Source organism: Phascolarctos cinereus, unplaced genomic scaffold (genome assembly GCF_003287225.1).
Source record: "Phascolarctos cinereus isolate Bilbo 61053 unplaced genomic scaffold, phaCin_HiC Scaffold_9;HRSCAF=440, whole genome shotgun sequence".
Taxonomy (NCBI): Eukaryota; Metazoa; Chordata; class Mammalia; order Diprotodontia; family Phascolarctidae; genus Phascolarctos; species Phascolarctos cinereus.
Genome location: NW_027556402.1, coordinates 186,213,168 through 186,285,256, shown reverse-complemented (window position 1 = coordinate 186,285,256; position 72,089 = coordinate 186,213,168). Strand labels below are relative to the sequence as shown.

Sequence of the window (72,089 nt, the reverse complement as noted above, 5' to 3'; positions counted from 1 at the left end):
ATGATAAATGTTGGAGAAGATGCGGGAAAATTGGAACACTAATGCATTATTGAAGGAGTGGTGAACTGATCCAGCCATTCTGGAGAGCAATTTGGAATTATGCCCAAAGGGCTATAAAACTGTGCATACCCTTTGATCCAGCAACACTACTTCTAGGTCTATATCCCAAAGATATCATACAAATAGAAAAAGGACCCACATGTACAAAAATATTTATAGCAGCTCTTTTTGTGGTGGCAAAGAATTGGAAATTGAGGGGATATCCATCAGTTGGGGAATGGCTGAACAAGTCATGGTATATGAATGTAATGGAATACTATTGTACTATAAGGAATGAGGAGCATGCAAACTTTAGAAAAATCTGGAAAGACTTATATGAACTGATACTGAGTGAAGTGAGCAGAACCAAGAGAATGTTGTACACAGTGACAGCCATGTTTGTGTGATGACTGACTTTGATAGACTTGTCTCTTCTCAGCAATGTAAGGATCTAAGATAACTCCAAAAGACTCACAATGGAAAATGCTATACACATCCAGAGAAAGAACTATAGAGTCTGAATGCAGATGGAAGCATACTATTAGTTCTCCTTTTCTTTTGTTGTTTTGTTTTATTGCTTCATTCATGTTTTATTGCTTCCTTCAGTTCCATCAGTTCTATCAGTTCCATCAGGTTTCATCAATTCTAATTCTTCTTTATATCATGACTAATGGGAAAATATGCTTGATATGAATATATAAATAGAACTTATATGAGATTGCATGCCATCTTGGGGAAGGGGGAGGAGAAAAAGGCGGAGAAAATTTAAAACTCAAAATCTTATGGAATTGAATGTTGAAAATAAAAAATAAATGAATTAGATGTTCTTTTTTTAAATCTCTTCTTTCAAAAATCATGTATTCCAGTAGGGGAGGCAATATATTAACAACTTGTTACACACAAGATAAATAGAGAATAAATGGAAGGCAATTTGAGAGAAGTCATCAGCAGTTAAAGGTAGGAATGAGCTACACAAGTCTTCGTAGAATGTAGGATTTGAACTGAGTCTTAAAAGAAACCAGGAAAACTAAAGAAAGAGGTGAGGGGTCAGAGCATTTTAGGTATGGAGGACAACCAGTGCAAAGAGAGAGAGGTGGGAGCCAATGTTGTGCTTGAGCAGCTACAGATAGGTCAACATTTCTGGATCGTGGAGGAGGTGGAGAGGAGTACAATGTAAGAAGACGGGAAAGGCAGAAAGAGACCAGGTTATGGAGGGCTTCAAATATCAAAAAGAAGGGTTTCTGTTTGATCCTGGAGTGGATAGAATACCACCTGGAATCCACTGAACAGGTAAATAGCATGCTCAGACTTATGCTTTAGCATATTCACCTTGGCAGCTGATTGGAAGATGAATAAAAGTAGGAACAAAAATGAGGCATGGACACCAGTAAGAAAACTATGATAATAGTCCAGGCTAGGGGAAATGAATATACAAGGGTTACAGATATGCAAGTGAAGAGAAAGGAACATATGTAAGAGGTACAAATAATAAGAACAGAGTAGATATGTAAGATAAGCAAGATTGAGGAGTCAAGGATGACATATAAGTTGTGGACCTGAGTGACCAGGAAGATGATGGGGTATTCAACAGTGATAGGGAAGCTTTGAAGAGGAGAGTATTTAGTGTTCTCTTGGATATGTTAAGTGTGAAATGCTGTTAGCACATCTAGCTTGAGGTATCCAAGAGACACTTGGTGTATCAGGAAAAAAGACGGATTAGATATCTGGATCTTGGAATCATCTTCATAAAGAGGATAATTAAACCCTTAGGTTGGATAGGATCACCAAGTGTAATAATATAAGGTGAATAGAAGAGAGCCCAGGATAGATTCTTGGTGAACAGACATGGTGAATGGATATAGCATAGATGAAAAACCAGGAAGGAGACAGAGAAAAAACAGGCAGGAAGAAGAAAGCAGTATCATGAAAACTGAGAGTGGAGAAAACTTCCAGGAGGAGGCAAGCAAATGTTGAAGAAGATCAAGGAGGATCCAGATCATGAAGAGACCATTAGATTTGGTTGTTGGTAACTTTTGGAGAATTGAATTTCACTTGAATGAGGAGATTGGACAGTAACTTGTAGATTGTTTAAAAAAGAATGAGGGAAAAGAAAGTGGAAGTAGGTTAGGTACAATAAGTATCATGGTTTATAATCCATAGCTTTGAGCTTAAAGGGACCTCTGCATTCACCTAGCCCAAACACCTCTTTTTTTTTAAGTGAAGAAATGGAAACTCGTAAGATTATCATCTCCATTTTCCAAACGAGAAAAACTGGAGAAGGGAGAAATTGAACTATTTATCCCTTGTCATGAAATAAGATCTTCTGACTCCAAGTCCTTTCTCTTCTGGGGATGCTATCCCCACAAGGCCGTAGAGCGGTAGTTGAATGTCTTAGTGAAACAAGACAGTGCAATACGAGGAAAGCACAAGGGCCATGAAATGTGAAAAACAGACCGTGAGCTCAAGTTCAAGCTCATTGAACCATTTATGCATTACTCCATATCAAGGGGAATAATTTTGAACCTCACTTTTCTTATATAAAAATGATAGCAATAATAATATGTGGGCTTTCTAGTTCATAGGATTCCTGTGATGCTTAAATGATATAACATGTGAAAATGCTTTTTCAAGCGTAAAGTGCCATGCAGGTTTGTGATTTATTATTGTAGGGGCAACCTGGCACATATTGGAACTTTGACTTTATATGCCTATCCCAGAATGTTTAATCTATCTGTCTATCTATCTATCTATCTATCTATCTATCTATCTATCTATCTATCTATCTATTTATCTATCTATCTATCTAGTATCTATCTAGCATCTATCTTTATCACTATCATTTATCTATATCTATCATTATCAATTTATCTATCTATGCATACATCTTACCTATCCATTAATTGATCTTATAAAGGTTCTACTATATACTTTGCTAGGTGTTATAGGGGTTACAAAGATATGAGATGATGCTAGTTTTCTATATGAAATTCTACATGAATTTCTATATGGATTCCCAATTTGCATAAAGCAATGTAGGCTGATCAGACAAAAGTAACCTTTGGTTTTGACTGCATCTAGTCATTATGACCCAAGAAATAGAGCTGATTCTGCCTAAATATTTCAACTAAATAAAGTTGTTCTCTGCAAAGTTTCCCATTTTGCCTCTTTTTTCCAAGTTGACTATTTTTTTTTAGTGATGGCACTGTCAGTGAAGAATCACTCAGTCTCCCACATCGCAAAACTTAGGTTTATCTGTGAGTCTTCCCTCTTTTCTCTATGTATGCAATCAGTTCCAAATATTGTCAATTTGACCTGAGCAACATCTCTCCTATTATATCCCCACTGCTATAAGCTTAATACAAGACTTCAGAAATGTTTAAGTGAGTTTTCCAAGGTCAACCAGCTACTAAACTTTAGAGAAAGGACTTGAGAAAATCACTTGCCTGCACTATTACAATGACTTCCTTATAGACCTTTCTTCCTTTATTTTTATACAACCTCTCCACTCCAACTCCATAAGTATCCTTTACACTACTTCCAGAAAAATTGCTTTCATGTGTAGATATTTTCCTATCAAGCCTTTTTCTAAGGAAAATTTCAGTGGTTCCCCGTTGCTTGCTTAATAATGTTCAAACTTGGGCAGCTAGGTGGTGCAGTGGATAGAGCACCGGCCCTGGATTCAGGAGCACCTGAGTTCAAATCCGGCCCCAGGTACATAACATTTACTAGCTGTGTGACCCTGGGCAAGTCACTTAACACCATCGCCTAGCCAAAAAAAAAAAAATAACATTCACACTCCTTTTCCTGGAATTCAAGGCTTTTCACAAACTGGAGTTACCCTATTTTTCAAGCTTTATTTTGTAGCATTCTGCTCCACTTACTCTATGTTCCAGCCAAACTGTACAACTCTATACTCTAAATATATCTCATACTCCCTTGCCTCCATGCTTTTACGTATATGATTCCCTATGATTGTGAGATGTTCTCTTCTATACATCATCTGTTGAATTCCTATCCATTCTTTGAAGGTCAAATCAAATATCACCGTCTCTAGGAAATCTTCTCTGATCTCACAATCTAATGTGGACATTTTCTCGGCATGGACCTCAAATAGCATTTTGTTTACATCTCTCTGATGTACATACTACTTGTAGCACATGGGACTCTACTCACACATTAGACCCCAGCAAAGCTACCTCAAGTTTGAAGCACTGAGGGGATGGGGAGAGAGCAGCACACACTCAAAACTATAGCTTGTGAGTCCTTATTAATGTGCCTACTTTGACCAGTTAGACAGTGTACACATTAGTATAAAACAAAGGACAGAGTCAATAAAAGTTCCCTTCTTTACCTGCACATATGATGAATGCTTTCTCCAGATACCCAACACCACCAATGTAAGAATGAACAAATGGGATCAGAGAGCACACAGAGGGGCACAAATATAGGAAATATGTGTTTCAAGGAAAACAAAAGAGGAATAAATGTGGGCATGGCACATATGGGTAAGAAACACACACCAGGCAGTCTTACGTCTAGAATGCAACTGTGAAGGGGGTGCATTGCTAAATACATTTGGTCAGCCCACATGTGGGCTGGTGGCATATAGCAACTGTACTGGACCTTGAATCAGGAAGACCTGAGTTCAAATCCGGCCTCAGACATTCACTACCTCTGTTACCCTCTTAATCCACTGGAGAAGGAAATGGCAAACCACTACAGCATTTTTGCCAAGAAAACCCCCTACAGGGTCACAAAGGTTTGGACACAATTGAATGACTGAACAAAGACAACAACAAGCCTACATATATTGGGCAAGTAATATGTCTAAATTAACAGGCATATTAAAATCCTTTGGTGATATCATCCTGTTCTTTGTTGCTCACCCTGGGTGCATTGCCTCTAGTGAGGGTGTCATCATTATTGAGACCATCATCTCTGTGTGAGAATGTGGATAGCATGTATTTTCCCTGTACTGAGTTTGGGTTTCTACTCTCCTTGGTATCATTTTTGCCTTGCATCTCTGCTGCTCTAATGGCCACCAAACTACTTTCTTACCCATTTTTTCTGGTCTTCAGTAATATAGCTATTTCAGTAACAGCTACTCTACTGTGTATGGTGACTAGAAGCCTCTCCCAAATTCAGAAAGCATAAAAGAACCCCCATAATGCACAAATAAAGACTATAAATCACACCAGGCATCTCCCTACTAGATGATAAAATCCATGAGAGCAGAGTCTATGACTCATGTAGACTTTGTAGGTCCCCCAATATCTAGCACATTGTTCTGATATGAGCGAACCTTAATAAATGTTCATTGAATGGAAATGAACAAGATGGACTAGAAAGTCCCTTCAGAATATTAGATCCTTTCATTCTATGAAACATCAATTTCTGGGAATGAAGAATGTTTCTGTACTCAAATTTTGCTTTTAGATAAGGTAATCCAGAACTATATAGAATAGTATTCTTTTTCTATTGCTAAACTCTGATTTTATAGCAGTATAACAGGTCTCTCATTACTTATTCATCCTAGGCTATGCTCATTGGTCTTCAATATCAATACCTCAATTTAATACACCATTAGCTTTATCACTTTATAAAATCTTTCCCAAGTGATCAGTGTAAAAGCTAGGGAAGGTTATTACTCTATTGCAAAGGATGATGAAGTCCATCCCCATGAATTAAACAAGTATATATTCAAATATACATCACCATGTCTGAGCAGAACAAGAATATGCATGTTTGCTCTCTATAATTCAATTGAGGTCTTTTAATAGAAGCAGTGAGAAATAGCCAATAAAGTACTTGACACAGAATCAGAAAGACCTTAGTTTAGATACTGCCAGTTACATGCATTTGCTAGGTGACCTAGGGCAGGTCGCAACATTTCTGAGCTGCTATTCTCTCATCTATTAAATGAGGATTTTAACACCAAACTCATAAGGATTTTATAAGGGTCAAAAAATAAAATATATAACATATTTGACAACATTAAGGTGTTTTGTAAATGCCAGTGTATTATTATTATTCATTGGACTTGCATAAAAGCATTGGGATATAAGCTTATCTTCTGTAGGATTGCTGAAAGCATCTTCAATACAATGTTAGTATCAGAGATGCTGGCAGGGATGGTGATGGTGATGATGATGCAATGATGATGATGGGGATGATGAAGAAGATGATGATGATGATAGTGAGGAGGATGAGTAAGAGAGGGAGAATAAATGTACAAACAATGGAACTGGAAACAGTTGAAGAATGCACATTGCCCAAACTATAATATGCAGTTTAATGGAACATTCATGAGGTTTGCAAGGGAACCTGCCTTGTCAGCAATCATTTAAAACACAATTGTACCCCACACAGCAAAACTACCAGAAATTCCTAAAAGAGAATTTTTAAAAAAATCATTCAAAGAAATAATCAAACCAAATAAAAGCTCTGACACATAAAAAAAAATGAATTACATGTGGAACCAAGATGGCAGAGAAAAGGCAATGACTTGCCTGAGCTATCCCCAAAACCGCCATGAACATCTTTAAATAGTGCCATAAAACAGTTCCTGGACTGCCACAACCCACAAAGGATAGGGTGAAATAATTTTCTAGGCAAAGAAAACTTAGAAGGTCAGCAGGAAAGGTTTGTCACAACTGGTTGAGAGTGGAGCACAGTCTAGTACAGGTCATGCCAGTGTAGACTAGGCCCCATCAAACCAGGAGGAGGCCTTGGGAGCCAGTGAATCAGAAATAGGAGTAGCTGCTTCTGGAGCTCTCAGTCCACAGACAGTAAGGAGGTTGAACAACAGATCCATAGTGTCTCTTTGCTGGCACTGAAGTCAGAACTCTATTGCTTTGCCCATACTCACCTCTGGGTTGCAGTCCTGGGTGGCAATCAGAGGGTAGGGAGGATCAGTGGCACACCAGAGCTTGTGTCTGAAATGAAACAGGAATCCTCACCACAATTCAAGGCAGAAAAGAGTGGTTGAGGTCACTCACAGGCCAGGAGAATGGTAAACACACCTCTCCTTCGATCAAACCACCTCAGAAGAACTGAAAACTTACAGGACCCTAGAACTATCTCTGAAAAAAAAAACTGTACAAAATGCCTGAAGCTTGGGACAGTGTGCCTTCCACCCTGAAAGCAAAGCCTCACAATAACAAAGAGTTAAAAACCAAGAAATATTGGGAAAATGAAAAAAACAACAGGAAAAATAATTTCCAATCATAGGAAGTTACTAAGGTGACAAGAAAGATAAAAAAAATATTCAGAAGAAGATAACAAGGTTAATGCTCCTACATCCAAAGCCTTCAAGAAAAAAAAAAATATGAATTGTTCTCAGGCCAGGGAAAAGCTCAAAAATGATTTTGAAAATGAAGTAAAAGAGGTAGAAGAAAAATTGGAAAGAGAAATGAGAGTAATGCAAGAAAATCATGAAAAAACAATCAACATCTTGGTAAATGAGACACAAAAAATACTGAAGAAAATAACCTCTTGAAAACAGTCTAGGTCAAATGGTAAAAGAGGTAGAAAAAGCCAATGAGGAGAATGCCTTGAAAAGCAGAATTGACCAAATGGAAACAGCAGCACAAAAATTCACTGAAGGGGGAAAAAATTCTTTAAAAAGTAGAATTGGCCAAATGAAAAAGGAGGTAAAAGATCTCACTGAAGAAAATAATTCCTTAAAAATTAGAAAGGAGCAAATGGAAGCTAATGACTTTATGAGAAATCAAGAAACAATAAAGCAAAACCAAAAGAATGAAAAAATAAAAGATAACATGAAATATCTCATTGGAAAAACAACTGACCTGGAAAAAAGATCCAGGAGAGATAATTTAAAAGTTAATGAACTACCTGATAGCCATGATCAAAGAATAAGAGCCTAGATATCATCTTTCAAGAAATTAAGGAAAACCATTAGACTAGAATGATAGGGTAAAATAGACATTGAAAGAATCCTCCAAATACCTCCTGAAAGAGATCCTAAAATGAAAACTTCCAGGAATATTATAATCAAATTCCAGAGCTTCCAGGTCAAGGAGAAAATATTGCAAGCAGCCACAAAAGAAACAATTTAAGTATCATGGAGCCATAGTAAGGATAACACAAGATTTAGCAGCTTCTTCATTAAAGGATTAGAGGGCTTGACATATGATATTGCAGAAGGCAAAGGAGCTAGGATTACAAGCAAGAATCACCTACCCAGCAAAACTGAGTATAATCCTTCAGGTGAAAAAAAAAAGGATATTCAATGAAATAGAGGACTTTCAAGCATTCTTGATGAAAGAAAGAAAAGAGTTGAATAGAAAATTTGAGTTTCAAATGTAAGACTCAAGAGAAGCATAAAAAAGTAAACAGGAAAGGAAAATCCTAAAGGACTTAAGTTTAAACTGATATATTCCTATGTGGGAAGATAATACTTGTAATTACTAAGAACTTTCTCATTATTTGGACAGTTAGAAGGAGTATATATAGACAGAGGACATAGATGTGAATTGAATATGAAGGGATGATATCTAAAAAGTAAAATTAGTGGGTGGGAAAGAGGAGTACACTGGGAAAAAGGGAAAGGGAGGGGTGGAATGGGATAAATTTTCTCACATAAAAGAGGCAAGAAAAAGCTTTCACAGTGGAAGGGATGATGGGGGGAGTGAGTGAACCTTACTCTCATCAGAATTGGCTCAATGAGGGAATAACATACACACTCAATTGGGTATAGAAATCTATCTTACCCCACAGGAAAGTAGAAGGGGAAGGGGATACAAGAGAGTGGTGGTGATAGAAGGGAGGACAAATTGGGGGAGGCAGTAGTGAGAAGAAAACACTTTTGAGAAGGGGTAGGGTGAGAGAGAGAATAAAATAGACAGTGGTGGGGAATAGGATTGAGGGAAATACATTTAACAATTGTAACTCTGAAAAAAAATGAAGCAAGTTTCTCTGATAAAGACCTCATTTCTCAAAGCTATAGAGAACTAAGTCAAATTTGTAAAAAAAAAAAAAGACAAACACCAAGTCATTCCCCAGTTGAAAAATGACCAAAAGATATAAACAGTTTTCAGATGAAGTAATCAAAGCTATCTATTGCCATATGAAAGAAAAATGTTCTAACTCACTGTTGTTTGCATAAGTGCAAATTAAAAGAACTGTGAGGTACTACATCATACCTATTAGATTGCCTAATGGGACAGAAAAGGAAAATAACAAATGATAGAGGGGATATGGGAAAGTTGGAGAATTAAAGCACTTTTGGTGGAGTTGTGAACTGACTCAACCATTCTTTTTTTTTCTTTTATTAATTTATTTTTATTCATTAACAATCACTTCCATATGCTTTTGAGTTTAAAATTTTACTCTCCCTTCCTCCCCACCACCCTCCCCAAGATGGCACACAATCTGATATAGGCTATACGTTTACATTCCTATTAAACATATTTTCACATTAGTGATGATGTAAGTAATGATTAAAACTAATAGAAGGAACCATCAGAAAGAGGAAACAAAAACAGAAGAGGGAAAAAAGATAGCAATTCAACTTCCATAGTTCTTTCCTTGGATGTGGATAGCATTTTCCATCATGAGGCCTCTGGAGATGTCTTAGATCTTTGTATTGCTAAGAAGGGTTAAGTTTATCAATATTAGTCATCGCATAACGTGGCTGTTATTGTGTACAGTGTTCTCTTGGTTCTGCTCGCTTCACTCAGCATTAGACCATACACGTCTTTCCAGGTTTTTCTGAAGTCAGCCTGTTCATCATTTCTTATAGCACAATAGTATTCAATTATATTCATATACCACAACTTGCTCAGCTATTCCTCAATTGTTGGGCATCCTCTCAATTTCCAAGTCTTTGGCACCACAAAAAGAGCTGCTATGAATATTTTTGCACATGTGGGTCCTTTTCCCATTTGTATGATCTCTTTGGGATATAGCCCTAGAAGTGCTATTGCTGGGTCAAAGGGTATGCACATTTTTATAGCTCTTTGGGCATAGGTCCAAATTGTTCTCCAGAATGGTTGGATCATTTCACAACTCCACCAACAATGCATTACTGTTCCAATTTTCCTACATCTTCTCCAACATTTATCATTTTCCTGTTTTGTCATGTTGGCCAATCTGATAATGTGATGTGGTACCTCAGAGTTGCTTTGATTTGCATTTCTCTAATCAATAATGATTTAGAGCATTTTTTCATATGACTATAGATGGCTTTAATTTCTTCATCTGAGAACTAAGTAATCCCTTTTTCTTTCCTTCTTTCTTTCCTTCTTTCTTTCTTTCTTTCTTTCTTTCTTTCTTTTTGGCTAGGCAGTGGGGTTAAGTGACTTGCACAGGGTCACACAGCTAGTAAGTGTTACATCTCTGAGGCCAGATTTGAACTCAGGTCCTCCTGAATCCAAGGCCAATGCTCTATCCACTGTGCCATCTAGCTTCCCCTGCCTCAACCATTCTTTAGAGCCATATGGAACTATACCCAAAGGGCTATAAAACTGTGCATACCCTTTGACCCAGCAATATCACTTCTAGGTCTGTATCCCAAAAGAGATAAAAAACAAAAAAACAAAAGGAAAGGACCTATATGTACAAAAATGCTTATAGCAGCTCTTTTCTGGTGGCAAAGAATTGGAAATTGAGGGGATGCCCATCAATTGGAGGATGGCTGAATAAGTTGTGGTATGTGATTATGATGGAATACTACTGTACTATAAGAAATGATGAACAGAATGCTCTCAGAAAAACCCTGAAAGACTTGCATGGGCTGATGCAAAGTTAAATGTACTGTGTACAAAGTAAGAGCAATATTGTAAAATGATCAACTGTGAATGACTTAGCTATTCTCAGACATCTCTGAAGGGCTTATGATTAAATATGCCATCCATCCCCAAAGAACTGACGGTATCTGAATCGAGATTGAAGCATACCTTTTTACTTTATTTTTCTTGAAGTTTTTTTTTTTGGTCTATGTTTTCTTTCACAACATGATTAACATGGAAAGATGTTTTGCGTGGCTATATATATATATATATATACATATATATTTATATATACATATAAAACTTTTATCAAATTGCTTGCCTTCTCAATGTGGGGAGGGAGGAAGGGGAAAAAATCTGAAACTCAAAGTTTTAAAAATGAATGTTAAAAAATTGTTTTTGCATGTAATTGGGTAAAAATAAAATACTAAATACATTTTAAAAAATCAAGTTCATTAAGTTATTTCATGTGTAAATGCATATCAGATAATCACTGAAGATGGACAATGAGCTTGAGCCAGAATTCAGTGTGAGTTGGAAATTGAATTGGCTTGCATTCAAGAAATTCCATGGGGCTTTCAATGATCCCAAGCTACTCCACTAAAATATAAAATAAAGTAAAAAAGTACATTTATTAAACAACAATATTCTCCTCATGATGCCATATAGTTGTGAATCGTAGAAACCAACAGAATCTGAAAAGACTCTCCAGTCCAGGTGACCCAAATTCAATGGAAAAATGTATGGGGAAGTTTAACTACTTTATTGTACACAGCAAAAAATGGATTGAACAATGAATTACTTAAAGGCATTATCAAGGATGGTATGTTTAGAAAATAAATTAAACAGGTCTTAGAGTGAAAGTGAAAAATAAAATATGGATGGCCCAAGTGTTGTACTGCTATGCACAATATTAATTGCAAAACAAGCCTCTAGTGCATTTGGCAGAGTCTCTTTGTGAATTTATCAAAGGATATCAATAAAACTTCGACAGGATAAGAAGGTGCTGGTGGGTGGGAACCTGTACAGTAATGAGATCAGTACACACAAAAATATTAAGGTAAGTATCAACTAATGAGGTAAAGAGTCTTCTAAATTTTCTGTCCACTGTGAAAACGAATATGGCTTTTGGAGTGGTTTGAATTAATTTTGTTCAATCTTAAGGAAGTTCCTTCTTAATATACTAATATTTTGAATCTTCATGAATAAACATGTTTTCATATTTTTCATGTTTATAGACTCTAATCATCATAATTTCTGGTCTTTTTAATTTTTAAAGAATATTTATTCATCTCTTACTTTATATAGCCACTTCTGTCCCCCACAAAAATTACTAGAATTTATTTATTTATTTATTTTAGCAAAGGTAACTCCATTGCTTTGTTTTGATCTTCTGAAATCATCATTTTCTCAAATGGAAATAAATGTTGAAGGTCATGATTTAACCTTTAGCTGCTGTTATATGCACTTTTCATGTCTATGCTCTGGTTCTTTACAAATTAAAGGGGCATTGCTACAAATTGCTAATAAAACTGATATTTCCAAATTTCCATGTTTTGGTTCAGTTATGTAGGCAAGCTTTGATAAATTAGATGGAACTTATTGTTTCAGCTTCACTGTTTTCACTGTACATTATATATGGTTGGCCTCAGTCCAAATGGTAGTTGCTTCAGGTTTATAAGCCCAGGCCCTAAAGGACATTAGATTAAGCCCCAGAGAATTCATGCCTTGGTCACATCATTAAAGATGTAAAGATCTCTTGTGGTCCATGAGAGAATACTCCAGGTGGTCCTCATGATTATCTCAAAATAACTATTCCTCCATGCTCAAAATGAGGGGATAAGATACCTTTTGTAGATGGCACTTAACCTGAGATTTGAAAGAAATTAGGAATTTCAAGGGACAGAGGTAATGAGGAAATGTAGGTAGTTAAAAACAAAAGCTCTCAACAAAAATCCATTTCAAAAATCATGCTTTCAAAAGATAGAAATGAATGAATTAATGAATGAGTGTGTGAATTAATGAACTAACTAATCCATGGAAAGTGTTTATTAAAATGCTTACTAGCTCTAAACATTATACTAAACTTTGGAGATCCAAACAGAAAAATGAGACAGCGCCTGCCCTTAAGATGCTTACAGCTTAAAAAGAAAGATAATAAATACAGGAGAGCAATGAAATGGGAATGGAGCTTTGTTCTGCTAATTTATAAAGACCATGAGTGGAACAAAAAGACGATCCATCAACATGCTCTTTGTATACATAGGCCATGTTCATAGGAATTTGATCATAGTTCTCAAAGCAATGGGGAGAAAGAGAGGAAGCAGGGAGGGTCCATGCAGAGTAGCAGAACAGAAAATGATGATAGGGATTGCAGAGTCCCAGGTAGTGCAGAGTCAAATGCCTTAGCTCTTTCTAGTACTAGAGCTCATCTGGTATCTGGTGATGCTATTTCTAGTGTAAAGCTGTAAGAAAATGACCAGGAATGGAAGGCAGACTACTAAAATTCACTCTGTCTGAAAGTAAGCAATTAGATTTCGTGGAGTGCAAGTTCAATGTGAGTCAATGATGTGACATGGCTGCCAGAGAAGCTAATGCAAGCATAAGCTATGTTGAGGGAAGTATGATGTCTGAGGTGACATAGAGTCTGAGTGGCTATGCTTTGGCATCGTGGATCACAGAACAGTGGGAGCTCTCGGTTCACATGTAAGTACCACATTTGAAGAAGGACATTGATAAGTTGGGGAGAGGCAAACAGGACAGGAAAACCCACAGAGAATATGCCATATGAGATCAGCTGAAGCTATTGGAGGCATTCTGCCTGAAGAAGCCCTCAGGGAGCACACTGGAATTTTCCTTAGATATCCTAAGAACTGTCACAGGGAAGAGGAGTGGATGTAATATCCTTAGTATTTATATTGCCCTTTCTGGTTTGCAAAGTGCTTTACATCTCATTTCATCCCCACAATTGTGGGAAATTGATGCTATTATTAACCCCATTGTATAGAAAAGGAAACTGAGATAGAGAGCAATTAAGTGACTTGTCCAGGGTCACTTGAAAAGTACATGTCTGAGGCAGGACCTGAACTCAGGTCTTGGTGACTTGTGAGCCAGTCTTCTATCCACTGTGCTACCTAGCTGACCTGATACGCTCTGCTTAGTTACTGAGGGGTTAGGATCAGAAGTCAGAAGATGAAGAGAAGCAGATTCAAGCTTGAGATAATGAAAATACTAATCCAATTGTAGAATAAGCTTGGTCATGAGATCACAAGAAAAAGTTTGATGAGATTACCATAATAATGTGCTCAATTAATTAAACTAGATTAATTGAATAAATTAATGTGCTTAATAAATATTTGATTGACTGACCTCTTGTGAGGGCTCTTGTGCAAACGATTCCTGTGGGGGTAGGTGTTGGCCTAAATGACCAAAGAACTCCCTTCCAAGGCTCACATTTTACAATTATATGATCAGATGATCTCCAAATGCCCTCCTAGTTCTAACATCCTGCTGTTTGTAAAGCTTAGGAACATAGAAAACAAATCTCAAGTTTTACAGTGGGGCTCAGGATCTTCCCTGGCCTCCAGGATCATCACAAATATGACTATTCCAAAGTCTATGCAAATGTCATCAAGTTGGGGAAATGATGCTTGGAGAGTGAATGGACTGTGCATTCTGGTTATTTTCTGTACCTGTAACTTTATTCACTACCATTTTCCCAAACTTAGAAACACTTTCATGTTTATTAATGACTATCTATAGTACATCTCAAGTGTGACATTTTAAAAAATTGAAGCTGTTTGAATTAGGAAATTGCCAAAGAACAGAAAATTTCACAGTATTTGAAAATCCTTCTTTCTCTGCCATTCCCTTCCCTCAGCTATGTACCCCAGTCCCCACATTCTGGTACCACCAAGAGCTCCAGGTATTTAAGAGCTCCATAAGGCTTTTTTCTGCCCCCTGGGGAACAGAACTTACCATCAAACATTTCCATTGGAAAATTTTTTTTTTAAGAGGCTTGAATATGCAAACATCTTCAATAAGAATGGTACATTATATCTAGTTTAGCTACAGTCAGATATGAGGCATAAAAAATGCATTATTTCCAAGGAAACATCAGAGTCTTCTGTACCCCTTTCCTGTTTATCCAAATTCTTAAGCCTATGGCAACCATTTTACCTTGGGAGCTTAATTTAGACCCATGTGCTTGAGCTAAAAGGGAGAGGCAGCCTGGTGTGTGACAAGCTCCATGATGTAATAGAACAATCCTTGGATTTGAAATTGGAGAAGGGAATTGAGTTCAAATGCCTCCTCAGTCACCTGCCTATGTGGCTGTGAGAAAGTGACTTTTTGAAAATTCTTTGGTCCTTCATTTTCCGCATATGTAAAGTAAGGGATGGGATTAGGGGAGCTCTAAGATTCACTTTTAACTACAAATCCCAGGATTTAGCATCACTTAAAAAAATAACAAAGTCTGAAAAGAATAACAATTAAAAAAACATTTTAACAAAAAAGATAGCTTAGGGTATTGTGGGCCACTTTCCCACAGTTTATATGATTTGTTAAAAAAATAGATAATTGGAAATAGGAGAACAACTCAAGAAAGTGAAGTCTTTTGTGTCATTTATGCTGATATTTCAGGCCCACAACATTTTGCAACTTGAACTTGTGAGTGATCATAGAGGTTTATCTATACTTTCCCAATTGTGAAGTTTACTCAAATTATTAGATACAACATTTCTGATAGTTACAATAAAAATATCCAATTTCATATCTGATGTGCTGACCAAGGATCAGAGAACAGAGCATTTAGATCATATTGGAAATAATTATTTAAAGAATCAACATTCATGTCTTCCTGGCTTACTGTGTGAGCTCTAGTAATTCATTGTTTCCTTCTGTTATTGAACTTCCTCATGTGTAAATGGACAGAGTTAGACTAAAAAGCTTCTGAGGTCTCTCCCAGATATAGTACTGAAATCTCTAGCCCATATTCACATATCTCTTCTTGAATTCTCTCTGCCTTGGTTGTCCAGATCACACACTAATCACTCTAATTATTATACCTATCTTGTTCCAGAATTGATTCAAGATGTAGGTTTTTATCCATATCTCAAAAAAAACCAAGTGTTTTCAAGACAAGGATAAACCAGAAAATGAGAAGTTTGGACTAGATTATTCTTCTAGCACTAAATTGATGATTCCACGATTCTTTGTTCTTCTTCTGTATTTGCTATAGCACTCTCCACTAGACTGAGTCCAGAGTAGATGTCCACTATGATACAATAGAGAATCAGCAAAATTTGTTGGTTCTTTTGTTCAGTCATTTTTTAGTTGAGTCTGACCCCATTTGCAGTTTTCTTGGCAAAGATACTAGAATGGTTTGTCGTTTTCTTCTCCAACTCATTTTACAGATGAGGAAACTGAGGCAAACAGGGTTGAGCAGCTTTCCCAGGGTCACAGAGATAATAAGTGCCTGAGGCCAGATTTGAACTCAGTAAGATGAGTCTTCCTAACTTGAGGCCCAGCACTCTATCTACTGTACCAACTAGTTGCCCCTTCAGGGGAAAGTATATAATCTAGACCCAGACAGAATGACGGGCAGCTAGGTGTTACACTGGATGTTGCATTGCCCTGAAGTCAGGAGGACCTGATAGTTCAAATCTGGCCTCAGAAACTCACCAGCTGTGTGAACCTGGGCAAGTCATTTAATCCTGTTTGTCTCAGTTTCTTCATCTGTAAAATGAGCTAGAGAAGGAAATGACACAGCACTCCAATATCTTTTCCAAGAAAACCCCATATGGGGTCACAAAGAGTTGGATATGACTGAAAATGACTGAAAAACAATGGATAGAATGAGGCGGTTGGCATAGAAGGCTTGGACAAATGTATAGAGTATAGAAAGCATACACTATGGGGTATAGCCAGGGAGAGGACACAGTAGTTTGAAGGAGGGAAGAACAGTGTTCTGTCTCCTGCACAATCTTGTTCAGGTCTGGCTTCATGTAGCAAAACAGGAATTCCCCAGTATAGTTTCTGGTTTATGTTTGACTAAATCAAAGGCCAAAGGATTAGACACAAAACAAAGATTTCCTATTGACCATACTTTAGGAGAATATAATGATGATAATAATGGCAGATTGTCTTTATGCAGAATTTTATATACTCAATATAAAATGATTTCATATGTTATGCTATTTATTCCTCACAAAACCCCAGCAGAATCAGTATTACAAGTACTATTTTTCTCATTTTATTGATCAAGAGACTGAGGCTTAAGTTATTGGAGTGACTCATCCACATTCACAAAGCAGGCAGTCCCGTGGCTCACACACAAACCCAGTGTTTCTGCCTCCAAGTTCAGTGTTCTCTTCCCTACTTCACAAGAACATAACAGGAAGAGGTGAAAGATATAGATTTGTATTTTTCACCTCCAGAAGTCAGGCTAAGAAAACCCAAAGCTTCTGTTTCGTAAAATACAAGGTATTTCTGCAGCACAGATCAATCATTACCTTTCCTGAGACATTGGCTTCTGGCCAGAGAATCACTAACCTGGAAAGCTTCCAGGGTAAGCTATTGTGAATGGGAGAACTCCTCAGGGAGGTGGGAAGAACCTCAGGCTTTAGTATTTGACAAGTAGTTGCATAGAGATTCTTTGAACAAAATATTATGAAACCACCCTGGGACCATAAGCAACTTGAAGTGTGCAGCCAGAGATAGATGATGAAATGCTTACGTCAACAAATGATATAGCCAAAGCCCCAGGAGGCTTTGTTTTCCTTTGTGACTTGGAATAAGTTTCATAGTTGGTCATCATTTCACAAATGGTGTCAATAATTTATGAAATTCATGCCCTTAGAGGATCTGGCTGGTTATGTAATTGATGCAAGAGCAATGAAAAAGTTAACCTTTTTATTGGAAGGTAGAAACTACAGGCTACAGAAACATAGCAAAGAACTCCTCCATGATTTGGGAAGTTTGAAAACGTCACAGACTTTAAAAACATAAGAACAGCCTAACAGTTTATTTGCCACAATGGGAGGTATAAGGGGGGAAAGAAGAATGAACCAGCACTCAGGAAACTTGGTTTTTGGCCCTACACTCACCATTATGAGCTGTGTGACTATGTAAGTAAGTCACTTGGCCACACTGGTATAAAATAGGAGAATGTACTGAATGGTACATACAGTTATCACTTCCACATTGTGACTTTCCCCATTGTAGTTTCGATATATCATGGATAGGAATAAGAAATTAAACAGGAATTTTTGTGGAGTTTTCCAGAAGCCACAGCCAACATGTGAAGGCTAGTAGATGACATACACACACAAAAAGCTCAGAAACTCAGAAATGCATATAGTATTGTATAATATCAACATATTTTATCTTTTAATACCATAATAATGCCAACTCTTCTCTGGTACAAAGGAAGGGCCACAAATTTTCACGTGGATTTTCCAGATCACAGTGGGGCCGCCATGTGATGTGGAAGGGATAGCTGTATTTCAGCTTTAAACCTTAGGATCCCTTGATCTAAGAGCTTACACATGGGGATCTTGAAAGTTCCTTCTAGTTCTTAGAATCCTTGTGGATTGGACCAGCTGACCCCACGGTTTGAGTTGAAGGAGATTCTTGAGAACCTCTAGAGTACAATTTGCTCACTTCACAGATAAGGCAACTGATGGTCAGATTGGATGAAAATTCACCTGGCAAGGGAGAGGACCAGGAGAGGGAAGAACTCAAGTTGCCTGACTCATAAGCATAGTCTTGCCCCAACTCCATGTTGCTGCCTTCTAGCTCTGCCACTGTTTGTGTGACTTGAGGCAAATAACTAAGGACCTCTGGGCCTCTCCTTATCTGTAAAATTAGATCCCTTCTAACTCTAGATCTTTGATCTTATGATTGTATGGACCTACGACTCTAAACCTTATGTCAAACATGTAAGAAACAGCTGAACCTCAAATTGGATATGATGACAATAATGTAACAATTATATTATTATTATTATTATAGCTGGCATGATCAGTTTAAAAGCATTTATGTACTTCCTAAGTGTCTGGCATATCTTAAGTCCTGAGGCTACAAAATCAAAAAAGTGAGACAGTCCCTGCCCTCAAAGAGCTTACTTTCTAATGGGAGAAAACAACTGATAGAAAGGAGTGGTAGATAGGAAAAGGAGTTCTAGGCTGGGGCATCATAGAGATTCTTCACAATTGTTCCATAGAATAGCCAATTTTTATGCCCTTTCTAGGAAGGGCAATAGTATGAATGTGATTACTGTGTCCAGAGCAATAAATAGAAAGAGAAAGGAGAGAAATGTTGGTGAGGGAGAGGGGGCAAATGGCAAGATGCCCTGGGTGGAGTTCTGAAAGGTTTTTAAACAGGGTTTGGTCTGGGACTGGCTAGAAATGGGAATGCAATTACTCTTCAATTAAGACAGCTCCCTAGGGCAAGAGTTCCAAAGATCTGTGCTCCCAATTCTCAGGGAAGATGAATTCCTCCAAAACCTGAGAGCATCTTGTTTGGAGGGCCAATAGTCCAGGTGGTAAGAAGCAGGGTAGCAGATGACAAGAAGACCCATGGACACAACCAGGTGTGACATTTGTGTAGAGCTTTAAGGTTTGCAAATTGTTTTACATTATTTCCTTTTTATCCTTACAGTAGTGAAATAGGTGCTATTATTTTCCCCATTTTACTGATGAAGATACCGTTGCTTAGAAAAACTATGTTGGCTTGCCTGGGGTCACATAGCCAGTAATTGTCTGAGACAGGATTTGAACCTGGGGCTTCTTCACTCAAAGGCTACCATTATGTGCACTAAAATATTCTGAATCTCAGCTTGCAACTTAAAACTCAAAGTGAGATGAAATAATTTTTCTTGCAGTTAGAAGGGCAGGATTTTAACATTGGAAGAAATCTGAGAGATAATTCAATATAGAGCTTCTCAAGTTGGGGTCTAGAGATAGACTAGAGACAGAGCAGAAATGAGCTTAGGAAAACAAACACATCTTTATTTTCATTAGTGTCTTAGTGAAATTTAGCCTTTCCTTCAATTCTTAAAAAAAAAAAAGAAATTCTGAGGAAGTGTATAGGTTTCCCCAGACTGGCAAAGGAAGCCATGACATTAAATAAATAAATAAACAAACAAACAAATAGATAGATAGATAAACAAACAAATAAACAAATAAATAAATGGAATAAAAAAGGTTAAGAACCTCTGATCTAGTCTAACTTCATTTGTAGAGGAGAAAATGGACTCTCAGAAAGGTTAAGGGTACAAGATCATAGAGGTTACTACCCATGACAGAGCAAGGATTCAAACCCAGGTCTTCTGGTACTAAATCTAACCTTCTTTCCACTATACCACTCTACTCTTCCCATCACAGAGAGCCTTCTGCCACTATTTCAAACATAGTAGGAAATTAGATTTTCTGCAACACAAATAAAAATGATTCAAATACTTAGTAATATTCATCTAATTTTCCCAGACAGTCTCTTTGAAATGAAATTAAAGCAAAAAGAATTTTGCCCCCTGTATATAACTGACTAAGTGAATATAGGAAGGACTTATTTTTTGTCCCTTCCAGAAATTCCTGGTCTGATAATCCTTTCCACATATCTGTGATTAAGGAGATAAATCCTGAGTTGCCTAAGACACAGTGAGGTAAAGGGATCTGCCCAGTGTCAGAAGCAAGACTTTTGCCTTACTCCAAACCTAACACTCTAGCTACTCTTCCTCCCTACTGGACTGAAATGAGTAGATAACTGGCCATTTTCATCTAAGTAAAACCAAACATAATCATTCTTTCCCAACCTGCTCCCATCCTCCTCCTCCTCCTCAAAAAAGAAAAAGACTTACACTCTTCTTTCAGCTCTCCTGAACTTCAAAACAGAGAACAAGGTCCAACATATGGAAGTTTGGCTTTTAGGAGGAATGCTGAGATTTTACAATAAATGGAATGAAGCTGTCTTATGAGGTAGTTAGCTGCCAAAGCTGCCATTGTTTATTATGATGTTAAGTAACCACTACATGGAGATATTTGAGAGGAATGACTATTTCAGGTCATACTTAGGCCAACCTCTGAGTTCATTAACAATTCTCAGATTCTTGAAATTCTAGAGGTGGTTTGATTTAGGTAATTAATTATTTTGAACACAATACTTTCCCTTAAGTTCTTAAATATTTCCAGAAATATTTTGGTGTTATATCCTTCTAGGTGAGTGTCTTCATGGTCCACTTTCCTCTGTATAGAAACTGTCTTGCTTTGTAACTATAACATTGTGTTTTTAGGGGCCCAGTAATGTTCAATTGATGTGAGATGCATTTTCTGAAAATAGTTAAAGATATTGTGACCTTTCTATGACTATGTTTTTCTCATCATTTCTTCCAGCCTCAATGCAGAACTGATCTTCACAGACATCCTAATAGTCCACCAGTATGTTTCTTCAAAGTATGAATTAATACACATTTTAAAAAAATGTTTCTTTGAGGCAGATGTGCAGAAAAGAGTTATGTATATCTTGTATCAACTGGATACTTAAAATAGAAATATAGGAGCTTTTAAATTACTTGGAAAATAGAAATAATTTCTTAAGCATGTAATTTTTGAAAGCTGGTTGGTGGAACCAAATATTGGATTTGAATACTCACTTTTCCAGTTACTATGGGGGTAACCTTGGGTAAGTCACTTAAACTTTGGTTATCAATCTCCTTATGTAAAATGATGGGATTGGACTACATGACATCTAGGTTCTCTTCCAGATCTAAATTATGTTCCTTTGTGTTTCAAATTATAGAAAGGAGAAATAATCAAACTACATTTTGCCTTTATAGAGCAGCTTATAAGGTCTTCTTACACAGTTATCCCTCCCACATGGTGGAGGTGAAGGGCACAATCTGGAAAATCCACGTAAAAAGTTTTAGCCCTCCCTTCATTCTAGAGAAGATTTTTTTCTTTTTCTTTTACGGGGTGTTTATGGTACCTTATTATAAAATTTGAGTTGATACTGTGCAATACTATACATATATTTTATGCATTTCTGAGTTTCTAAACTTTTTCTATGTTGTCTTGGCCTTTACATGTCTGTGGCTTCTGCAAAACTCCTCCCAAATTCCCATTCAATTTCTTATGTCGACTCGCTATATATCAAAACTGAGATGGGGAAAGTCATGATGGGAAAAGTTATGATATGGAAGGGATAACTGTATTAAGCATCAGATATCATTCTGGGTTTTCTCATCAGCTGAAATCAATCCTAAATTCACAAAGTCATAGACTTTGTTGGATAAAAGGGACCTGAGAGGTCAGATCATTAATTTTGCAGATGACAAAATAAAAGCAGAGTAGTGATTCCACTTGCCCCAGGTTCTACATTGTGTAGGATAATTGAGCCAGGACAAGAATTCAATTTTCTTGACTTTTAGGCTAGTTCTTTCATAAAGGGCTATAAAAGTACATGTCTATATCAGGCACAGGCATCTAAGCAGCCCAGGACATTTGCTCCAAACATAGCTTTTTCTCACACTGGATAGTTGGCCCATAATGAAATGCAGCGTGAGAAAACACAAGAAATGCTGAGGGATCTTAACAATCAAAGTGTTGATGGAAAGGGTTTGATGAGCTCTTAAAGCAGCCCTAGGTGATAGATGGGGGCAGGTGGGGGTGGAGGCAGTGAAGATGGAGAGACCAAATAATCATATGCACAGCAGTAGAATCACAAAACCTTGAAAAAGTCACCCCTTTTCCTTGACTGGACCTGTTGCCTCATCTGTCAAACGAGGGGAGTGAGTCTCATGAATGTTGTTTCTCTTCCTTCTGTCATGGTGCCCTTCAGGTTCCTTCATTGTTTTTCAGAATTACCCTTCCTCTCTCACTTAGCCCTTCTAGAGGTCTGAATGAATAATCAGAGCAGGGCTGGCTTCTAAGAGAGGAATTAATGACACTTCTCTGTAGCCATTGTCTACTTTAGGAGTATTCACATGATCAATGAATGGGTGTGGTAGAAGCTCATCTTCCTTAGAATTTATCATGCTGGTTCAAGGAAAATGTTAGCAAACTCATGTTTTGGCTACACCTGTGTATAACAGCCTGCATAACCTGAAAAAAGAGTGTAGACATAAGTAAGAGATGTAAAGGTTTCTCCTTTATTTTTTTTTATTTTAATAATTAGGGAGATTGAAGCTAGGTCTGAGATTGAAGAACTTGGATAATTTAAATCATTGCTTAGATGAACCTGCATTTGCCTACAATATTCAGCCAAATTTGTTTTATTGGCTTAAATTATTGGAGGTGTTCCTTTAGTTCCCTAGTTTGGTGAGTATAATCCTGGCTTTCACCAAAGTTTAACATTGATAGTTGCAAAACACTGTGATAGGCATTGGGTAAGACTCAAGGCTTATTTTCTGTCTATTGGAAAGGTAGGTCATGGACATAAGTATTGACAAATCGACTCAATCAGAAAAGTACTAGAATCACAGAAAGTGCTATCAGAATGGGAGTGAAGGAGAAATTACTTCATGCCACCTAATATTTAATGTCAAATTGTAATGGCACCCTGAACTTAGGGGAAATCTGGAAGACAGGAGGAAGAAGAAAGAGAACTAAATAGTTTTCATTTTACAATTTTTCATTCAAAAATTTTCATTTAATGTTTCAGAAAACACGCTTTAGTAGGGAAAAGTTCCAGTTATGCCAACACTCAATGGATTTCTTTTCTTGTTGACCACAAAAATGGCTCTTACCTGCTCTATCAAATCCTTCCTCTTTTACTCAGTTTTTAAAGGTCCACATAGTCTTGTGGTAGAAACATTACATCATAAAAGAGGTGAATCAGTTGTACTCCAACACCCACAGTGGGCTCTAGTTACATTGGTTTCCTTAAAGTACCTACCCCACAACCCAACACACACCATATACAGTCTGACTTCCTTGCCTCTACTTATGATATTCCTTTTGCCTGAATGCTCTGCCATTTCCCCTTACATGATCTAAATCTTACCCATCCTTACCTTCCACCTCTGTTCCCACTTTCTCCAGGAAACCTTTCCTGACTACTTTGGTACACTTTGATCACTCACTTCTCTGAATTCTTTTTTTGGGTGTGTATGGTCAGTATCACACAATTAATCACTTCCTTTACTGTTTAAGGGCAAATTCAGTTAAAATCAATGAGCACTTATTACGCATTTACTACGCAATTCATTGACCACTAACCTTCAAGGGAACAGAGGTCATTTCATTCAACTCCATTTTATGGTTAATACATGCTCCTTTTAGTGCCTCAAATACATTGGATGGTCCTTGAGGGGCAAAGAATAAGTCTTCTACAGATCTCTTGACTCTGTCTACAAATGTTAGCACTAGAAGGAATCTTAGAACATGAAAGATTAGGGTTGGAGGGCCCTTAATATTTAGAATTAAAGGATTTAGGACTTTAAAATTATCTAGCCCACACCTCCCCTGGACCCTCATTTTACAGACAAGAAGAATGAGTCTCAGAGAAGTAGAATGATTTACCAAGGTCACATAGTAAAATGGCAGCTGAGCTGAGGAGCTGAAACTAGAACTACCAGTTTTGTCACTCCCAATTCATTGTTTTTATTTGTCTGTTTGGTTTGGTTTTCCTTTGCAAAGCAGTATGAGGATAAATTCCTTCCACCACCCCAGGGACAGGGCAGGTTTTCAGAAGGGTGTTCCCTTAAGATAGAGTTTTTCACTCCACCCTTGCACAGCTCCTGGGGACACTGTGAGGTCAGGCCAGCTTCCAAAATGACCTGCTGAAGTGTAGTGGTGATTCACCCATCTCACAATTCTTATGAGAGACTCCTAGCTGGCTAACATTTGATCAGCTTCCAACTTCATATGAACACAGAGAACAGGTTAAGGATAGTGATCCACTAACAGGAGCCCCTACTTTCAGAAACAAAAATGGACCCTGATGTATTGTTTGCACCCTAAAAGTCAGAGGTATAGTCTAGCTTTCAGGACTAGGAAACAAATTTAGTTTGTTAGATATCATGAGGTTGAGCTGGCTAAATCGTTGCATGTCAAAGAATTTTTAAATCTGGAAGAGGGTTGAGAGATGATCAGTATTAGTCCCTCTTTATATAAATGAAGTAACTGAGGGGCTGAAGAGGTAAAGTGGATTGCCAGAGGCCATACACCTGGTTTTTAGTAGAATCAAGACCAGCACATTGGTCTCCAGTCCCCCAAACCAGTACTCTTCACACAACACTGCAGTATAGACTATATGACGTTATTCCTTAGTAAACCAAATTCACAGTTTGCTTTTCTATACTGTTTCTTTTCCCTAAGGAACAAAGGAATGAATTGGATGGGCATAATCTAGCCTTCAAAAGATGAAACCTTCCTCAGGATCCTAAGAATTATATGCAGAAGGGTCCTTAGAAGTCACCTAATTTAGTCTCATTTTAAAGACAAGTAAACTGAGGTTCAGACAGATAGTCACAAGGTCATGAGGGTAGAATCACTCTTTTTTCCTTTGCTGCAAATACCCAAGTGCAGTGATGGCTCATTGACTTAATATTGTCTTATTTTAGTGTCCTAGGATCACAGATGGCTTGCCAGAGTTGAGATTTAAACCCATGTCTGTTGACTCCACAGCTAGAATTCTCTCTACTGTACCAGGGCTTTAATTGTGGCTCTCTTCAAATGGGGCTGTATGGGCATCCAGTATAAGTTAAAATCTATCCTGAAAGCTTGGGGCCCTTATTCTCTCCCACTGCTGATGCTGACTTCTCCAATTTTTGAGGTGCAGAAATCAGATAGATGGTATGTTTGGACAGGGACAAACTATTTGGAACAGGGTTCCTAACCCAGGGTTTATATGTGTGTATGTGTATATGTATATGTATATGTATATACATATGTGTATCTATATGTATATACATACATACATACACACATATATATGTGTAAATATACGAAACTATATTTCAATGTAATTGGCTTCCTTTGACATCCTATATATTTTATTTTATGTATTTAAAAACATTATTCTGAGAAAGGGTCCATAGGCTTCAGCAACCTACCAAAAGGGTCCATTGACCTCAAAAGGTTAAGAACTGCAGACCTAAAGCCTTCAGCTTTTATGAGATGCTCTGTAATCCATACAAAGTTTACACAGGTTTGAGACCCACACTCAGATATTTGCCAAATTTCATTTCAGTCTGGGAAAAAGTGCTACTTCTGCAAATAATAAGGCATGTCAGGCAAGATACATTATTTTATGAGGCAAGTCAAAGAAATCTGATGACCACAGTGAGGCATTAAAAATTAAAAGAACTGCAGGGGAAAAAAAACAGATTGAGAAACATAATGCACAAGCAGTTTTCCATTGGAAAGTAATAAAGGGGTCTGGATACTGCAGTCTCAAATTGCTGGTTGCCTCAGATATTTGGGGGCAAATGGATTTTATACTGAGAAGGACAACACAGCCTCTAGCCAATCTTATGCAGTGAAATATTTTAGTTCCTTCATATAGAGACATCATACACCATGTTAACAACCATGAAAAACAATACAAAATGCTTTCAATTCAACAAGTAGAAAAATATAACTAGTATATATGGCAATCGTGAATCTAATACTGTACATAAGTAATTTATGGATCTTACAAATAAATTATAGCTTCAATGCCCTTTGTTATTATTATTATTTTTTGTCTTTCCTAGACATACACCAGAACTTAGAGTAGAAAGGTTCAGAGCCTTGCTTGGTAGTCTAGTGCCAGTCAAATGTTCTGCCAACAAGCTCAAAGAATTTCTTATTTGGCTCATGAAAATATTCATGCAGTTTGTTAAGTAATTTGGGATCCACTTGAGGGTGTGCTCTTCCTTTTGACTCGTGTAAACACCGGTCCCTGCCACTGTCCCTTAGGCAGTAAAAGCCTTTTGTTTTATTAAAATAGAAGTTTGAAGCATTGATTTGTGGAGACAGCTTCAAGAACCTCTCTACTTTTTCTATTTCTGGGAAAGGGTCTCTAATGAGTTGATCCCCATCCACTATGTGAATGTGATCTAGCGGAAAATACTGGAGCCAGTTTTGCATGTGAAAATAATAGAGGCTGCGGTTTATTGCCTTGTATTCCACATTGAGCTCACCATCTTTGATGAGAAACTCTTCAATGGATGGGTAGGGTTTGTGTTTTTGCACGTGGTTATAAAACACTTGAGTGTAGTCAGACAGAACTCGCTCGCTGGGGTCTCTCAGGATGAGCAGCAGTCTGATGGATGGGTTCATGTTATAAACTCTCTCAGGCACTTTGGACGATGTGAAGTACGCAGGGGTTTTTTCCACAGTGAGCTGATAAGGGAAAGAGTAGGGCATTTGCCTGAGGTACCACTCAAGGCCATTTCCATAATGATCTTCCCAGTCGAAAAAATGGACTTCGCTTTCAGCAGCAGCTATCCCTGGGTGCAAACTAAGCATCTCTAGCAGGGCTCGGGTACCGCCTTTCCTCACCCCAATGATGATGGTTTGTGGGAGCCTCTGGCTAGATCCATTCAAAGGAGCACCATCTTGGAAGTCACTCTTGAGAGAGCCTTTCCTTAAGAGCTCTTTCTGCCCAGCTTCAGAAGGGACTTCTGCTTCAGGGCTGGTGGCAGGATGAGAAGGCACTAGCTGTGGCTGGAGGATTAGCAGCACTGCTCCCAGAACAAGTACTGTCATGGCGGACACTGGTCTAGCTTCACTCAACTGGATGAGGGGTCATGAAGCAACCGCTGCATAGAAATGTCTTCACAGAGCTCCTCCTTGTTCACGTCACATATATGTGGCAAACAGTGATATTACTGCAAAAGAAAATAAGACAGAGATTAGCCTGTGCAACACAGGTGAAGCCTTAATACCTTTGCCAAAATAGCTAACTTTGGGGCAAGTCATTTCCCTTCTCCTGGCCTCAATTTTTTTTTTAATTTGTAAAATGAGGGAGTTGGATTTCATTATCTATCTTGAAGGGTGTTTCCAGCTCTGACATTCAATGTCCTTCGGGTCCTTCCAGCTTTAGCATTGTTGAACACTATATTGGTTGTGTACTTAATAAAACAATGGTTTTAATGTTCTTGACAGGACCCAGAATGAACTTCAATATCTGTTGAGTCTTATTTATAGATGACCAGACGCAGGCATTGGTAGCTAATAGAAGCTGTGTATAATATCAGTAATTGTGCTATTCAGGGTTGGTACTCACATCATAGATCATTTTTGGCAACAACATCTGTACAAGGGAATGCTAACACCATCAGTAATATTTAATGCAATTACATAGGAATGTCACACACTATTAATTATTCATTCCTTATGTGTTATTGTTTGTCAATGATCTTCATTAGTAAACATTTTTATTAGTGACTGTTTCCCTTGAATATTTGTATAAATGTAATCTTATTATTTAAGAGTAGGGGTGGAAGACAATTTCAAAGGACTCATGATGAAAAATGCCATCCGCCTCCAGAGAAAGAACTCATGCTGTCTGAAAACAGACTGAAGCATAACTAGTTCTCTCTCTCTCTCTATCTCTCTCTCTCTCTCTCTCTCTCTCTCTCTCTCTCTCCCTTTCTCTCTCTTTCTATCTTTCTTTCTTGAGTCTTCTTGCGCAAATGATTGCACATATATATATAACCTCCATCAGATTGTTACCATCTCAGGAATCCGGGAGGGAGCAATAAAATTTGGAACTCAAGACTTTAAAATAAATATTAAAAATTATTTTTGGCTGGGATTCCTAAAATCTAGTCACTGCTGGGATTCTTATAATCATGCCACTGCTCAGATTCCTAAAATCTAGCCACTGCTTAGATTCTTATAATCTAGCCAATAAGCCAGTAGCTTACTAATGTTCAGACTCCTTAAGAGTCTGCCCAATATGATGGATGTTCTAATAAACTGTGTCTTCGGCTGAAAAAAAAGTTTTTACATGTAATTGGGGAAAATAAAATATTATTTTTAAAAAGGAGTAAGGATGAGAAGAAGGAGATCTTCTATTTGTGGGTCTCTTACTGTAAGTTGAATGATCATGTTCAGTGATATATGAAATCCCAAAAGTATAGTGCTCCCTCATTTTTTGGGTGGGGGGAATGGGGAGAGAACTTTTCATGTAGTATTCCAAATCTGACAAAGCCAAAATGAATTAGAGATCTGAGATTTTCATCCAGCTAATTCTGTTTACCCTCACCCAAGGGAGAATGTGAAAAACAAAAGTGCAAAATATCCAAGTATGGATAAGCCCTCTGCCAATGCAGATCCTTGCCCCCTAAATACCTTAAAAATCTCTGTGAGTAGCTATGGTCAAAATAATTAATAACCTGGTGGCCTGAGGTGATGCATCTTCCTGAAACTCCTGGGGCATCCTCCAGGTAAAACACACACAGTTCATCCATCATTGGATCCCCAGTTGAAACATGCCCAGCTTACTATGTCAATACAGCTTATATTCCACTAGTATAGACTGAGAAACTGAGGTCATTTTTGTAATATGAAGGGGCAATCAAAGAAGGTTTTAAGGGAAAAATATATAAATATCAGATGGTAGTACTGTTTTGATACAAGAGAACAAATTTAGTGTTTATGGGGTCAGGGAGAAATTCTTCCTGGGAACAAGAGGGACTCTATTTAGTTCCTTATAATTAAAAGGAAGTATCATGTTTCTGGTAGCAAAGAACTCGAAACAAAGCATCTACCCATCAATTGGAAAATGGCTCAATTGTGATACAAGAATACAATAGCACTATGTTATGAAGACTTCAGAGATGCATTGAAAAGTTTATTTTTTGATTTTTATTGATATATTTGGTTGTGTATCACTTTCTTCCCCTCCCTTCTACTTAGAGATCAATTACCTTCTTACAAAGGGGAAAAATAGGAGAAAATAGTTTTGCAGAACTACTCAACATATCTATGTTTCACCTCTACCTCTGCCAAGAAGATAGGAGAGTGCAATTTCTCATTGATTGTTTCAGGCCAAGCTTGGTCATGATAAATCTGTAGTGCTCAGCTTGGTTTTTCTATTTACCTTTTTGTAGTCAATGAATATATTGTTTGCCTTCTTCTAAAGCATAGAAAAAAATATGTGTATGCATACATATATACACATGTATGTCTATGTGTGTATATATACATATACACCTATATACACATATACAAACGTGTATATATACATGTACATATAAATATATTTACTGATACCAAGTGAAGTAAGCAGAATCATGAAAACAATATACATAAAGACTACAACAATGTAAAAGGAAAGAATGAAAAATAACCAAGCTTGGCCCTGGAGAAGAGTTGAGGAATATACCACCATCTTGTCATTTCAGGTGGTTGTGGTCATAGAGAGCATGAATATGAAACACTGACTATATTGCCAGATGAGGTCAATGTGTTGGTTTGTTCAACTGGCAGCTAGGCCTCACATTGGAAAGAGTACCGGGCCTGGAGTCAGGAAATCTTGCTTTCAAATCAAGTCTCAGATATTTACTACTTGTGTGACCCTGAGCAAATCACTTAATTACTGTTTACCTTAGTTTCCTCAACTATAAAATGGAAAGCATAACAACCTGCCTCCCAGGGTATCAAATGAGATTATTTGTAAAGTGCTCTGCATGATGCCTGGACCATAGTGGGCAATTTATAAAAGTGAAAAGCATCTTTCCTTCTTTGTTTTTCAATCTTTGTTGCAATGGATGCCTTCATGGGTAGGGGAGCGAGCAAGGGAGAGTATATTCATGAATCCAGGTGATATAAAGCAAAAGATATAATTAAAAAATAGAATACCTTTTAAAGGTATATGTGTGTGTGTATGTGCGTGTGGAGGTATTAAAAAAAATTCACCTAGGATTAATAAGACATTAGGTTCAATTTCTGGCCTCTTACAAATAATTTATTTTATCTTTCTGAGCCTGTTTCCTCATGCACAAAATGTGGCTCCTTCATATCTGCACACCCTCCCTCAAAAGGGCACCCATTGGAATTGGCAGGAAGACCTAGGTGCAGGCCCTGCCTTTCAGACAAGCTAACTCTCAGGGCTCTCTCTAGGAAGCTCTCTAGGACAATAAAGTATTGACCTGCATTGATAAAGAGGTTTTCTCATCCAGGAGTTCTTTATTTTAATTCAATTATAGGTCCATTTTCCATTCTAGTTCCTTTCCCTATACCAGTCTACCTGAGAGAGCCATTGTGTGGATCAAAAGCAATAATACATGTGAAATCACTTTGTAAAGCACTACCCAAATATGAGCTATTATCCTCATTAATCAAGGTAGATTTGAAATTTGCTTCATTAGAGTGAAAATCTTTCAAACTGCACAAATGGAAAATGGAACCTAGGAGGCCCTATCCTGTCATCAAACCAGCAGGGCTAATATCCTATTATACAAATTTGGTTTGCTGATTTTTGAGTGTACGTTAAGTAGTAATGCAATTAAAGAGATGCTGGCCTTTTGAGAATCACAGACCTTTTGAGCTAGAAGAGATCTTGGAGATGGTCTAGAATAATTCTCTAATTAGAAAGTTTAAAATAAACAAAAAATAATACTGTAGTGAGGCCACAAAGTTGATAAAACTGTGGCATAAATATCATGACCACATTTGGTGAAACTAAATAAGGACCTGTCCTCTGACAAATGACGCATGTTCTGTAAAACCACGTTGCTTTCTTTTCTTGAATGGTGATTGTCCCAGAAAAGTGTGGGCACTTTGTTGCTGTATGTATAAGGCTATACCTTCTCTTTGGGGGCATTTTAAATGAATTGACCACTGAGTTCAGGCAACAGAACAACTGATCCATTCAGTCCAACTCCATTCCTTTTTGAAGCTCAGGTCAACTGGATTGGCCAGATGAACCTATTGTTTTTGCATTGTATTGATATGACCTAGAATTAGCAGTCAGTACGACCATCTTCATATTTTTGCTGAGAGCTGCCTCTGAGATTACTGTTAGGGGAGAAGACAGTTCAATATCATCTGCATGATTGAACTGAGCAGTCTATAGTTAACCCCATCCATTGAAAAGAGTTAATTAAAAACATTGTTTACCAAAATACATGCTTTATCCTTTGCAGTATACTCCACTGATCCCTTGACAAAGATTACCAACTACTTGTGTCACTCCTTCAACAAATATTTGCTGAGCATCTATTATATACAAAGCAGTGTGCCTGGCACTGAGGGTGAATACAGATAAATAAGGAACAATGCTTAAGTAACATGATAGACTGGGAAAGGAAAGAATTCCACCAAAGACAGGGCTACTGACAGTACAGAGGGGGAAGTTCTGACACTTTTTTTATAATTCTCTCAATTGCCACTTTCCTTCTCGCCTGAAATGACTTGGTATATATTCTTCATTAACCCATCCGTGTTCATGTTGCATCACACCAATAGAATGCAAACTCCTTTAGTCTGGGGAATGTGTAACCTTTCTCTTTTGATCCTCAATTCCTAGCAGAGTGAATTATACATAACAAATGCTCAACAAAAATATGTCAAATGAATGAACCGTAGGTTTTAGAGCTAGAAGCATTTTTTAAAGATGAATATGGATTACTGGAAAGAGCCTTGGACCTATATTCAGGAGGCCTGAGTTTGAATCCTAGCTGTGACCTTTCTGTAGTTTCGATAGATACATTTCACAGGGTTGTTGTTAAGAAATCTGTTAACATTCACATAAATATATTCACATAAATATCAACTACCATTAGGATGACAATAATAATTATTGTCACAAAATTTTCTTGAGCACTTAAAACTCTTTTGTCCCCATGCTACACCTCACTTGGCCAAATCAAATTCTAATTAAAAATTGACATGCATTGTAAGTCTATGAAATACAAAGTCTCTGGTTAAGCACTGAAGGATTAGAGTGGTAACCTACTTGAGGAAATGAGAGACAATGGCTTTGTTCTTAGACTCAACATTTTGGGGGGAGGGGGCACTACCTTTCCATTTTAGAGAAGAAACCAGAGTCCAAAAACCAGAATTCACACCTCAAAGTCCTTGGCAGACCCATGTCCTTGGGGGATGGAGAAAGTAGTTCACCCCCCGGGGCCTCATAAGCATATTCCCATTTAGACTATCTCTTTGGGATCTTGCCTGCCTTCTTCTATGACCTCCACTACGGCAGAAGACACACTATTGGGATGGTGGTGGTGGTGATTTGTTACCCCTCCCTTCCACCTCGACTCCAGTAGAGCTGGAATTGGGGGGAAGGATAAGGGAGGGGTAACTTGCTGTAGAAGCAGAGCTTCTCAGGTACAAACCTGATGAAGACAAAAAGACAAATCTTTCTCACAGCCTCCATTCTGTTCCCTTCTCTCTAAAGGGAGAGATAATAATAGCATCTACTTTGCTTAGGTGTTATGAAATTCAAATGAAATAAAGTATATAAGGTGCTCTGCAAATCAAATGAACAAGTGAACTTTTCTTTTGAATTATCAAAACTCAACTAGAGGCATCACAATAAGTCAAAGAAAATGCTCTCCTCCCTACTCCTACCCTCTCCAGCCTCATGGGAAAAGATGAAGCACAGTTATGGCTATCACTCACACTTGAACCTAAAAACCTAACTGCCAACTTAGATTGGCTTTCCAACCTTTCTATGTCTTTGGTCTTCAATGAAAATAGCAACAAAGCCGGGAGGGGTTCATGCCATCACAAGATGGATTGTTATGTGAAAGTTATACAGGTCTTTACAAGTTACCTAAAAGTCAGTTTCCATACAATCCTTACTTCAACTAAACTTGATTAACCTGAGTTCAGAAAGTCAGTTTGTTCAGGGTTAATGATCTATTCCATTTCCCATCCCCCAAATCCAATATGCACCGCTTAGAAATCTACCCCCTCCCTTTTCCATGAGAGTTTTAATACAATTCATAAAACCATTCATTTGTATAGGGAAGAGATCTGTTTATTGTGGCTATCTTGTTCAAATTTTAGAAGTTTTGGCATTACCTTCTCTATAACAGCTGTTCTAAAGTTTCCCTGATCTCTTAAAACCTCCCAGCTCCTCTCACTTCTAGCTAACTTTTCACTGCTAGTCTTCTTGCCTCTTTACTCAAAAGACTGAAGCCATCTGATTTTAACAAACCTCAAAACTCTCAGTGCCCTAACCCAGCCTGTCCTCCATCTCTCCAGTTTCAGAGATCCAGCTAGTGTCTTCCTTGGCAAGGCAAAAAAAAAAAAAAAATTCACCCATGTGCTCAATTACATGTCTTCCTGACCTTGTACCATCAAGGATCATTCTTCCCTCCCATTTATCTACAAATTCTTCTCTCCTAGCTCTCTACACTCAGCTTACAAATATATTCAGTCCTTCTGTATCCTAAAAAGAGCAATGGCAAATGAAGAGACCAAAAAAAACTAGACAAAACAAAAACCTTCTTTGGATTTGTTGTATTCTCAATCCATCACGCTGTCTCTCTTTTCCCCCTCACTGTCAAACTTTAAGAAACATGTACTCATTGCCTCCACTTACTCACCACCCAATCAACCCTCACTATGTTGCAATCCGACTTCATCCTTACCATTCTATAATAATTACTCATGTTTATTGAGTGGGAAGTGGGAGGAGTTGGGGGCTTTAGGAGAGAAGAAATGCTTTGCAACAGCTGTTACAGAGAATATGTTGTCAAGCCTTCTGAAATTTGAAGGAGTTATCTACAATAAACAGATCTCCTCTCTACATAAATGAGGGGTGTCTAGGGTTCGACCTACACCTATGGTGAAGAGACAAAAAAAAGAAAACTTCCAAGCAGCCCAGAGGACCACCAACAATTACCTTTCTAAACTAGAATTTATCCAGTTTACCTTGCTAAATTTATATGGAAATGAACTTTTAAGGGACCTGAGAAGACCTAGGAAATTTATTCTGCAATCCCTATTTATCATAAGTGCCTCTATAATCTTTGCTGTTGTAATTTTGTTTTTCTGAAGACCAAAGGCATAGACAACAGAGAAGGTGAATGTAAGTTGGGAGCTAGGTTTATAGGTTCAAACATGAGTGATCTCCATAATTGTGTTTTGTCTCTCCCTTTAAGGGGAGACATAGGGAACAGAGAGGAGAGGAGGAGGGAGCTGGATTTTCTTTGACCTGCAGGGATGCCTCTAGTTGGGTTTCAATAATTCAAAAGACAAGATTCCATGCCTTCAGTCACAGTTGGTTTACATTTATCACATGGTTCCACACCCTTGGGGAGCTGTTAATTAGGTGCCAAATACATATGAAAAGGAAGAGTAAGAAGAAGAACTAGAGGACCCTGGGATGCCTAAGATACAGCTGAATATTTTACTAGAGAAAGGCAAGAAAATAACCTCCATGAACAAAGAAACCTTTTTGTGTGTGTGTCTCTTTTATTATCTAATCCACAATCTGAAACTGGGTTTGAAATGTAATTATGTCTACAATTTTCCATCTGCTTTGCACAAGAATGTGTGCTGGAACAAAAGGAATATTCACTAGTGTGAGAGGGAAGAAGGGTCAGTTTGATGTACCTGTGAGTGCTTGCTTATCTCTCCTAAACTTTCACAGTTCTGACCTACCTTATGAGGCAGAAAGAGCGCTGGCCTTAGAGGTTGACAGTGTGAGTTCGGATACTGACTCTGAAACAGGAAGCCCTTGTTCCCTATGTGACTCTGGGCCAGTCACTTCACCTCTTTGCATCTATAACACCTTTAAACTGCTTAGGGTGAACATGAAGGGTGTTGTCCAATGAAACCAAGACTATGAGATCTTTGCAGTACATAGAAATGCTCTTAAGGGGAAAAACAGACCGTTGTTAGACGTTACGCTGCTCAGGTCTGGGTATGGAGTGTTGCTTTCCGGGAAGAGAAGATTGGGGGGAAGGGATAGATGGCTTAAACAGCATGTCCTTAAAGTCTTAGTGTGGCTTTAATAGCTTAAAATTCTTGAGACCAAGAGTTTTTAAATAGCATATATAATATTAACATGTTGATATTAAGTATTTTATAGAGCTTTTTAAAACTGAACTAAGACTTTTGCATATTCTATCTTATAAAAGATCCTCAATTCAATTTTAGGTTGACTTCGCTGCTTTCCCCCTTCTCTCCCCTGGTCCCTAACCCCTTTCACAATAGCCACAAGACACTCTGCGTAAATAGAAAACACACACACACACACACACACACACACACACACACACACTAATATTTGGAAAGCAGATTTGGTTACGGGTCCTTCAACTTGCTTACTGGGTGACTGAACTGAGTAAATCACTTCCCCTCTCTGACCCTCAGATCCCCCATAAATGCAATGAAAATAAGAATACTCAGAGAGCTCTTGTGCTCACAGGACTGTCGTGAGGAAAGGACTTTGTAAATGTTAAAGTGCTGGACAAAGATCAGGTTCTCTCTCATGTAATGTTAAAAATACAGAGACTGGGCTTCAGGACATTAGGTGAACCCCTTATGATGGAACCATGGGAAGTTATGAGCAAGAGTGACATAAAATAAGAAGGGATGGTCAGGTTGTGATCTGTACCTTTTAAAGGGGAAGCCACATTGACAACATCATGGATCCATTGAAATATTATTAAAATTATTGTAATTCTCCAACTACAAGGTTTTGTTAGTACACATGATAGCCAAAAATGAGGGCCAGGGCCAGGAGCCCAACTTGAATTCCTCGTAAACAAAGGACATAGCTAGGAAGGAAGAATGGAAAGAAGGGGAGGAGAGAGGAAGTAGGAAGAGAGGGAGGGAGAAAGTGAAAGAAGGAGGGGAAGAAGAGAGGCAAAAGGAAGGAAGGGAAGAAATGAGAAAAAAAAGAAGAGAGAACATTTATTACTTAGTATATACAAAACACTATGCACTGAGAATATAGTCCACACCAGCTAGCTTGTGGTGCAGCGAGTGGATAGAATGCTAAGCATGGAGGAAGACCTGAGTTCAAATACAACCTCAGAAATTTACTGTGTGACCCTAGACAAGTCATTCAACTTCTGTTTGCCTTAGTTTCCTGAACTCTAAAAATGGGGATAATAATAACACTTACCTTGCAATGTTGCTGTGAGGATTAAATGAAACAATGTATCTAAAACTATTTAGCCCAGTGCCTAGCATGTAATAGGCCTATTTATAATATATAGGCCTATATAAATGCCTATTCTTTTCCCCTCCCCCTTCCCACAGGCATTTATTTAGCATTTGTTATGTGACATGCACTGTGCTAGGTAAGCACTGGGGGATACTAAGGCCAACACACAGTCTCCTCCCCCAGGGAGCTCACATTATAATACGGGGATGACAACCATATAGCTGGTTTTGGTGGCAAGCTGGATGGTAAGACCCAGTAATCCTGTCATATAGCATCTCTCTCAGAAGGAGCTCATGCTTGAGGTAAAGGTTAAAGTAAAAGGCTTTCAAGGGTCCCTCCATCGTTGCAATGTTCTTTCATCTTGCTAACATTCAACTACTCAGATGAATCTGTCATCTCACGATTTTGGAAGCCTCTCTAATCATGGAAATTGTAGCCAACCCATCCCTCCCCAGCCTGTTGCTGTCCATGTTCACATCCTCCCATAAGTTCACAAGAAGGGCCGCCCAATGCGCTGGAGGCTTCTCTTGCATTCTCCTAACATTGCAAAAGTGTCACTGGACCCTTCATTTTGGGGGTCCACCTATCTACCATCTTGCTTTATGGTCATATGACTGGCTTCACTTTCTCAGCCTGTTATCATCATTCAAATTTGGCGTCTCTTCTAACAACACATAGGAGTAAAAGTTATTTTTGAATTCCTAGGACATGCACTCTACTTGAAAGCAGACGGTAAAAATAAAACTACCCCTTCCTATTAAGTCATCTTTCTGGGCAAATGCAGGCAACTACTACTAATCTTTAGAAGAGTCAGAAGCATCTCTCTATCGTTGCATGACTGCTTCAGATCACTCTTGTAATGGTGTCAAAAGGATATATTTGCCAGGTCATCTCTGAAACCCAGAAAGCAGGAAACAAGAGCCTCAGCTGGTGCCTGTCAGTCTCAGAAAGGACATTGATATTTCAAGAGCTGCATAAATATTTATTTTCTCAAAATTGCCTACATATGACACTCTTCAATAAATGTTGACATTAGGTTTTGTTTGGATTTACTTATGGTAATTGGCCTAGGGGTAGGAAGAGGTTCGGTTCATGATATATACCCCCTCAAAGGTCAGGCCACACAATTTTAATAAGTTTCCATCATATCCAGTGTCTGAAATACTAAGGTAGATTTAGCTGTTTCCTCTTCAGTCCTAAAAGGATTACATGAAAGTTCTCTCTGTCAGTCTGTGTTCTCCCTTTAAACAATGAGCTCCTTGAGGGTGGGGACCACTTCTCGGTTTTCTTTGTATCCCTTACTGTGAGCCAGGCACACAGTAGCTGCAAACCAAATGCTCCTTGGCTTGACTTGGTTTTCACTTTTGTCTTCCCTTCCTACCTTTACACCTGATGCCACAATAATCTTTTTTTTTTGCCTGTAGACCTCCTTATGGCATTCTTAAACTAAACACAACAACAAAAACCACTCTTCTGAGACTCCCTATTCACTTCCCAATGAAATCCCAGCCTGTTAAAGGCCCTCAGGATAGGTGGCATCACTATCTTTGCAGAGTTATCACATACTACTCTCCTCTATCACTCTATACCCCACCACCATCCAAATGACATCTCTTATCCCTACATCCTCCTGTAATCTCTTGCCTCTTTTTGCTTATGCTGTTCTTACGGTTGAAATGGACTTATTTTGTTTCCCTTGAATTTTTGCCCTCCCCTCAAAACCCAACTGACATTCTACCTCCTTCACAAGGCTACTCTGATTCTCTGCCTCCACAACACTGACAATCTTCTGTCACACAGTTCTGGACCCAAGGCATGTGCATACCAGGAAAAGAAATACGGGGCCTTTAGGTAGTTGGATCCTGAATGATAGGAACCAGCAGTAACTTCCACAAATGATTAAATGGGTGCCCACATAAAACTAACAGGTTCAGGAGCTGGACAACTATGGAAATTTGCTGAGAGATGGAGACAACCTGGGAAAAGGTGATGGTGGTGATAGAAAGAGTTAGTGCAAATAAGTGAGCTGACCCCAGGGGGAAGTACACAAGCAGACACTACTCTTCACTGAGGTCCTCACCCAACTCAAAGTACTGAGACTTTGTTTGTCACTGTTGCAATTTTTTACAGGAACTAACTGAGCCTACGTTCAGTTCAGAGACTTTGTTCATCTCTAATATTTTCAGCACTTGTCTCAATGACTTGAACACAGGATCAGAGAATTGTGGATTCAGGGATAAAAGGGACTTTAGGGGTCACCTTGGCCAAGACCCTCTTTTCACACCAAAGCTTAGAGAGATTAAGTGACCTTGTAAGGTCACACAGATAGTAACTGTCAGGGCAGCGATTTGAACCCAGGACCTCTCACTCCAAATCCAACATAATTTCCACAGTGCCATAACATATAAAATGTACTTAATCTTCATTAAAGTGAATAGAATCTAGATTGACATCCAACCAAATCACGAATTCTGTCTGTAACATCCTTTGCTTGAATGCTTATGGTAAGAGAGAAGTCCACTACTTCCCAAGGAAGCCTAGACAGCTTTTGAATAAATCTAATCGGTAGGACGTTTGTCCTAACATCAAGCTTAAAACCATCTCTTTGGAACTTTTATCTGTTGCTCCTATTTTTATTTTCTGACTCTAAACAAAATATGTCTAATCTCTCTTCTATTACATGAAAAAAACCTAAGCTATCTCCCTTAAGTCTTATCTTTTTCAGGCAAAACACTTCTGGTTTTTCAACCAATCCTCTTAGGATATGGCAAATATTCCCCTCACATTCTAGTCTCCTTCATCTGGTCACTCACCAGCTTCCTAAGATGTGGTACCCCAACTTGGACACCGTACCCTACCTATGATTTGATCAGGGCAAAGTACAATGGGATCATCATTTCCCTCATTACAGAGATTCTGTATCAATTTCATTGTGTTTGGGGGAGCCATGATTTCACATTACTGCTTCCTATTATGTTTAAATTCTACCATAGAAAGAACCCTTCATCATTTGGAGGAACAAAATAATATCATTTATAGATCTCAAGCCTATAGTCAAAACAATTTGGCTGTAGCTTAAAAATATAAAAGTAGATCAATGAAACAGACTAGACAAACTTCCATAAGCCTCCCATCACATGCCCTCCCTCTAGGTTTGTAGCAGAGAACCTTTGGAAAATGTGAAACTTAACAACAGTTTTGATATGTCTGGTGAATGCAAGTGAGATTGGAAACTGCCCCCTGTGGGAGCAGGTGTCATCATAAGAATGTTGGGTGGAGGGGAGGAGGCGACTGTTTGTGGGGGAGGGGGGAATATAATGCACAAAAATAATACTGATGATGATGATGATGATGGACAGTTAGCCAAGAGCTCACTGTTCTCTCCTCCTCATCATCTCACATCACTCAGACATTTTCCTGCGCAATGTCCTCCTTCACTCGTTTCTTACATGAAGAAGTGGCACGCATCTTTCCAAAGGCAAACTCCTTTACCCGCACCCTTGGTTTCCAACTTCTATCATCTTGAGCAGATTGTCCCCTCTATCCCATTCACATTCTTTCTAGTCTTTACTCTTTCACTATCTACTGGCTGCTTCTATGCTACCTACAAATGTGCTCATGTCTAGTCTTTCCTTAGAAGACTGTCACTTAATACACCCACTAGCTAGCATCTTATTTCTCTTCTCCCTTTCTTATTCAATCTATTTGAGAAAGCCATCTATACTAGCTGCCCCAATTTCTCTTGATTCACTTCTAGACTATAATCTGGCTTCTGACATCATCATTCAACTGAAACTGGTCTTACCAAAGTCATCAGCTGTCTCTTTATTGGCCAATTGAATGTTCTTTTCTCATTCCTATTTCTTCTTGATGTCTTTACTTTTGATACTACCGATGAGCTTCTGCTGGATACCTTCTCATCCCTGTAGTTTTATGAAACAGCTCTCTGCTGGTTCTCCACTTACCTTTCTGTTTCTTCTGTCAGTCTCCTTTGTTGGATATCCACCCAAGTCACAAACATTAACCATGGGTTTTCCCCAAGGCTCTTCTCTCCACCTTCTATAATATCATGCTTAGTGACCACATGAGCTTTCATGGGTTCAATTATTATCACTGTTCAGATGATTTTCACATCTTTATTTAGCTTTAATCTCTACTAATCTCTAATCTCTCATTACCAGCTTCTTTTTGGACATCTTGATTTGGCTATTCCATAGCCACCTCAAATTCAACATACATAAAAAAACAATTCATTATATTCCCCCCTCCTCCACAAACAGTCGCCTCCTCCCCTCCACCCAACATTCTTAGGATGACACCTCCTCCCACAGGGGGCAGTCTCCAATCTCACTTGCATTCACCTGACATATCCAAACTGTTGTTAAGTTTCACAACATCTTCCAAATACATGCCTTTCTGTATATTCACCACTATTTACAGCCACCACAGTGATGAAGACTTTTATCACCTCATGTCTAGATAGATACAATAGCCTTTTGTTTGGTCTTCCTGCCTCATCTTTCCCAACTCCAATCCATCTTCCATTCAGATATCAAAGCCATCTTCCATGTCTCCCCATTTTTTTCCCAATAAACTCAAATGGTTCCATATTTCCCAAGACTAATGGGAATAAAATGTTATCTGATATTTAAAACCCTTTAAAAACTGACCCTTTCCTACCCTCCCAGGCTGCTTAAAGTTTACTTCTCTCCACATATTAGAAGCAGCTAGGTGGTGTGATGGATAGGGAGCTGACCTTAGAGTCAGAACACCTGAGTTCAAATCCTGCTTCAGATAGCCACTAAATGTGTGAACATGGTGGGAAAGTCATTTAAACCCACTTAGCCTCAGTTTCCTAATCTGTAAAATAGGGTAATAATAGCTTCTACCTCAGGGATATACTGAGGATCAAATCATATATGTAAAGTGCTTTGCAATATTTAAAGTGATATATAAGTGCTAGTTATAAATAGAGTCAGCTAGGTGGCATAGTGAGTAGAGTGCTAGACTTGGAGTTAGGAAGACTTGAGTCTGAAACCTACCTCAGGTCGTAACTAGCTGTGTTGTTGATGGCAAATCAGCTAAACACTGCCTCATTGTAAAACTGGGTGATAACAGGAATTCTCAGGGTTGTTATAGAAATGCAATGAAATAATATATGTGAAGTCAGGTATAATACATAAAGTTTAACTATTATTACTCTATGATCCAGCTAGACTACACACACAATACTATATATCAAACTCTATGCTTTTTCATTAACTATCCTTTGTTCCTGGAATTCTCTCCCTCCTCACCTCTTCTTGGATTTCCTGGCTTCCTTCAAGAATTAGCTCAAATCTCACCTTCTCTGCAAACTTTGGCCTAGTCCTTCCTGTAGCTAATTCTATCCCCTTGGTATTGCCTTCTAAGAATATTACACACACACACACACACACACACACACACACACACACACACACACACACACACACATATATATATATATATTTACATATGTGCGTATAAAATATTACATGTTATATATATGCATATATATACACACACACATATACAGTTATTTACTCCATCTCCTCTATTGATATGTGAATTCCCTGAGGGAAAAGACCATCTTTTTGTCTTTCTTTATATCTACATCACTTAGCACCATGCCTGGAATGTTGTATAGTCTTAATTGACACTTGTTGATTGACTGACTAATTAGAATTATGAATAGAAAGTGATTTAAAATGTCCATACCCTGTGATCCATATTTTTCATTCTTGCTACTAGGCATATACTCCCAAAAAAAGTCAATGTAAAAAAAGAGGATCTATATACACTAAAATATTTATGGTGGAATTATTTTCTTTTTCTGGTAGCAAGCAAAGTTGCCGAACCATAGTAGATGCCCATCGATTGGGGCATAACTAGACAAGCTGTAGTAAACATCAGGGGTTTTTAACCAGTGTGTGTGTGTGTGTGTGTGTGTGTGTGTGTGTGTATGTGTGTGTGTTGTACACTCTATGGACTCCTAAGGATATCTAAAGAAGCCTATGTAATTCTCAGAATATTGCTTTTAAATGCATGAAACAAAACACATGAGATTACAAAGGAAACCAATTATGTTGAAAAATACTTATCAAGCTTTTTTTTTAACAAGTTGATAGACACCAGGTTAAAAACCCTTATAGCACACGAATAGAGTGCAACATAGCTTTGCTCTAAGAAACAATTAATATAACGAAGAGAGTGAAGCATGGGAAGACTTCTATGAAGGGATGAATAGTGAAGTAAGTAGAACCAGGAAAAAACTATTCACAATGATGAAACCAAAGTAAATGAAAAGCACAACAAGAGAACACTTGGAATAAAACTGTGAAAAAATAAAATAGGCAAGCCTGACCCACTTTGCAAAAGTAGGGGACAATGGGTGAGAAACAGCACAGACAATGTCAGATTTATTCAATGTGTTTTTCAGTTTTGATTAGCTTAAAACAAACCTTTTTATTTTGTATCATAAAAATTGGCTCTTTGGGAAGGAAAGTGGGGGAATATAATGGGAAATGTAAGTGATGTAAAAAAAATAAATCACTAAAATATATTTTTATACGAACCCTGAGGTACTTTTTTTTCAAAACATATGAACAGCTTTTTAGCTATAATCTTTCTGATCCTGAATGAGTTATTGAACACTCCCAGTAGACAATGGTCTTTGTCGTGGAAGAATTAAAGCTAATGACAGGTCAGGAACCATTTTAAAATGTTTTCCTGGGAGGCTTTAAGCAAAGGTGCTCTACTATGGGGAGGTCATAGGGATGCACAAAGAGGAGCTCTGAATTACCCATTTTCATTCTTAGATATTGTGTAACCTGGGTTGTGGTGACCTAAATAAATCCTACATCAGAGAAATCAACATGCTGACATTGTCAAGGACTGACACAGTTACCCGAGAAGAGGGTGGGCTGGGGCCCTCATTACCTTGTACTGCTTAGCAGAACGAGGATGTGCTGGTGGGCGGGCAGGCTTCAGCTGCCAGACAGGACTGATTTCTGCCTATGCTGTTATGGAACATGTTTGAGGCTGGGCTGAATTTGGAAACTTTCAGAGATAAAAGTCCTCTGAAATGCACGATCGTATCTGGTTTCAGCATGAATACGAGCATGTGCAATATATCTAATTGCAAATGAGGCAAGGGTCAATGAATTTTATATCTGCGTCTTAGTTGGTGCTAAATATGCAAAGCAAACATGGGCTAAGGCTGCTGGGGGATTCCTCTCACCTGAGGAATTCTACAGCACTTGGTGTCTCATGTTCTCTTTTGTATCTGGCTACATTGGTCCAAATCTAGGGATACCTCAGACTATCCATACATGAGTGAACATACAAAGGATGGGTAACCACTTCGTGTGCAGAACTACCCCCTCCTATAAGCCTTAGTAGAGAAATTCTAAGGAGTTACTTGAGTCAAAATTAAGTAATTTGCCCAGACTAAGACAGCCGGTAAATGTTAGAACTGAATTTGAACCCAAGGCTTCTTGGTTTTAAGTCTAGACATATGTAGAGGTATAATAATGAACAGTATAGCTAGGTATATGCAGTTTTACATAATTGTGTTTGGCGTATAACATATATAAACACATATATGCATGTCTACATATTGTATCTATATAGAACATGTATACACAACATAAGAATAGTAACTGGGTCTGTAATTCCTTCATAGACAAACCTCAGACATCTCAGAGAAATCTCACTGGCAGAAATCTGCCAATGTCATTTGGAACCATCTCTACAATTTTTATCATCTTAGAGAGTTGCCTAAGGCACTGAGAGATTAAGTGACTTGTCTAGATTCTGACAGCCAATATGTGTAGAGGTAGGATTTGAATCCAGGTCTTCCTAGCCTGAAGGCCAGCTCTTTATGGGCTATTTCATGCTGCCTCTCTGATATAAACACATAAACAAAAGACAGCACAGTGCAGTGAAAAGAGTGCTGGATTTGAAGTCTGAGGATGTAGCTTTGAATTTAAACTCTACTACTTATTATCTCTGTGACCACAGATAAGTCCCATAACCTCTTTCAGCCTCAATTTCTTCATCTGTAAAATAAGTGTTAGACTAAGTAACTTATGCGGCCTAAATTCATTGCCCACTAATCTCTAAATTTACATTTGTATGTACACACACTGAAAAAAGAATTACACAAACTTACTGTCTATTGCTATTGAATGACATGTTTGAATTTTATTTGGGATGCAATAGAGACTCACTAAAGGGATTTGAGCAGAGATTTAATATGAACAGATCTTCACAAAAAGACACATGTTTGTGAATCATGGATTGGAGAACTGAGAAGAATCCTCAAATGGGAGGCTTGTTAAAGGAGTGATGGGATGACTGATAGAAGGCTATTAAAATGTCCTGTTGGCTGGTAATGAGGGTCACAACAGTAAAAAATGGAATGAAATAGGACATAGGCAAGAAAATATGGAGGCAGAAACAACAGGAGTTTGTTGCATGATTGGATATAACAACTAATACGAGTACAATTATATCAATAACCAGACAGTGGATTTGCAAATGACCCAAAACTGGGAGAGAAAGTTAGTACCCTGGATGATAAGAATCAGGATACAAATTGAAGTTGACAGGCTATAACACTGAGATGAATCTAATGGGATGAAATGTAATAGGGATAAAAGCAAAAGTTTACAGTTGGGTTCAAAAATTAACTTCACAAGTACAAAGCAGGAGGCAATGGCAGTTTTGTCTGCAGAAGATCTGGGGGTCTTAGGGGAATGCAAACTCAATGTGATATGTCAGCCACTAAGGTTAATGATATATTAAACTGTATTTAGAGGTATAGTGTATAGGAATAGAGAGCTAATATTCCTCTTGGCTTCTGACCTAGTCAGACTACAACTAGAGTATTATATGCATCTCTAGAAACCACATTTTAAGAGTGACATGGATAAACTAGACAGTTTCCTGAGGACTGAAAATAGGATGGTGAAGTATCTTAAGATCATGTCATACGAACCTATAAAACAGAAGACTTAGAAGGCAATGATAACTATCCTCAAGTATTTGGAGACCTGTTCAGTAGGAGAGAGATTAGAATATTTTTGCTTTCTCAGAAGATAGAAAAAGGAACAAGAGGAGATTGCCAAGAAAAACACATTCACACACCAAAAAAAAAAAAGTAGCCTTAATGTAAAGGGATAAAGGTGAGAGGGAATTAAAAAAAAAACATTTCGTAAGACTCAGAATTATCCAAAAGCATAATGAACTTCCTCAAGAATTGAATCAGTTCTGCAAGTTTCAGACATGGGAGACTGTTGATGCCACAAACACAAACAGCAACATCAGAAGGAGCCAGTTGGAAGATTTTTAAAAATCATCCTCCTATGGCACGTAGGTGATGCAGTGAATAAAGCACCAGCCCTGGAGTCAGAAGGACCTGAGTTTAAATCTGGCCTCAGACCAGACACTTGACGCTTACTAACTGCGCGACCCTAGGCAAGTCACTTAACCCCAATTGCCTCACAAAAAAAAAATACAGAAAGAAAGAGAGAGAGAGAGAGAGAGAGAGAGAGAGAGAGAGAGAGAGAGAGAGAAAGAAAGAAAGAAAGAAAGAAAGAAAGAAAGAAAGAAAGAAAGAAAGAAAGAAAGAAAGAAAGAAAGAAAAAGATAAAAATCATCCTCTTCATCAACCTAATAGAGCTGGGTTGTAATAACAACTACTTCCAGCAGATGGCAGCAAATAAAGCATGAAGTAATCCTGTCTGAATACATCTTCAATTTAAGGCTTCAATATCTATAAAATGAGCAATGCTTCAATTTATCTTTGAAGCTTAAAAAATGTGTAAATTAATTTATTTAAAACAATAGATATCTGCATTGAGAACTACTCCATCTTAAAATTTTACAGATGACACCTAATGCTGGACATGATAAAAAGAAGAGCAAAGCCTACTCCTTAAACTTGACCCAGTCTTCAATTTGGTAACCTTTCCCCCCCACCAATTGAAATTCTAATCATTCCTCATCAAATCTAACAGCAACACAAAGCAAAGTTAATTATCAGCTTCACTTTCATTTGTTATTTCTATTAATGACACAAGATGACTTTTAAGACATATTTTTTTTTAATGAAGTCTGTAGCCACTGATTAATTATTGAGACCAACCTGACAGAAGGTGAAGAAAATCAGTAATATATTCAGTAAAGATTTACTAAATATATACTATATGGTGTGCCTATGGAAAATGGATATTTACCAATTTCCAGTAAATCTTTTCAATGTAAGGATGAATTTAAATAATTTGGGCCAAATAAAATAGAATCATATGTAATATTCTCCCCTTAATATAACTTCTGGGCAAGTGTATCATAATGGAAGGAGCACTGGCTTGAGAGAGAGATCTGGCTTTTAGTCTGGGCTCTACCACTAACTCACCATATGTCGCTGGATAAGTCACTTCAATAATTTGTAGCTCAGTTTCTTCATTGTAAAATGATGAAATTAGAATAGATTATCTAAGGTCCCTTCCAAATTTAATATTGTATAATTTTTGGTTCTTTTCAATTGAGTAGCAATCATTGTGTAGTCATAGACAGTGAGTAGTGAGTAGAATGCTGGACCTATAGTCAGAAAGGCCTGAGTTCAAATTCCACCTCAGAGACTTATTAGCTGTGTGACCCTGGGAAAGTCATTTAAACCTTGCCTTGTCTCAATTTCCTCATGTGTAAAATGAGGATTATAATTACGACTACCTTTCAGGGTTGTTAGAAGGATAAAATGAGCTGTTATTCATAAAGCACTTCACAAACCTTAAAGTGTTATATAATAACAATGAGATACTACCAAAGCAGAGCTCAAATATTCAAATCTTTGCCTAATAAGTCAATCATTTCAGCAAAAGGAAGTTAAGACCTTTGCCTCAAATTGATAAAATATAATAAGGCCCGTCAAACTGTGGCATCGTTCATTTAAAGTTCCACACACCAAGTGCAACAGTAACAAGAGAACGTGGTTGTGTTATGCTTTAATGTTTAAAAATGTTTTCCTCATAATAATAAAGTACAAGTTCTAGTGCAAATATTATTATATTCCTGTTCAGATGAGTGTACCTGAGGCTCAGACTGATGAAGCAACTTGTCCATAGGTTTAGATCATAGGTTTTAAAATGGCAAAAAACCATAGAGGCCACCAAGTCCAATACCCTCATTTTACAGATGAGGAAACTGAGGCACAGAGAAGTGAAATGAATTTTCCAGGGCCACAAAGGTAGTAAGTATCTGAGACAAATTTAAACCCAGGTTTTCTTGGTTCCAAGTTCTTGGTTTCAGTCTATAGGGCCATGCTGCCCCCCTATATATACACAGTTAGTAAGTAGCAAAACCTGCATTGGATTCTTGTTCTTCTCATGTCCAATCCTACTACACTGTGATGCTTCTCTATACATTTACATTCTCAATAATGTGGTAATATTCTGATTTGCTAAGGAAAAGTTTCATAAAATAATAATTTTTGGGTTGTTTTTTTTTAAAGCGTAAAATAAACACAACTTCCAGTCAAAACTGGACTGCTTTCATGGATCTGCCATGAAAGTACTGCTTAGTAATGGGGCTTGTTCTTGGTGTAGTGGATAAAATATTGGATTTGGAGTCAGGAAGACCTTGGTTAAAATTCCCTTTCTGATGCTTACCAGCTAAATGGCCCTGGGCAAGGCATTTCAAGTCTCTGAGCCCTCATGTCATCATTTGTAAAATGGAGCTAAAAATACCTATCATTCATATCTCATAGAGTTTTTCTTGAGGCTGATAAGAGATTAATTTATGAAAAATTTAACATTTGTAATTATTTTGTTTTTGTTCTAGAATTTTCAATAATGACCAACTCTTTGTGCCATTTCCTTCTCCAACTCATTTTTACAGATGAGGAAACTGAGGCAAACATGGTTCAGTGACTTGCTTAGGGTCACACAACTAGTAAATGTCTGAACCTAGATTTAAACTTAGGTGTTACTGACTGAGGGCTCAGCACTCTATATACTGAGTCACCTAGCTACTTATCATCATCATCATTAGTTAAGGAAAAATTCCAAATGATCAGCACATGTATTTGATTAAAAAATTAATAAGTGCCTACTGAAAAGGGTGAGGGAGAGAGTAAACCTAGGCCCATCACCTCTCAAAGCATATTTTAGACAGAAAATCTAGAATTTAGATGAGTTTTTACTGATCATTCCAAAGACATCAGTTGACATTTTTAAAAATAGCCTATTCTTCAAACTGACTACACATTTATTCAGTCTTTATTATTATATTCCTCTCATCTTTTGTTAAAAAGTAAAGAGCACAATTTTATTAGGGAAAACAAATGGGGGGGCAATTGGATGTCCTTGACATGAAAGAATTTTTAAACTGTAATTTCTTGTCTCAAATCCAAAGAATTTGACAGTAGGATGAATGGAGGCTTTCAGCCGCATAATGTCCCATATAAGCTACACATGAAAGGCAGATGCTACATAAAAATACATAAATGTCCAGGGTTATAACTCTGAGAATGAGCTAAGTTTTCATTGTATCTTGCTACTTTTCTACCTTCTCAAGGCCATTAATGTAATAATGAAGCTAACACACACCATGAGGTATTGCAATTTGTCAGTTAGAATGAGACTTCCCTGAGAATAAGTTCTCAGAGGTGTCAAAAGAATAAAAGTTACTGCAGTGTGTTTGGTAAAAGTAGCCTCATAATAGCCAATCTGACAAATTGCTTCACTTCTTTAAAAATCACCTTCATTTCCCCTACATGCACATGGTGCTTGAGTCTAGCCCCAGAGAAGTACCAGTGTGTAAGGGGGCAGGAGTGTCTTTCTTATCAGACCCCAAAAAATAAATGACGAGGCTGATTTCATAGAGAAGCATAAGTTAAATGGATATTTAAAAACCCTAATCAGATTTCTTTTTCTCCATGATTTTTCTACAACTGCTTAAGTAGGGGAAAATTTCTAATAAGTTTGATTCATTAAAGATCATTTTGATCAAACCAAATCATATAATTATCATTTTCTAAATAAATAGACTGAACAGACATCATATCATCTTTATCTGGAGTTCTAGATAAAAGTGTGTACACTTTATCAGCAAAAAGATTGGTGATAACCTGAAATAGAAAAAAAAAAACGCATGATTTCATCCCTTTTCTGTTCATTGTGTTTGGGATTTTCTAGTTGTTTTTTTTATTTTTTCTTTTTTTTGTTCATTTTATATTTTAACTTTCAAGACGAAAAGAAAGTGGTATCTTTTAAGAAACAAAACAAGATGCCTTCAAGGCTCAGCTCAAATCTTACCTACTGTAGCAGGCCTTTTCCAGTCTCTGTGCTACTAATTAAGGCTTTCCCTCTGAGATTACCTCCATTTTTACACTGTCAGTGTCTTGTGCATACTTATTTGTTTGTATATCATCTTTCTTACTAGACTGTGTACTTCTTGAAGGCAAGGACCATATTTTTTGCCTGTTTTGGAATTCCCAGTACCTAACACATTGCCGGGCACATAGTATGTGCTTAATAAATGTTCTTTAACTGAAAAAGAAAATACTCTTTTGTTCTATGTCAAACAAGAGAAGAACCGGAAATACATTCCCGTGGTCTTAGAGAGGAAAAGAAAGAATAGAGGGATAACAATGACAGAGTCATTTGGATGTCTATTTATATGTGTGTGTGTGTGTGTGTGTGTGTGTGTGTGTGTGTGTGTGTGTGTGTGTTAACCCTCAGTCTTTAATTTTTTTTTTAAGGGACAACTATTATGGGACAATTAGCTTGTGCACTCACTTGAATGGGAGATTATAAAGTGCAATTAAAATAAGAAAAGAAGCAGTTGCTGACTATTTTTCAAACATGGATTTGTTTAAATCAGGGAAGGCTGATGACATGCATCAGAGGTTTCCTAATGAATTGCCTGATGCAATCACAAAGTCATTAACTATAATTTTTTGGGGGGTTGGAAGGATGTAAAGAAAAGGGAAAGTGCTTCAAGATTGGGAAGGGAACCAATCATTTTTCACCTTGTTTTTTAAAAGAAAGAAAAACATATTTCCAAAAATAATAGCATTTGAAATCTGAAACAAGAGTGGGGAGAATAAAGGATATTTCTATGAAAATAGGACATTGCATGGGACCATGGTGCTGCAGGATCTACACTGGAAGTCTGATTCCTTTTTCTTAGGAAAAATCCGTAGATTCCATACCCCGGAATGGAAGTGATTAAGGTAATAATTAAGTCTTTCATGGAGTCAGAGAAGAAAGGGAACTTAGCCATTATCTTATTCAAACAGCTAAATCCACAGATAGGAAGGCTGAGGCAAGGAAAGGGGAAATGATTTCCTCAAGCTCACACAAATAAGTTTGCGGCAGGGTCAGGACTGAAACTTATGTTTGAATCCCAGAGCATTGTTTTTGTTTTTGTTTTTGTTATTAGTACCCAGTACACCCAACTGCACTTCCTAAACCCTAAATCTCTTTGCTCTCAAGGCTTAGTTGTAATATCTGTTAATGAAAACACTGCTCTCAGGGATGCCAAGGAGAGATGCCTTGAATAATCCTGACTCCTTCCTTCCTTTACTCCTTATATCTAATCTGTCACTATGTCCTGGCAGTTTTTCCTTTGTAATAATACTAGCAACTCTACCCCTGTTTCCATTTCCCCAGTTTGACTTCATGTCCCTATCATCTCTCATATGGACTACTGCAGCAGCTTCTGAACAAGCATGTTCTTCTCCCATTTTTTTTTCCATTTCCAATCTCTCCCTCAAGTAGCTGCTGATTGAATCTTCCCAAAACATCACTTTGATCATTCCCTTGCAAAAACAAACAAAAACCATTCTTATATGATTCTTCACTGCCTAGAGGGCAAATCACTATGTTCTTAGCTTGACACTGAAGGTCTTCTCTGATTTAATCCCTTTGACTCTCAGGCCTTTTAAATCATTACGAGGCAGCATCAATGGTCTACTCTACAGCTATTTACTCTCTCGGGAACATATTATGGTCATTCCTTTGCTCACTTAGTATGTCCTCTCTGGAATGCCTTCCCTACTTCTTTCTGCTTACAGGACTAGTCCCACCTTCTGCATGTAGACTTCCCTAACTACTTTAATCTGCAAGGATTTCTGTCTTTTCTGAATAATAGTCAAAGAATTTCAGATTTGGAAAGTACTTGCAAAGGTCATCTAGTCCAACTCATGCCACAATCCAATCAACAGTATCTCTCTGAGAGGTCCAGTATCTACTTGTAGATCTTAAACGATATGTTCTCGAAATGACCCATTCCACTTTTGGATAGTCCCACCTACCCAAAGAGTTGTTGAGGAAAAACAAACAAACAAATAAACTTTGTTAAGCATAACTAAGTTACATAGATGTGAGCTATAGAAAAGTCATTCTGCACCCTAACCATCACCAACTTTATTTACTTCTTGCAACCTTGCAGTTTGTAGAGAAGTAATACTTGGTCACTCAATGACTTTGCAGATGGATGATTAGGTATTCTATCATTAATCTCCATAAATTGCTTTTGATTTTATCATTCAACTTTGGGAACTCAAGTTCTCTCTATATTCTTCAAAAGAAAATATTTATTTACTTTAATTCTTCAAGGATCTATAATTCAATCACGGTGATTGAAATTTGATTGAATCTCCTCAAGCAACTCATACTACAAATCTTGTTATGCTTTAGAAGTAGGTTTTATGAGTTCATGTGGTTGAAAAAAATCCTCACCAGATGGCAACTTCCAGTGATCAACTCTTCCAAACTTAGCTAGACTGGCCCCAGAAGACAGTCATCTCAGCACCAGCTGGTTTGAGTCTTTTCATGATTCCTTCCTTTCCACAGGCTCTAGTTATTACATTCACTCCAAAATTACCTTGTGGACATATTGTGCATCTACTTATATGTGTACCTTATAGCTTGTTTCCTCTAAACTAAGTAAGTTCCTTGCCTCTTTTTTTTTTCAATTTTGTTTGTGTATCTCTAGTGCCTAGGACAATGTATGAATGTAGGTGCTTAATAAAGGCTTGTAGAATGATCAGAGGAAGGATTCCCCAAACTAAAAATAAATCCTAAGCCTTTTGAAATATTAAAGTACATTCCTATCTATATAACATGAATTCATTGTCCTAAGTCTGAAAGGCTATAACATCCCTAAGGGCAGTTGCCATGGTTTATTCATCTCTGAATCTGCCACAGTAACTTGTACATTCTAGGTACTCAATACATATTTACTGAATAATTACTAGAATAGGATCAGAGGACTTAGGGCTGGAAAAGCCCTTGGCAATATGTTTCAACCCCCTCATCCTACAGAAAAGAAAACTGATACCCATAGATGTTAGGTGACTTGACACAAAAGTAGGAAATAGTAGAGTTAGAATTCAAAGCCAGATTCTCTTACTTTAAGTTCAGCATTCTTTGATCCCTGTTTCATAATGAGATTTTAAGTTTCAATTCATCTTTCTCAAACTTTGAAGTGTAGGTGTGTTGGAATGTGTGTGTATGTGTGTGTTTAATGGAAGCATTAGAAAAATTATTTTCTAAAGAAATTTCTTAAAGCATAGCAGGTTTTGAGAGCTTGGAGGTTTGCTTTTAATCCACTCTGTTCTGCCCTACTTTAATGGAAGAGATCATTTTGCATAGATAATTGAAATCAGAGGACATAGCTGTGCTATTGTAGCTATGGAATTTACTACCCATCTTGGCGACTTTGAGCAAGTAACAAGTATATTGTGCCTAAGTCATTTTCCTCAGCTATAAAATGAGATGGTAAGGTTTTAGATGGCTTTTGATCTCCTTTCCATATCTAAAGATAAAATCCTTTGATCCACTTAGAGAACCTGTGGTCCACACTCTAACTAAACAAGAATTGCCTCAACAGCATTCCTAACAAACTGTTACCCAAGCTTCATTTGAAGAACTCTGGTGATGAGAAGCCCAATGCATCCTGGGATGGTCCATTCCACTATTTGATTTCTCAAAGACAAGTGTTCAAGAGTCTTCCCTTACACTGATCCCCAATATGCTTCTGAGTCTTCCACACATTGTTGCTGGATCTGGACTCTTAGGCCAAATGGAAAAACTCTAATACATCTTACCCATGAATAATAAGAAGTATAATTTATATAGTGTTTTGGTATTTGAAAAACACTTTCCCAACAGCAATCCTGTAAAATAAGTATTATGAGAATTATTATCCTTCTTTTACAGATGAGGAAACTGAGACTCAGACAGGCTAAGCCATTAACCCAAGAGATGAAAGGCATTAAGCATCAGAGTTGAACTCTGAGTGTAGGGCTTCTTTACTATTTCCAGTGCTCTTCAAAGTAGATGGTGTCATGGTAGACAGAGCACTGGGTCTAGAGTCAAGAAGATCAGAGTTGAAATCTGGCCTCAAATGTTTGCTGGTTTGGAGTAAACTAGTCAATACAAATTGTGGTACAAACAGGGTCCTATGACAGGTCATTTAACCTCTATTTTTTTAACTGTAAAATTAGAATAATAATAGCACTTACCTCATAGGGTTGTTGTGAGGATCAAATGAGATAGTATTTGTAAAATGCTTAGCACAGTGCCTGGCACATGGGAGGGCCTGCTTTACTTGTTTATTCTCATCCTTCCCTTGCCTTACACTATGCTACCTCAGATTCTTGAAGAAGACTATCATGTTTCTTTCTAAGTCTTTTATTCTCCAGGATAATCATTCTAGTCCTTTTAACTGACTCTCGTAAGACATGCCCTCACTGTAGCAATGGCCCTTCTTCTGATGCCCTCTAGGTTGTTATTGCATTTCAAAAAAAAATGCATAACTGAGTATAATACTTCAGACCTAGTCTGTTTAGATCAAAGTCCAATGGGACTTTTGACCTCCTTCATTAAAGAGAATATGGCTCCTTTAATGGAATCTGGGCTTATGTCCACTTCTTTGACTGCCATATCACTTAGTTCATAAAACTTCCAGTCCACTAAAAGTCATTGAATTGTGGTCCACCCATGCCACCTTTATCACATGTTGTTGATTTTTTAATCCCAAGTGGAAGACTTTACATTTGTCCAAATTAAATCTCAGCAAATATGGCCCGTTATTCTAGCACTTCAATATCAATTCTGATTTTTAAATAACAGCTAATATGTTATTGACATGTTAGATAACTGCCACCTATAGGTAATGGGACCCTATCACCAAAGGGAGGAGAGAAAGAAAGAGAAAGAGAGAGAGAGAGAGAGAGAGAGAGAGAGAGAGAGAGAGAGAGAGAGAGAGAGAGAGAGAGAAAGAGATTAATTATTCTGGATAACACTTCCTTAAGTGTTTTAAAGAACATTCTTCAAAGTGAGACTCCTCTCCACCAACTCATGAGAACATCTCCAACTAATTTATTAAATTTCTGCAGTTTACAAGACCCGGGGACACAAAAATGAAGAATAACACCTGTTAACAGAGAGCTTAAGGAGGAGTAAAGGAAATAAGATGGTACAAACAAGATTATTATAAGGGCAGAGTGGAGATACGTACAGTGTAGATGGGAAACTTGAGGGAGAAATTGCTTTCTGTTGTGCAGGAAAAGTTTCATAAAGGAGGCAGCCCCCAAGCTAGGCCTTGAAAGAAGAGGGCTATTTTAATAGTCAGAGAGGTGAAAACACAGTGCAGGCACAGAAAATGGCCTGGGAAGATGTACAGCCATAAGATCAACAAATAACTGGTAAACCCACTTGGCTTAGATTGTGTTCAGAGGATGGATGTGAAATATGAATGGAAGAGTTAGGATGAAGGCAGATAATGATTATATTACAAGATAAGTGATGTTATTAGAACAAACCATTCAGAATATTAATTTGGCTGTTGTGTGAAGGATGGTTTGAAATGGGGCAAGATGGGGCAAGAAGACTAGTTGAGGCCCCATTACAATAGTTCAGGTAAGGGTTCATGAAGGTCTGATCTGGGCTGGTAATGTAAATGGACAAGAAGGGACAAATGTGAAAGGAAAGCCTGCAGATTTGGGCTCTAGTTTTCCTTTCCAGGCATCACCTAAGACTCCTGTTCCTTCACACCATCTATGGTACAAGCAGTCTAGCCCATTTGCTATTCCTCAGGCACAACAATCATGACACACAACACTCCATCTCCTGTCTCAGAGTCTTTGAATGCCTTCCTTACACCCACTCCTCCAAAAATTTTAGAAGCTCCAGCTTCCTTCAAAGCTGAGCTAAAAGGTCATCTCCTACACACGGCCTTCACATAGTCCCCTGAGCTACCAGTGTTGCTCCTCCCTCATCGTTAATTTATATTTATTTTGCATATGCTTTGTGCCTACTTATATGTATATGTCTTATTTCTCAATAGACTATATCTAAATCTACATCTATATGGATATAGACATAATCTATTGGGAAATAACATATATACATATATATGTATATATAGGTATGTGTTTATACACTCACACACAAACACACACACACACATATATAAAATCCCAAGCAGATTAAATGAGTGGAGTTAAAAGAGTTCAAAATGAGTTTATTTAATAAATGTTTGTTCATTTCATTGTTGCACCCATTTTCTAAACGACCTCATGTTCTTGTGTCTTTTGGAGTTCTCATGTGTGCTTTTCATGTTTTTTTTTGGGGGGGGTCTCTTTTTTTCTACATGGTTATAAGCTGTCATTCCTTTTTCTATCTGTGTGCCTCCCCCAGTTCCTCTTATTAGCTAGGAAACCAGATATGCTCACTTGTTCTTTATTTGTTTTTAAATAAAATTTGAGTTTGTCCATCTTGAATTCTGGTCTGAATGTTTCTCCCAAGAAAAATGCTGATTTCTCTTCCTATTAATGAATGTTATTAATATAGGAAATGATGAAATCCACTCTGGAAACTCAGATTCAATAAGCAAACTTATTTGCTTCCTTCTGCAATTGCTTATATTTTGGATAAAGCCATCAGATAAATGCAGTGCCACTATACGTATGTTTTACTTGCATTCATTGAATTATATGTCATTATCTAATTGTATATTGTATAATAATTATTATATTATTATCTATTATTATATAATTATTATATATTTTCCCAAAACAATTGTCCCTAAAATGAGATATCACTGAAGGGGAGAAAATGAAGATATACATTGTAAAATGATTTCATTAAAAGAGTTGCTTGGGTTTTTTTTTATGTTTCCTTCCATTCAAATAATAATATTTCTTTTATTTTTATTATCACTTATATCTTTATCTTCAACACTTTCATTGCTATTCTCTTTTTTTCTCATCTTGCACAACTATAGATGTCATATAGGTTTAATGCAAGCTAATTAGGGAAGACCTATATTTGGACCAATATATCTATATCTATATCTATATGAGTGACAGAGAGAGAGATAACAAGGACATAAGAATGTAATATCACCATAAGGAAAATAGTGGGGTTTAGGAAAACTAAAACTATGATTTAAAAGATTTATTTGTAACAACAGTCTTATTATTTGGAATATTCAACCATAATATTACTTGGAAGAGAAATCAACAATTTTGCTAGCTCAGTATAAGAACAGCGCTGGGTCAGTCATATGGGAATTTTTTTTAGTAAACTTAGAACATGAAGTCATTTACTCCATAGTAACATCACTGAGAGTCTTTTAAACAGTTTTATTATCTTAAACTTGTTCTAGCACTAAATGAATTCATAGTGTAAGTTTTCAACATGCCAGTTATTCTTTCAATGTACTAAACAGTACCTTTGTGTTTACTATATTCGTTTTTCCAATAACAGCCTAGCACTGTTGACCTTCTAACCACACTTGTATGTGAAGAAGCAATGCTTTGGTAAATTCAGATTTGCCCTGGTAGCCTCAGAGTTGAAGCAACTTCCAAAGATGTCTAGGACTTAATTCAAATACTAGGAAGCATATGTCTTCTGATCTCCCACCTCCTTTTTTGATGTCCCCTTACATATTACCTTCTCTTATTAGAAGGTGACTATAGACTATCTCTCTAGTTCATCTAGCACTTAGCACACTGCCTGATACACAGTAAATGCCTATTAAATGCTCTATCTATCTTACTAGATATACGGGATGCTGGGCACCTAACTCATAAATCTTAGCTTCTTATTTAGTCTGGAATATAGAATTCTGAGCAACCCTTTTCCCATTTTTCCTTTTCTTCTCTACTAGGATGAATTTAAGATCAATTAAGTTCTTGAACAACTTAAGCCATTAATTCACTTTATGACCTCTTTCTTCCCCTGCCACTGCCTCCAACCTCCCCCCCCAGGAAAAAAAAAGAGGCAGGAGGAGTGGTCACAAAGTGGGTCTCAGTTTTCTTCTCTGTAAAGTGAAAAGATTGGACTAGAATCAGAGGTTCTCAACATTTTTCTTTTTTTGAGGCATAGACCTTTCGTCAGTCTGGCAAAACCTATGGACCTCTTCTTAGAATAGTGTTTTTAAATGCTGAAAATAAAATGCTTGAGATTATGAAGGAAATTGAAATGCAGTTAACAGAATATATATAATATATATGTACATATATATAATATTTATGTTATGTAATATAAAATATATATTATATATTTGTATATGTGTATGTATGTGTATATAAATGTATATGTATATGTATAAGGTTCACAGACCCCACCACCCACGACCCAGGTTGAGAATCCCTGGAGTAAATGGTCCCTATGATGTGTTCCACTTTAGTATCATCTATAGCTACAAAAACTGTCCGCTAGGACAGCTCCCTTGGTTTCTGGTTCACAGAACTCAACAGGCAGCATCCAGAGATTTGAAACATGCCCCCGGCTCCAGGAAGAACTGGGCTCCTGAACTAAGCTGAATGAAGTACAAGGGAGCCTTCTGGAGGCAGCTTTCAGAAGGCTTTGGCGTCTTTTCTCTCATGTATTTATTTTTCTAAGCACAGATATCTAAAATGCCTTTCATTTCCCTCACATCTGCAATTGCATTTCTCCTCCTGTATTTGAACTGCTGATACAGAGCTTTGATTTGCTCCTTTTTTTAACTAAAGAGAAAAATCATTTACATAGGAAAACCTACTGGGGCATATATACATACTCTTAAATGGGCAGGAATTTGAGGAGAAGCTCGACAAGATATAAAAATGTGCCTCAAAAAGTGCTGAAATGAAATTTCTCCATGGATAAAGGGAAAGGAAATACTTTGATTTGAAACTATTTCTGAGAATTCTAGTTTCTCTGTTCTGTAGCTTTAAACAAAGCTATTACCTGTTCCACACTCAAATGAATCCATACCTTCAACAGTCTTTTTCCTGCCAGAATGGTGTGTGCCTGATAATATATATGTAGGAAAAAATGGAAATCTAGTTCAATTCAACATTAAGCACCTACTGTTTGTAAGCCCTTATATTTAAACTAGAGAGACAGATAAGCCCAAAAGTAGCCCCTGTCCTCAAGAAGCTTTCATTCTACTGAAGGGATGCAAAATTTCAACTGAGAAGTCTATACCTACATGATAATTTGAGAAGATAGTGACCATGAACAACCAGCCTCACTATGAAAAGTTTTTCATCTGTAAAATAAGAGAATGTGACTGATGACCCTAAGGTTATTTCCAGCCTGAATTTGTGATCCTGTGATCCATAGGAGGTGGGTATATAAGCTGAAGCTTAAAAGAAGCAGGGCTTCTAAAAGGCTGGAGAGACATTACAGTTATAAGACTGTGCAAAGGTTCAGAGAATATAACTTGCAAAGCATTTTGAAAACCTTAAAGTGCTATGTAAATGCTAGTTGTAATAAGTTCATTATTTGTTGCCATTGTTCAGTCCTTTTTTAGTCATGTCCAACTCTTCCTGACCTCATCTGGGATTTTCTTGGCAAAAATACTGCTGTGGTTTGCTATTTCCTTCTCCAGCTCATTTTATAGATAAGGAAACTGAGGCAAACAGTGTTAAGCAGATTTCCCAGGGTCACACAGCTATTTGGACTCTGAGCCCAGATATGAATTCATGAAGATAAGTCTTCCTGACTCCAGGCCTGGCACAATATCCACTATTATTATTATTGTAATTACCATTAAATATTAACATGATGTGTGGGAGATGAACAGTAGGTCAAATGGTTTAAAACACAGAGAACATAAAAGCCTGGAAACGTAGGGTGCGGAAAGATTATTGAAAATTTTCAATGCCCAGATGATAGTTCAATTATTTTGATGATAACAACCATGGACACTTTTACAATGTTTTAAGGTTTGCAAAAAGTCTGTAAAAAAGATACCACATGTATATTACAGATGAGAAAACTGATGTTCAGAGAGTATAAGTGAGTGAATCAGTATAGACCCCTTTCCTTACCTAGGAAAATCAGGTCTTAGAAAGTGAACTTTGGAATTTTATTTGGTTTGATTCTCTCCATTGGTTAAAATATGCTGTTAATTTGTTGAGCCTTCAAAAATTTCTCCCTTCTCTCCATACCTGGTTAAGGACTATCAGTAAAGGATGACCAAGCTATCATCACTATGCAGAAAACTAGAGGAACCATGAGCAGAAATCATGCCAGGGAGTGGTACCGATGCCACCTCCTGGTAGCTAGCCAGAACAGCACAAGGGACAAGAATGAGCAACCCCAACACCATTTGTTGAGTGTTTTGTAAACTAGAAGAGGCCTTTCCCTTGGAGTGGTGGAAGCCTATAGGGGCAGTATGTATCATAGATCGTCAAGCATGATTACCATGTAGGTTGATTTTGCTTAGCTTTTATTTTCTTAGTTCCAAGGGATGCTTCATTAATTGTGTATGTTATGAGTGGGGTTAGTTATCCAAAACTGACAGTGATAAAAAGACTGAATGCATCAATGATACTAAACAAATAAATAAATAAATAAACCACTCAATACAAACAAACAAGAAAGGGAAAGGGAAAAAAAATAAATGAGGTACTGTCTCCTTAGACCTTAACCTACCACAATGCTAAGTGAGACAACATATACATCTTTGGAGATAAGTTAGCTGCTTATTGATGGGTAATATTCTGTAGGAGCTAAATTTGTTTTCTTCAACCTATAAATAAAACCTTTTTTATAAAATTTTATAAACCTCATACCTAAGAGGCTGAATGGTGAGAATGCACTGAGAGCATTTAATGAGTTTTCTGGATTTTCTGAATGGGTGCAATGTACCAGAGAGTTTAGGTATCCCCAAATGTTTTTATGAGGTGGAGTCTGGAGATATTAGTGATGGCCTGCAAAGTGTCATGGTATTATTAAGTGTGGATGTGGAAAGAGTGAGTTCAGAGGAGCATAAGTGATCTGGCCCAAGAGGATAGCCTCCTTCTCCAATCCACCATCAGAGGAACTACTGTTCAGGTTGATCTACTTAGCCTGGTTGAATTGAGGCCCCAGTGGAAGGGACTCTTTAAAATGTAGCGAAAGAACACAGGGCCAAAAGTCAGGAGATCCAAATTCTAGCTATGGCTCTGGTTCTGCTGTGTCACCTGTCTTTTCATACTTACCTCAAATTATTTTCCTTCTGCAACTCCACATGCCAGCAGAACTGGCCTATTTACTATTCCCCAAATACTACATTCCATCTTCCACTTCCTTCTATTTTCCCCCATTCCTGGAATGCACTATCTCTACTTCTTCAAAATCCCAGCTCTATGCAGGGCTCAGCTCAGAAGATACTTCTTCCATTAGATCAATTAAAAATTACTTTGTAAGCATTATTTATTTATTTAGATGTATACATGTTTCTCCTCCAGAAGAATGAAGTGCCTTGAGAATAGGTATCTTTTTTTTTTTCCATTTTTGTCATTATATCCTTAGTGCTTGGCACAGGTCCTGGAACCTTTTTTGGCATTTAATAAATACTTGGTGAATTGAATTGGCTTTAGGCAAGTCCTTTTGTCACTCTGGGCCTTGGTTACCTCATCTGTAAGCTAAAGGATTTGGACCATATGATGTCTAAGGTCTATTGCTGCTCCAACCTGATTCTAAGCAACTCTCCTATCCTCAAAGGTGCAGACCTAAACATGCACTTTGGTATTTTGGCAGATTGCTGATTCTATTCCTATGCATACCCCCTCTATACCAATGCACATTACAACTTTTCCATGACTTCCCCTGCTTTTCTTTCTATAAATCCTTCAGAGAGGATTCTCCAACAGTATTGTTATATTTTCTCTGAGTCTCTTAATATCTAGGGACACCAATGTGGCTATTCATCTATGATTTCCTCCTTTTTAAAAGACTCTTCTGGCTATATGTGTACTTGATAATATCTTTCAGGTTAATTCTCACTTGCTAATCATCATTGGTAATTTTTTTGTAGGCTGTTTACGTACACATGATTTTCTACTGTTCTTTGAGTTACTTGAAGTTTCGATTCTTCTGTGATTTAGTCATTCTGTTATATATCCATATAACACCACTGGGAAAATAATGGTATTTAAGAGATGAGCTGTTGGGAAAGAGAGCAGCCTGAGTGCTGAAAATGTGGCCCATGTTTGCCATGCAATCCAGCTAAAACTTCTCCAACCACTTACTTCTAGGCTCAGTTCATTGTCCATCAACAGTTCTCATCCAAGACAGATATACTGATGGACTAATTCAATAGGTCATCTGTGTAAGTCATTGTCTGGATGGTACACATTTTTCGTCCATTGTTTTTCTATTTTTGAGAATGGTTAGACCATTTTCCCCCTTTCTATAGATCCTGTGAAAGAAGATTTGTAGAGTTTCAGAGCTTGGTGCAATTTATACAATGTCATTTGTGAATATTGACACCACTATCTATAGAGAATCTTAGTGCTACTTTTACAATAGTAAACACCTTAAGTGAGCATGTGTCTCTCTGTTTTATACTTTGCTTGATGTCAAAATTCAAACTGAATGAACATTTATTAAGAATCCACCATGTGCAAGGAAGCATGGCACAGTGGATAGAAAATTGGCCTCAAGAGTCAAGAAGACTTAAGTTCATGTCTCTTATCTGAAAAACACAAGCTGCATGACCTTGGGTAACTTACTTAACCTCTCAGTGACCCCTGGGCAACTTCAAGAAATTTTTCACTTCATTCTTCATTTTTTTATTAATAAAATCATAGGTGCAATAAAAAAGGAAGAGAAGAAGAGAGATGGGGAGGGCAGGGGAGGGGAGGGGAGGGAAGATTAAGGATTTTAGTGGTACCCTGCACAACTATAATGTTCTGGCAGCCTAAGAGAATAAAAATAAACAAATACACAAAAAACTCGTTTACTTGCAAAGAATGATTTCCCCACTAGGGGAAAAATATCTATTTGATTCTGTACTTGGCTGCTCATAATCTGCCACATATGTCATCAGTGTAACTTTCTACACTTTTTGAATACCATTAAAAATGTCATTTAAGAATCTTAGTACAACAAAAAGAATTCCAAGTCCTAGCTGATGTCTCCTGCACTTTAATCCAATCAATATGAGAAAATGAAAGACTCTGTGGTTTCTTCAGCATCGGTGAGTCCCAACCCATCTTCCCCTATGCCTGACAAGCAGAGAGCCTAAGTGACTAGATGACAGTCATCTAACTACTACAAGCTAGAGGCTGAGGTTGAACCCAGGCCAGCCTTACACCAAGCCCAGCACCATATCCACTGCAACCAGGCTGCTTCTAAATTCAATCAATATTCAATAGAGATGGAATATTTGCTGAGGACTTAACAATGTACAGGGTACGGCAGTGGATACAAATAAACATAAGAGGAATAGGGGAGAGGTAAAGGATAAGGACAAACATTTATTTTATGCATAATTAAAATACCTAACATTTGTATAGCATTTTCTATATCTCAAAGAGCTTTCAGATTCATAATCTCACTGGAGCCTCACCTAAGCCCCTGTAAAGTCAGCAGGACAGGCTTTAGGTATGTGACAGAGGAAGTGCTTTGTCTTTAGAATCTTGTTCTTTTGCCTTGGGAACCTCTCTTGTATACCCCTTCTTCCTCCTCTCTTCTGACAATGACATCACCCTGGGGCAGGCCCTCATCACTGGATGGCTGGACTGTTGCACTAGCTTGCTAATGGGAGCCTACTCGAATTTCTCCCCAGTCCAGTCTATCCTCCACTCACCTGTCAAATTATTCTTCCTAATGACCAATCACCTCCAGTGGCTCCCTATCACCTCCAGGATCAAACATAAAATCCTGCGTAGCATTCAAAGCCCTTCACAACGCGCCCCCTTCCTTCCTTTCCTTTCTTGTTATACCTCACTCCTGCTACCCCACCAATCCAGGGACATGGGCTTCCTTGCTGTTCCTGGAAGAAGACCCTCCATCTTCAGACTGTGGGAATTTTCAAAGGCAGGTTCTCAAGCTTAGAATGCTCTTCCTAACCATCTCTTCCTCCTGGCTACCCTGGTTTCTTTCTAGTCTCATCTAAAATCCTATCTTCTCCAAGAAGCCTTTTCTGATCCCCATGAATGCTCGTGCTCCCTCTGTTAATCATTTCCTATTCATCCTGTAGATAGCTTGTTTGTACGTGGTGTTTTTTTTTTTTTAACATGGTGTCTCCCATTAGAGATTGAGCTTTTTGAGAATAGTCTTTTGCCTTTCTTTGTATCTCCAGTGTTTTGTGCAGTGCCTGGCACATGGCAGGCACTTAATAAAAGCTGATTGATTTCTTGGTCACTAACCACAGAGAAGTTAAGTGGTTCATTGTCCCTGGAATATACAGTTCAATTTCCCCAATACCTAGCTTTGCTCATGCTGCTCTCTTCTAGAGCATCCTTCCCCTTTCTTCTTTCAAAATAGGTAAAGCCTGTCAAGCTTATAGGACTCAGCTCAAGTCACATTTCTTCCCTGAACATTGCAGAAATTTCTCCTTCCTTTGAACTCCTGCCCTCTTCATCTTCTGTTCCAACTGTTCAGCCTTGTATCGTGAGTGGCTTTTCCTGTATATGTCTTATTGCCGCCATTTGCTTCCAATAAAATTAATTAATTTTTTTATTGAACCTTTGAGTTACAATAAATTTTTATTGCCACAACCTTTTAAGATAACAATCACATAATTGTTACTCTTCTTGTTTTCTAGTCCATAGTCACAGCCTAAGGGTCAGAGCTGTAGCACACAACATAGTAAGGACTTGAGCCTAGTTCTTCAGACCCAACTCTAAATTTTACTATGGCATAGTTTCCAGGCTCTCCCTTAAATTTCTTTCTAGGCTTTAAACTTTATTCAGTAGGTAACTCTAAGGCACTGAAGGGTTTGGTAGTGGTATACCACATACATTGGAGGGATAAGAGTGAGAGTTAGAGATACCAATGGCGGGACCATTGCAATTGCAAGGCAGGTGGCCACTGGATTCTGTACTAGTCTTCTGATGGTGGGAACAGAAAAGAGGGAATGGATTTCAGAGAGATTGTGGAAACAGCATCAACAGGAATTGAACAATGATTGTAACTGGGAAGTAAAAGAGTAAGAAAAGTCAAAGCAAGGCCTTTCCTAAACTTCTTGCCTCCCTCAGCCCCTAGCAGAACAGCACTTCACACAGTTAAGTGCTTTGTCAATTTAATTCAACTTTGTATTGCATTTTCTAGTATGAATGACTTGTGGTGATAGAGCTATAGAAGTCAAATGAAAAAGCTGGGTATTGGGAGGAAAAAATTTCATCTTTCTTCCCTGTTGGTGAGAACTTAGGAAAGTACCATGTATAGTCTGTTGTTGTGGTTGTTAAGTTGTTTCAGTCATGTCTAACTCTTTGTGACCTCATTTGGGGTTTTGTTAGCAAATATTACAATGGTTTGCCACTTCCTTCTCCAGCTCATTTTTACAGATGAGGAACTGAGGCAAACAAGGTTAAGTGACTTGCCCAGAGTCACACAGCTAATAAGCTTCTCAGGCCCAATTTGCACTCAAAAAGATGAGTCTTCCTGACTCCAGGCCCTGAAATCTATCCATTATAGCACTTAGATGTCCTTGCACATTCTGGGTGCTCATCAAACATCAAATGATTAGCTGGTTTGCCCAAGATCACACAGCTATTTGTGATGGAGGTCAAAGCTGGAACTCAGGCATCATGAACATTAGTCTAGTGACCTTTCCAGTAAAGCATAATCAGACTACTTTTCAACTCATTCTTAGATTAATATTTAAATATGCACAATATGCAAGGTCATGAGGAACAGAAGACTAGGTCAGAACCACAGACCAAAAGTTCAGTATTCACCCTCTTACAAGGGAATCAAAAATAAAGAATGAATATTTTGTAGGAAAGTGTAATAGCTATTTTCTATATAACAATCCCAAACTATGAATTTCATATTAAATGGATAAAATTCTACATTATTAAATATATATATATATATTTTAATCCATTGAGACAGTGTTAAGATGGCTGAAATGATATGAGTTGAGCAGTATATAGAACACAAAAATGATACTTTAAAGAAGAACACATTTACCAAGTTGGGCATAGTATCTGGGTACATAGTAAGTTACAAATGAGTTAGCTAACAAAACACATAAATAATTTAGAACATATATTTTGAGTATTTAAATAATTACAGAACAAGGGGAGAGAATGTAGGGAGAAAGGATATGGTGTAAGCATCGCACTGCTAACTATGTTTAAAGTCAGAACATGCATATAAACAGCCTGTGCTGGCTTTACATATGGTTTCACTGCCTCTACCCCACCTATCAGGATAATATTTCCATTCTTGATTCTCTTGTGTATTTATACCATAGAAACACATCTATGTAAGAAGGAAGGAAGAAAGAAAGGGAAGACAGAAGGCAGAAAGGGAGGGAGGAAGGAAGAAAAGAAAGTAAGAAGGAAAGAAGGAAGGGAGGAAGGAAGGACAGAAGGAAGAAAACAGCAGAGAAAAAAAAACAGAGCTCTAGACAAGAACAAAGTCAAGAGGTGAGTCCATAGCATCTCACAGAGTTCATTTTATAAAGTTCCCAGCTCTGCTACTATTTCACATTGTGCTCAGCACATTTATCTGAGCCATTGTTTCTTCATCTCTATGAGGAATGTTCACAGGATCATAGATTTCAAGTAAAAAACAAAACAAAAACAAACAAAAACGAAAAAACCCTTAAAGCTCAACTACTTTAACCCCCTCATTGTATGGATCAGGAAACTGAAGGCTAATGAAGCTAAGTGACCTATCCAAGGTCATATCGATCATAAATGGCACCAACAGGACTTCAGTCAAGGGTCTTTGACTTTATGTACAACATTCTTTTCTAGTTTTGTAGGGTTGCTGTTCATTGCTCTCAAAGGACCTCTCCTACTCATATATTCTGTATTGCAAGTTCTCTTCTAGCTCTAATATTTTTTGTACTAAGGACCCTTCCAGTTCTGCCACCCTATAAATTCAATAGTTCTGAGAAAGGAAAGCATGAATCATATGCTTCTTGAGTTACTGCTCAGTAGACTAGGGCAGCTCCCCCCTCAAAAAAAAGAGCCTAGCAAAATGTCCTAACCATGTAACCTCAATACAAATTTCCATTAGATGATGTATACAATCTCCTTACGCCTCTGAAATTCCAAACTCCAATCTCATCAGAGCAAAGACTATTCAATGTGAAGTAATGCTTTTAGAATGAGAATAGAGAAAAGACAGTGAGAAAGCATGGATTCCTTTCCCCCTGTATTTGGCACAAGAATATTAAGCTGCCTAAGTTTGCTTATAGCCAAACTCCTCTAGTCACAATTAACTTTTTTTTTAATTCAATAATTAGTAAAGCTTCTGCTTTTATTCTCCCTTTGTAGATTCAGAAATACAGGGATTTTCTGATGAAAGACTTCTGAAAACAAGCAAAAATTCAAAGTTTAAGTTTCTATCAACAGTAAGTAAAGTTGCCTAAAGTGAGAGAATTTTAAAAGCAAGCCATCTGCCTTTCTTGTATCTTTCTTTCCTCCCAGCAGACCCCCATCTCAAAGTATCACCTCCTTGCCTCATGAGCAAGAATTCCACATGCTACGCTTCAATCTCTTCACAGAAATGTTTCACTGCCAAATGTTCCCTAGTACATCTTCCTAAAGGACTGTCACTTCTTAATACTGGCTGTAATTAACTGCTTCAGCTAAAGGTGCTTAGTCATGAATTTATTGATCCACGTCAAACCCAGTTGAAATAGTCAGATCCCCTAAGCAAGCACTGGGAAATACAGCAAATAGACCAATCTTTCACTGCCTGGTACTAGAGAATACTTATGTAAGATAATAGTTCATTTCCATATGTAACTCTTGCAATCCTGTGCCATCCCCCCAAATATGAGGGACAAAGAAAGGGTTCTAGGAGTGATTAACTGTTGAGGTGTCCAGCCTGTAAGGTGGGGATGCTCTGTGGCAATTTATACAACTTATGGGAGTTTGTGCTCTAGAATTTAAGTGAGCAGCTTATTTCTACACAAGAAGGTTATTCAGGGAGAATATATTCTATATATACCAAAAGTACACTTCAAAAAAGCCAGGCATATTAAAAAAAAAAGAAAGTTTTCTTTCTTGTTAAGCTAGAATAAGGCTTTGTGTTAGATCTTGCTTTTGCACTTCACAACAAAAGGCTTTAATTTAGGGGGGGGAGGAAAGAACATTAAGGCCTGAAAGTGAAGTTGGACAACATCATCATCTGCATAGCCTCCTTCCCTTTGCTCAAGCTATCAAGGTAATTAAGCAGCAGCTTCCTTTTCCCAAAGGTAGGTTTCCTTCTATCAGCACCAACTGTACAATGATTTAATGTATGTCTCATAAGCAGCCCATCTGGAGCTGTGCAAGGATCTAAGTCTTTTCCTGAACTCAGTGAGAGAGATCTTGGTATGGCTGCCTGAACCCTCCTCTCCCTCCCTCTAAATCGCTTATCTCAAATGTTTCTAGCTGGAAAAAAGCCGGATCTGGGAAGGAAAGCTGGCTGAATTGACTGGATTTGCAGTTACCTTCCCAGAGCCCCATGAAATCCAAGAGCCTGTGCACAAGGTGTGGATAAAAATAACTTACAGTTAACATTGGTCCGGTGTGGGGATCCGGAGACCAAATCCTATCAATTGATCAATAAGCCTCATCCATAGCAGAAGGGACAGCTAGCTCAGCGACCACCACATGATGGGCTGCACTCATATAGGAGAAGGGAAGATGTGAACGATTTATAGTATGAGACGGAATTAACAAGAGGGGAGTTGAAGACATGGCCACCTCTGCCGAGGAGGAGGTTTCCTTTTCCTTGGGCTCCCTATCTCCATCTCACCTTCTTACCTGGCCGTTTCTCAGACAGTTCGGGTTTCACGGACACTATATGGCAAGTGAGTCACACAGCAGTGGGGCTGTGTAAAGTACCAAGGGCAGAGACCTCCACCTGAAAGCAGTGGGAGTTGCCGGAGCTACCGCTCCCTTCGGCATAACCAAATTGGGACAGATCCTTCGAAAAGGCAAAGGTAACAATGATGTACCTTAAACTGAGTTTACACCCGGGGAAATCAGGAGGCTCAGCTAAGGCTAAGGACACCCTCAAGCTCTTCCTGTATTCGAGTCCCGCCTGTTCCCCAAAGCATTTACTATTGATGTTGTACAGACATAGAAACAGATTTGGAGGTGTGGAGGTAGTTTTTTCAATTTATATTTTCATGCGTACCATTTAGGGCACTAAAATGCTATCTTCACTGAAGCCTAAACCATATCTCCTTTAAAATGAAAATTCGTCCTTTTTCCCTTCTCCAACCTAATTTCAAGAAGAGCCCCCCCTCCCCAGTCTCCATACCAAGTGACTTTCTACACTTTCACATCCTAAGCATCACAGCTTGGCTCACCGATGCTTCTCTTGCGAATATGCTCGGTTCTTCGGGAAGAAGGCACGGGGATACATGTTAGAGATGTAGTCAGGTCAACACCCTTTTTGAACAGAATCAAAACAACCATATCTCCTAGTTCTCAGTGACACCCAATGTAGAGATTTTACACTTCTGGGCATAAAAAGGCCAGGAAAGCAGTGCGGGAGGTGGGGACAAACCCCACTCTTTGCCCCTTCCTTCTTTTTTTGCGCCCCCAACCCCCACCCTATCCCGTTCGGGCGCTAGTCTTAGCCCTAAAGCACCTGTCGTCTCCGGTTGTTACTTCCGAAGAGGGAGAAGTCCGTTCTCAACTGCTCAGGGACCTTGTGCACTCGACACCCTTTCATGGCCATGCTCCTGCAAACTCTGCAACTGAGACGGTCAGTCCCTAAGCAATCACTTCTCTGCTTTCCTGCTCAGGTCACTCACCTGACTTGCACTGTGCAGTCCGTCGGCGTCCCGCAGACGTCCCTCTGTCAGGGCCATGGAGCACCTCACAACTCGGGAGAGAAGTGGACGGAGGAAGCGAGGCAGGCAGGGGCAAGATCTTCGCTAAACCCTCCAAGACTGGAGGGTTTGGTCCGTGGATGCTTGGGTGAGGGTGCTGCGGGAGATGCTGGGGCCAGAGGAAAGTGGAGGGTGTCGGGGGAGGAAGGGAAGGGGATGCACGGGGACAGAGGTAGAGGGAGACCAGAGGTCCGCCGCTTCTGCTAGCCCTAGCGGAAAGACGCAGGCAGAAGGGCTTGGAGCGGCAGCGAGGACTGTTGCTGTGGTGTGGGAGACACAGTGCGGGAGGCTGGCAGATCCTGGTCCCACGGGGAGGTGGAGGAGAAGGAATCAGTAGAGGAGGAGGAGGAGGGGGAGGAGGAGGAGGAGGAGGAGGAGGAGGAGGAAGAACAGGGCGAGAGCCCGAGAGGGAGGAGGAGCGCGAGCGCCCGCTGCTGCCGAGCCGGCTCAGGTGCGGCCGACCGATCGCTGTGGCTGCTCTCGCTGCACAGCCTGGCTGGAGTTCGCTCCGCAAACTATCCTGTCTTCTCCACTCTCCTCTGCCCTCCTTCTCCCTCTCTCCCTCCCTCCCCAGTGCACGTCAATGGGCGAGCCCGCCCCGCCCACTGGAAGCGGCTGCTCTGGTTTCAGCACCCCCACCCCCACCTCTCCCTAGACCTACGGGCAGGAAAAGAAAACCAGGGTTCCGTGTCTCCACCTCGGGGAAGGCAGAACTGGGGCTCTGTCCCTGGCTACGCGTGCTGAGGTCAGTTGGGGCAGGGGAAAGGGAAGAAGAGAAAGATAGTCTTTGCCTCCCTTTCCCCAGCTTCCCTTCCAAAGGGAAGATCTTCGAAGGAGAGGCGCTGCTGCAAGTCAAGCTTTCCGGGGGACCGCTCTCCTCTACCCGCGGAGCTTGTGCCTGTGATTGAGCCTAGGCGCGCACGCTGAGAGCCTCCTGCTGGTGCTGACCCATCTAAAGGATCCAGAGCAAAATTCCATCCGCCCCCTCCGCCATTCCGTCTCAGTGCCCGGCACCTTTCCCCTCCCCCGCCCTTCCAGGTAACTGGGGCCAGGAGAGATCGCTCCTTCCAAGGTCTCCAAAGCACAGCCCGAGCCCGGACCTGCCCGAGGAAAGGGAAGGGAAAAGGCTGCAAACGTCCTCTGTGGTTGGCAAGGAGCAAGGGTCCTGCAGACTCTCGGGCCCCAGAGAGAGTTCCCTCCTTCTGCCCAGCTCGCTGCGTGCTTGTCGCCATTTAAGAACTCCCTTCCGCCTTGCTCTTTATGATTCAGGGTTTATTGAAGCCAGGATGGTTTTATGTGTGAATTCAAATCACGGTTTTATTGTGTGTGTGTGTGTGTGTGTGTGTGTGTGTGTGTGTGTGTGTGAAACTCCTTTCCCACTGACAAACGTGTGCTTGTGTGGTTCTGAGGGAATCCATACATAAGTTGTTAAAACTTAAGATTTAGTAAAGCACTGGGTTTGAGCTTTAGGAAAGATGTCTCCAAGGCGCAGTTATTATTATCAGCAGCAGCAGCAGCATCATTTTTATTGTCATCTTAGAGTCCACTCTCACAGGAAGATCAGGAACAATTCACAAATGGAACAGTTCAAAGTATGTACATATATCTGTACATGCAAGTGTATGCAAACTTATCTTATGCATGAACAAATATACATGTATTTATATAGGTGTGGCTATGTATGTGTATGCATATATATAAATGTATATTTAAGTGCATGTTTGTATTTTGTGTGTGTGTGTGTGCAACTAGATCTATAGACACATTATACACGTGTATAACTAGATCAGACATTCAGATAAATAGCTATTAGGAGAGCTCCAACAGATTGGTGTAAGATATACAGCACTAGACTTTAGGATCCAAAGACCTGGGTTCAAATTCTCCATTTGCTGATTATAACTTCGGGTGAGT

The 72,089-nt window shown here is 38.4% G+C and overlaps 1 protein-coding gene across 1 annotated transcript; it reads right to left on the bottom strand.

Annotated features, from left to right (window-relative positions):
* Window positions 1–22,912: 22,912 nt before the first annotated feature.
* On the bottom strand, window positions 22,913–70,714 carry HS3ST1 (heparan sulfate-glucosamine 3-sulfotransferase 1). The gene is made up of 2 exons (XM_020992291.2): window positions 70,098–70,714; window positions 22,913–27,603 (listed from the first exon to the last, which is right to left on the bottom strand). Exon 2 carries the CDS (start codon window positions 27,479–27,481, stop codon window positions 26,534–26,536), a length of 948 nt encoding a protein of 315 aa, XP_020847950.1. The 5' UTR covers window positions 27,482–27,603; window positions 70,098–70,714; the 3' UTR covers window positions 22,913–26,533.
* Window positions 70,715–72,089: the final 1,375 nt, after the last annotated feature.

Coding starts and splice junctions, on each gene's coding strand:
- HS3ST1 (XM_020992291.2), bottom strand. CDS start 27,481: ATGACAGTACTTGTTCTGGGAGCAGTGCTGCTAATCCTCCAGCCACAG.